This window comes from Silene latifolia, chromosome 8 (assembly GCF_048544455.1).
Source record: "Silene latifolia isolate original U9 population chromosome 8, ASM4854445v1, whole genome shotgun sequence".
Taxonomy (NCBI): Eukaryota; Viridiplantae; Streptophyta; class Magnoliopsida; order Caryophyllales; family Caryophyllaceae; genus Silene; species Silene latifolia.
Genome location: NC_133533.1, coordinates 14,517,895 through 14,589,983, shown reverse-complemented (window position 1 = coordinate 14,589,983; position 72,089 = coordinate 14,517,895). Strand labels below are relative to the sequence as shown.

The window sequence follows — 72,089 nt, the reverse complement described above, 5'->3', positions numbered from 1 at the left end:
ACGGCCGTCATATGCGATTCCTTGGGAGATGATTGATATCTCGCACAAACGCATACACTAAACATAATATCGGGTTTACTAGCAGTCAAATATAACAATGACTCAATCATCCCACGGTAAGTTGTTTCATCAATCGGTTTACCGTCTTCATCTAATGTCAATTTCTTACCTGCAACCATCGGAGTAGGCATAGCATGAGAATTTTCCATTCCAAACTTACGAATTAATTCCTTGATATATTTTTGTTGATGGATTTTAATGCCTTCATCAGTTTGTTGTATTTGAAGAACTAGGAAGAATTTAAATTCTCCCATCATACTCATTTCGAACTCGGAAGTCATCAACTCAGAGAAATACTTGCATAAGCTTCAGTTGGTCGATCCAAAGATAATGTCATCGACGTAGATTTGAACAACCAAAAGGTCAGAACCCTCAGATTTTAGAAATAAGGTTTTATCAACAGATCCTCTACAGAATCCACTGTCAAGTGTAAACTTGGATAATCTGTCATACCATGCCCTTGGTGCTTGCTTTAATTCATATAGGACTTTGTCTAATTTGAAGACGTGATCTTCAAATTTGTTATTCTTAAATCTGGGGGGTTGTTCTACGAAGACTTCTTCCTGTAGATACCCATTTATAAATTCTGTCTTGACGTCCATATGGAAGAGCTTCATTCCTTTATGTGCTGCGAATGTTATCAGAAGTCTAATAGCTTCAAGAAGAGCAACAGGTGCGAAAGTCTCGTCATAATCTATTCCATCTTGTTGATTATAACCTTGGACTACTAAATTTACTTTGTTTCTGATAATAACTCAGGCATCATCTAATTTGTTCCTAAAGACCCACCTTGTTCCAATGACAGATCGATCCTTTGGTCTAGGAACTAAGTGCCAAACCTTGTTTCGTTCGAACTGTTGTAGCTCTTCTTGCATAGCTATAATCCAATCTGATTCTGCAAGAGCTTCATTGATATTCGTTGGCTCGATCATGGATAGGAAAGAGTAGAAAGAGCACAAGTTATTCAAGGATCGTCTAGTTTGAACACCCTTCTTAATGTTTCCAAGAATATTGTCCATGGGGTGTGAGTTCTTGTATTTCCATTTGGTTGAGGTGCTTGGTTCTTCATCGTTATTCGAGCTTGCCCCAACTTCATTTGGCTCGGGATTGAAGGAAGTCTCCCCTGAATCCAATCCAGGTGTTGTATTGGAGCCGTTTATAACTTTGGACTCTACACCTTGATTTGGATTCAATGTTATAGTAACATCACCTATAACATTAGTTTGGGAGTCCTTATTTTGAGTCAATGTTATAGTATCATTAACTATAACTTTGGTTTTCTCCTTTTTATCTTTTGAGGAATGATCAAGTTCATCACTTGTTCCTTCAATCTCATTGTCCTCCAATTCCAATTCTGGGGGATCGTCTCTAGAAAGACGAAAGTCGGGTTTATCCAAGTCTTCTTCCTCATCCTGTAAGGGCTTATCAAACACATTATCTTTATCAAAAATAACGTGGACACTTTCTTCAACACAGAGAGTTTTCTTATTGAAGACTTTGTAAGCCTTGCTATGATCTGAGTATCCTATGAAAATCGCCTCATCACTCATAGGGTCGAATTTACTTAACCTATTTTTACCATTATTGTGAACAAAACATTTACTCCCAAAGCAACGAAGATGAGAGATATTAGGTTTTCGACCTCTAAGGAGTTCATATGGGTTTTTCTTAAGAATAGGTCGAATCATAACACGATTATGGATATAGCAAGAAGTACTAATGGCTTCAGCCCAAAAGTTACGAGGTAAACCACTACATAAAATCATTGTACGAGCCATATCTTCCAAAGTTCTATTCATACGTTCAACGACACCGTTTTTTTGAGGAGTTCTTGGTGCAGAAAAGTTATGCCCTACACCATTAACTCTACAATATTCTATGAAAGCTTGATTGTCAAACTCGGTGCCATGATCCGTGCGAATAGATACAAGATTAGTCTTATATTTGTTTTGAACACGTTTCATAAGACAATCAAATTCATCAAATGTTTCATCTTTTGAATGAAGAAAGATAGGCCATACATACCTTGAGTAGTCATCTACAAGAACAAAGACGTACCTGGATCCTCCTCTACTCCTTTCCAGCGCATTTTGTCCTCACTCATACACATCCCGGAAACCTTCCGAGGAGGTCACCCATCCTAAGACTACTCTCAGCCAAACACGCTTAATTGTGGAGTTCTTTTGCATGGATTGCAAGAAAAGAAAGTGCACTTTGTTGATATGAGTAGTACTTTCAATCCTTTTAAGCACTAGTAAGATTTTAAGCCTATCAATGGATCTCTTCAAGGGGTTACCCCACCCGAATAACTTCTTCGGTTCACTGGAGTATTACATCTAGTTGTCGTAACGACCAATGAGAGTATTAACCGGACTGTTGTTGGTTTTACAACCGGATTGAAGGTTTCGGTGTAATCTATTCCTGAACGTTGATGAAAACCTTTTGCAACTTGTAGATACCTTATTTATGCACCTCCCGCAAACCACCCGGTGATGATTGGGCCGCATGTTTGGTACGCGGAACGATTTGTGACAGTTCGTAAGTTTATCGTCAAGTGATTGCTCAAACACGGATGTCTACCTCTTAGTTGTCATCTACGCGCCGATACGGTCGTTTTGACAGTAATTAGAGTACATTTGGAGTCCGGGCCTAAAACCGTCTTCATTTTCTGATAACCGTTAAATCCCGAATCAGAATGTAATGGAATGTTCCGGATATTTCTATGCCATATTTTATAAATATTTCACAATTTTTAATCTTTGGTAAACAATTTCCCGTAATATTCATACAAATATTAAGGAAACCCAAATTAATCCGTTATTCCATAACTTAAACACGGAAATCTTTCTTCCGCAGGAGGAAACCACTTGGGAACAGACGCAGCAGGTGTTGCGCCTCTTCCAAGAGATGCAGTGACTGCTGCGCCTCTTCCCAAATCCTTTTCTGCGTGTTTTTCGTATCTTTTTCATATCTTTTCGAGATTCACTTCCAAAGTCTCTCCGAAAACCCTATTCCTTCACGTGATTAGTATAAATATGAGCCTTCGCTCCTCATATTTCTCACGCGATTGTCCGCCCTTCTCTTCTCCCTTTGCATTCTAAGTCCACGTTCTTACTTTTTGGCGTCTCGTGCTTGAACATTCGACCACGTAAGCTCGGATCCTTTTGAGTACCAGCCTCGTTTGCATGACCGACCAATTTGACCAACTCCACATCAATCAACTTAATTAATCTTAATCGTTTTCCTCTTACGAGGGCACTTTCGTTACATTCGAGTCGAGCATCACTAATCGATAACTTAGTTCATCTCGTTTCGTCAAACATGTAAGTCTGAGGGTGTATAATCTCTCTTTTATTATTGTTCTTTACTTTTTGTATCATTAATGTAAGGTTTATGTCGAAAATACTTGTTAAAACCGATTTATAAAACCGTACTTTAAAACTCTTTTTACGGATTACCAGAAGATGACCGTCGAGAAAGGACGCAGCAACTACTGCGCCTCTTCGAAGGGACGCAACACCTGCTGCACCTCTTCGTGAGGCTGCCGCAGTTCCTGCTTCCTTTCTTCTTCCTTCGTCCTCTGTAAATTCGTTACTTCATTATTTGTGTTTGTTTGTTCGTCAGTTCTTTGATATAATAGCTCAATAATTTCACATGTATATTTTCTAAACATCATTAATACGTTTAATTAGTCATTTAAATCCGACTTAAATCCCTTATAATCTCATATTTGCGGGTTTTTGTCATTAAACTCAATCCGGGTTGTAGAGACGCAGCAGCTGCTGCGCCTCTTCTAAAGGGCGCAGTCCTGCTACGCCTGTTCCAGATTGATTTCTGTCTCTGAACTCCCTTTCTGCCTTGACCTGTTTAATTAGTTTACGTATAATTAACTATTAACCCTATTATCGCCTAATCATCTGTTCGTTAATTCATTCTTTTATTCTTTTTCTCAATTATCCGTTTTAGAGGTATTTTCGACATAAATCGCTAAATCCATTGTAATTATTGTAATTTTTATTATCGTAATTTTTCTATTGTATTTATCGTTGTATTTTGTATTATTTGTATGTTTTCACATGTAATTGAATCTTAAATTCCTACTTCGACCCGATTGTTTGTTAAACTAATTGTTAACCGACTTAGTTAAATCTTCACATGCTAGGATTAAAACTTGGATGTTGCATTGCATGCATATAATCAACGATATATCAAGTATAGACGATTTCCCTAATCATTAGTAGAGGCCGCTATCGAGGCGGGCGGGATTAGGTGTTCGATCAAAAGAGCTTCCTAATACGTACCCTCACCCCTTACTCCAGATCTCTGTGAACATCCGTGTTCATTGGCATCCACGAGAGTCATTCTAGACATAGAATGCTAAGGGTAACGATTGCTTAGTGTTCATGTCACTACTTTGTGTCTTGACATGACACGAGGTATTCGAACGGTTCCATTTTCCTATAAAAATTGGTGGCGACTCCACAAATGCAAACGCTTGTTTCCCAAGCGCCCCCGTGGCCCATTGTCCACAGTTTGGCGACTACGCTGAGGAATAATACACTTACGTGTAGCCAAAAGGGTGAAACTTAAACAAGGTTAGGGAATAGTTTGTAGAAGACAATTGTCGGTTTTCATAACTCGGTCTTCCTAGATCGTTTCATTCGGCCTTCCTAGACCCAACCTAACCCATTCGACCAATGGTCCCGTCTAAACGGTCCTAATTCTTATTTGGGCCTAAGGATGGATAGCGATTGACGTCATCCATACCATGATGCTTACTCTTGTTTGTATCAAGGACCTTCACTACTTGAGGAAATGGACTAGGAATCGGCCTTACTCTTGTTCGGTACGAGCCTCTCCACAGACTTCGGGTTTGATTGTTCGGTATGGCAACCCACCCTTTAAACCAAAACCCTTTTAAATGCACTCAGCATCCCGTTATAATGCTTGTATAAATGTTTTTACCTTACATGATCACCATTTCTAAACGAAACCATGACGTTTTTTTGTAAAAAATCAAAATCCTTTTTTAAATGAAAATTTCGAAGAGGCCCATGATTAGCGCAAAACCGAGTCGAAACTCTGTCCGTTTGTCGAGTCAAAATTCGGGCCCAAGCCCATTTCAAAACCTCACCTCGAGTCCACTCCTACAACTACACTATAGTTGACTAGGATACACATTTTCAAACCTTTGTCTTTTCTCCAAAGCTCACTGACACAAGTGGCACACACCCACTTCACAAGTCAAAACATTTCTTCTTTTAGTAAGTGTGTTGGGATGGTCGATCATGTTTTGATTCGTCGCTGATCTCTTATCCAGTTTCCAAGATGCCTGAAACAAGTGACGCGAACTTCAATCAACTTCAAGATGGTAATGATCGAATCCTAGCCGCACTAGCTCAAATCCAAGTTATCCAAGACTAAGTGTATGATCGCCTTGATACCATCGAAGGCCGGATCTACGCCGTAGAAACGAGGATCCCTCCTCGAGAAAGTGAAGTCGTTAACGACTTCGTGAATGACTTTAGGGACGACAGCCCTCCCATAGGTGTGACTGCAGCTGAGAAAAGACTCCAATACTTAGAGGAGCAATTGATGTATCTTAAAGGGGATGACATTTATAGGGAGAATAATTGCAAGTATGAGGCCTTCAATTCCAAATTGCCAACCAGCTTCAACATGACGGATATCCCTAAATTCAAGGGGCACGAAAACCCTTTGAACCACATCCGTGCCTTCAAGGATTACATGTCTATCAAAGGCATCAAACCCGAGATGTTCTTAAGGATCTTTCCTTCATCTCTTGACACCATCCCAAAGCAATGGTTCTACTCTTTAGAACACAAGAAGATCGCCACTTGGGAAGATGCCGCAATCGAGTTTTCTAAGCAATATGCGGATAACGCCGAGATCCAAGTTAACATGCGCACTTTAGAGGTTCTTACCCAAAATGACAAAGAAGGATTCACCGACTTCCTAAGTAGGTAGAGGAAGACTAGTACCCAACTAGTTGAATGCTCGGATGAGGCTACCCTTGTGGAGAAGTTCGTCGATAATCTCAAACCCATCTATGCCAATCATTTGACGTTCCAAAACATCAAAACTTTCAAGGACTTAACCGTACTAGGAACAAGGATTGAAGATGACATCCGTAAAGGGCTCTTGTCCAAAACAGTAGGTCGAGGATATCAAGGCTTAACAAGTCGTTCTTACGGCTCCACTAGCAAGACTGATGAAGTTAACCTTCTTGAGCCATCCAAGAAGAGTACCCCACCAAGGAAATTCACAAATCTTGGGGACACTTACTCCAACGCTCTAAAGAGGTTAATGAAGCAAGGCAAACTCCAACCCATAGGACCTACTCCCGAACCCGAAAAGAAATCTAAATTCTGGGACGAGAACTCATACTGTGAATACCATAGGGGTAAGGGACATGACACGGAAAAATGCTACAAATTGAAAAATGTGCTTCAAGACATGATTGAGGATGGTCGACTACCAATACCGTCGGGAGGTAAACCCAACAACACTCAGAACCCTCTTGGGATTCTAGTGATCACAAGTGAAGAATCTACCTTAGATTGTTCACATCTCATTTCTCCAGTTGAAAATAAAATCTACGCGATTGAGAATGAAGGGTTCTACTCTACCATCTCCCCTACCATTTCCGACTTCATCACATGGGCAAGGAGTGTGGATAGGCAAGTTTGGGAATTGGAAAATGTGGTGACAACTTTACATGATCCCAATGCGACACCTAAAGAACATGCGCCATTAATCTTTTCTCAAAATGCTACTATGCAAGAAATATTCGCCGTGGTTGATAAACTAGTCGACCAAATCACACAACTAGAAGACAAAATCATGAGAATGAGGGAACTAGATACAATCAATGGGGTTTGGGCCGATGATGATGAAGACGAGTATCTCATTGAACACTCCCTAGTCAAGGAAATAGTCCAAAATGGTGAAGACCAAGATGTGGACCACCTAACTCGTTCGGGGCGTCCATATCAAAATACCACTCAAAATGGTCCAACCAACGTTGTCACACCAAATGATAACAAAGATGACTCCACTGATCATTTGCTCAAGCAATTACAAAAGACAAAGGCTGATCTTTCAGTCTGGCAACTAGTAGCAAGCTCTTTGCCACATCGCCAAGCTTTACTGTAAGCTTTGGTCAAGCTAAGTGTAGCACATAACTCCACACCCGACGATGTAGTGACTTGGTCTTCCAAGAATCACCGAAACTAAGTAATCCTATTACTTTCTCAGACGAAGATTTGCCACCCTTTGGCGCTAGTCACAACTTGGCACTTTACATCACCGTCATTTGTCTAAAGAAGAATGTGCCAATGACCTTGGTTGATGATGGCTCCGCGGTCAACGTCATACCCCTTAAAACGGCATACAAATTGGGCATGAAAGAGTCGGATTGGACCCCTACCAATCAAGATGTTCGTGCATATGATGGTACACGATGAAAGGTAGTAGGACTCGTTAACCTAACCATAGCCACAGGGCCAATTGAACGAAAGGTTAACTTCCAAATAGTGGACATTGAAGCTTCCTTCAACATACTTCTAGGAAGACCTTGGATTCATGCTTCCAAAGCGGTGACATCCACCCTTCATCAAAAAATCAAGATCCCACTAAATGGCAAAGTGGTGACGATCACTTCGTCACCCATCAAGGCAATAATCGAAAAGAAGTCAAACAATCAAGTCCTTGCGGATCCAGTATATGAGCTTGGGGGCTTCCAAAGCATAAGCGTCATAGAAAGTGAATTGGCACCCTTATACTACGATCCCTACTCCAACTTGGTGGTCAACCACATACTCAAATCCCAGGGATACTTCCCTGGAATGCCTTTGAATCCTATCCGAAGAAACACCTTCGCACCCTACAAGGAAGGCAACTAAAAAAGAATACCACTTGGACTAGGGTACAAACCCACTAAAGAGGAAGTTCTCGAGATGCTTGCTCAAGTTCAAAACCGTAAGTACGTAGGAGTCCAAATGCGACCCTATGTCCCTACCCTAAACGGATACTTCGTTAAGGAAGGAAGTCTAGAACTCTTTCACGGATTTCCCGAACCTTGGCACTATCTCGAAAGGAAGCTAGCCGGAATCAAGATCTTTCACGATTGCTACTTCATTCCTCCAGAAACGGTTCCTACCGTCAAAGCTTGTCAAGCACCTTGCTTAGACGAACAAGCCGTTAGTCTATTGTTTGGGGAAGATCGATTTGTTAGAGCCGCGCAGGATGAGATCATTACCATGATACTTCAAGACTATCACTTCAACCCTACCGCGTTAATCACAGAAACAAACGCGAATTAGCAGAAAGGATGGAGAAAATTAATCAAGTGGACCATCAATCAAGGAAGACTCTTCAAGCTCACCACTGGAGAAGGAGAGATGTTCAAAGGAGAATCAGAAGACGATGAATTCGAGTCAGAGTCAGAGTCGGAGTCAGAGTCGGACTCTAGAGAAGTCACTAAGGAGTCTCCTCCTGTCGTCATCCCCATTCCCTTTGTTTCTCCTAGCTTAGCCTCAAATAGTAACAGTAGTCCGGGAAATGTCCCAACAACTGTCTCTTTACCGCCACTGACCACAGATCAGATGGCTTCTTTTTTTCAATATAAATCAAGTTCTGCTTACTCTTTGTGTTATCTTGAGTGTAATTCTGTTTACAATGATACTGAGGATGACCAAGACCCATACTCAATTGAGATACCTCCCTACGTAGCCAAAGAAATACTACAAGAAGGGGAAGGGGGACCAATAATAGAGAACACCGAACCCATCAATGTAGGAACCGAACTAGAACCCCAAGAACTTAGGATAGAGACTACCTTGAGCTCTACCGAAAGGGCCGATTTCATAGACCTCCTAAACGAGTTCAAAGACGTCTTCGCTTGGTCCTACAAAGACATGCCAGGGATCGACAGGGATATCGCCGAACATAGAATCCCAATTAAGCCAGGTTTCAAGCCTGTGAAACAGAAGCTTCGTCGAATGAGAACAGAATGGGCTCTCAAGATTAAGGAAGAAGTCGATAAGCAATTCAAAGCAGGGTTCATCAATGTTTCCGAGTATTCTGACTGGGTAGCTAACATAGTACCTGTACCCAAAAAGGACGGGAGAATCCGTGTTTGTGTTGATTTTAGGGACTTAAACAAAGTAAGTCCTAAAGATGACTTTCCTCTACCACATATCGACATATTGGTGGACAATACCGCAGACCACGTGTTACTATCCTTCATGGATAGGTATGCGGGTTACAACCAAATCAAGATGGCCATAGAAGACATGCATAAGACCGCCTTTGTCACTCAATGGGGAGCCTATTGCTATACAGTTATGCCGTTTGGGTTAATCAACGTCGGAGCTACATATCAACGCACCGCAACTACACTTTTACACGACATGATGCACAAAGAAGTTGAGGTATACGTAGACGACATGATTGTCAAATCCAAGGATAGAGAAGGGCATATTGCGAACCTTCGCAAATTTTTCGCAAGGCTACGAAAGTACAACATGAGACTCAATCCTCAGAAGTGCGCATTCGGAGTAACATCTGGCAAACTTCTGGGATATGTTGTTAGCCAACGAGGTATAAAAAAACACCCTTCCAAAATCAAAGCCTTGATCGAAATGCCACAACCTCAAACAGAAAAAGAAGTTAGAGGATTCCTGGGTAAAGTAGAATACATAAGTCGATTCATATCGAAACTTACCATGATTTGTGAATCTATCCTCAAGAAGCTCAAGAAAACGGATCACACCATGTGGGATGATGACTGTCAGAAGGCATTTGACCGAATCAAGGAGATATTGGCTAAACCACCAGTGCTCATGCCACCTCAACGAGATCAACCTCTTGGTCTGTATCTCACAGTGACTGAAACGGCCATGGGTGCCATGCTAGCTCAAACCATAGGAAAAGAAGAAAGAGCTATCTACTACCTTAGTAAGAAGTTCTTGGAGTACGAGTGCAAATACTCACAACTCGAAAAGACATGCCTCGCTCGTGTGTGGGAGACGAAGAAGCTACGCCATTACATGCTTAGCTACTCCGTCAACATATACTCCAGAATGGATCCAGTCAAATACCTCTTCGAGAAACCCGTCCTCAACGGACGTCTAGCGAGATGGACTTTGATGCTCTTCGAGTTCGACCTCAAATACGTGCCGCTGAAAGTTATAAAAGGGCGCGCCGTTGCCGAGTTCTTTGCAGAAAATCCCATCAATGATGCACAAACAATAGACACTTGGTCATTTCCAGACGAGGATATACTCCAAACCGATGTAGACTCATGGGACCTTTACTTTGATGGAGCATCAAACTTAAGAGGATTTGGAATAGGAGTGTTTCTCATTTCTCCTGAAGGTGAGCATACACCAATCTCTGTCAAACTCAACTTCGAGGTGACAAACAATGCTGCAGAATACGAAGATTATCTCATTAGACTACAAGCGGCAGTGAGCTTAGGAATTAAAAACCTCCGAGTACATGGGGATTCATCCCTGATCATCAATCAAGTTACGGGATCTTGGAAAATTTGAAGCGAAAGCTTAGCACCTTATCAAGCCAGAATAGACCAAGTTGCCCAATTCTTTGATCACGTGACCTATCTACACCTACCTCGGGAGGAAAATCAATTTGCGGATGCTCTTGCAAAACTCGCATATTTGATTAATATGCCAGATGACATGGTGGAAATGCCTTTATGTATCGAACGACGGTCAGAGCCGGCTTATGTCCATCAAATCACCGACGAAGAGGAAATCACACAGGAACCCTGGTTCCAAGCAATCCTAAATTTCAAGCTCAACGGTACCTATCCACCCGATATGGACAAAAGGGGACAACGTGCTATACGCCTACTGGATTCCCAATACGCTCTCATGTAAAGAGAGCTATACAAAAGAACACCTCTTGGTGTAATCCTACGTTGCCTTGATCATTCACAGGCGCGGAAAGTGATGGAAGAAGTTCATGATGGAGAATGCGGTCCTCACATGAGTGGGCCCATGATGGCAAAGAAAATCACATGTTTGGGGTACTATTGGACCACAATTGAATCCGATTGCATCAAATATGTAAGATATTGCCACAACTGCCAAATCTTCGGGAATGTACAGCATGTCCCTCCTTCATTGCTCTATACGATGACATCTCCTTGGCCATTTTCTGCCTGGGGAATTGATATAATCGGGAAGATAACCCCAGCCGGCACAGGAGGTCATTGTTTCATCCTAGTGGCAATCGAACAAGAACGTTGTCACAATTCTCAAGAAAATGATTGACAACTATCGAGATTGGCCAAGCAAGATACCCTTTGCTTTGTGGGGATATCGCACATCAGTTAGGACGCCCACTGGGGCCACCCCTTTCTATTTGACTTACGGCATGGAAGATGTACAACTAGTCGAGTTAGAAATACCATCACTGCGTATCTTACTCGAAAGTCAAATCCCGAAAGCCGACTGGAAGAGGGATAGATATGAAGAACTCATCCTCCTGGATGAACGCAGGTTACGCGCCTTGCACAATGTCCAAACATATCAAGCACGTATCAAACGAGCTTTCAACAAAAGGGTTAAGCCAAGGAACATCAAGGAAGGAGACTTAGTACTCAAATCGGTTAGAGCTCTTTTACCTGTCGATCCACGGGGAAAATTCAAACCTAATTGGGCCGGGCCATTTCTAGTCAAGTCCATACTTCCAGGGGGTGCGGTTAGGATCACAGACCTAGATGGGAATGAATTTTCCAACCCAACAAACCTCGACCAACTAAAGCGGTATTATGCCTAGAATAGGAACAAAAATGCGCCTCGCGTAACCTCATGTGCCACTCTTGTGGCACTAAATAAACAGCCCCTGGCCAAGCTAAAATAAGCTAATGTCACTCTGCTCTTGCATTTTGACAAATTTGTCATCCTCATATCATCAAATAAACTAAATTTGCACCTTAAGAGTAAGTAAAAAGCTCATGCTTATTTTCTAAAGTTCATTACAAGCTCTTGCTTGGAACAATTATTCTTTTACATTTATTCGAACTACGCGCAAGGGTTTGATTTTATTTTCTTAATGAATACGTAGGCAATCCTTCACGGGATACAACCCATTAATTTCAAAATGTAAATAGGAAGACATTTGCATTGTATTTGGAATTCGACAAGAATAATAAATAAGAAAATCACAACGGTTTCATAACCAATTAACCTTTTTTATTTCATTCATTTTCTAATAATAATAATACGTCACATAATAAAATCATATTAAAAATAAAATAGGCTAGGATTCTAAAAACCCTACCTTCTTATTACAATAATAATGATAATAAATAATAATAAAGACTTGGGCTATTCCCCCATCTTCCCTTTGCCCTTGTCATTCTTGTCATATTTCTTGTCACAACCTCGAGCCGGACGCTCTTGCGCCACTTCGGACCTAATAACCAATGGTCTTTCTCGAGGCCTAGCCTTCCCATTCTTGTCAATCACTTTGTCCACGACAGGAGAGGTCTTCGGTTTCTTCGAAGGATGAACAACTCAAAACCCGGCTTCCTCCTCTCCCTCAGTCAGATGCTTCTCCTTCTCCTTTTCCACCTCGCGCACCTTGTAGTCAACAGGCTCGCGCTTCCTCAATCTCTCGCGCTCTTCCGGAGTAGTAGCTTTCCTCCATCGCAGATAGGAATCCGACACCCATAAGGCACTAACAGAAGAGTTCAAGAACCATACATTTCTTTGAGCCCATTTCATGGCCCACTCCATTCGGCTCTCAGTAGTAAGCGCCACGGCAGTCTGCGGGACGGTGTCAAGCTTCGGGATCATCTGCTTCATTCCAACTTGCCTCATCAACCTCTCCGGGAAGATGCATACCATGAATTCCAAGCCAGGAATGCGCACAGATCGAGTAGGATCCAAGGATGATACTCCAGTGACAGATTTGAGGTGCCACCATGGTACAATCCACCTAATCAAGGGGCCATCATCACTCTTCAATTTGTTCTCCCAATAATTGCAGACTCGGGTAAAGTCCACCATGTACAGCCTAGTCCTCATTGCGATCGAACGAGTATGATAAGAAGGAACATGAACTGGGGGCTCGATCAATCGAAGGCGCTCCATAAGCCAAACCTACCAAAAGCGGGTATTAGACATCGACAAAAAACAAAAAAAAACGAACAAAAAAAAAACGAACAAAAAAGCAAAAAAAAAAAACGAAAAGAAAAAAAAAAGTAGAGAAAAATGTTCTTTTACCTGCAGAATAACGGGACTTACCAAGTACGGTAGGCCACGGTTGGCTTTCCTATTATCCAAGCCCAAAAGGATCTCTCCTAAGCATAAACAAGCTGGGCTCCTACGCAGCTCCATTTGCTCAACTAGGCCCAGGAGACGGGGATCACCTCTCAAGTCTTCATCGACATGCCCTTGAAGGACATATACATGCAACAAGCAAAATCCGAAGGCTCTTCGCCTAGCAACATAAGAAACGGTGGGACCGGCCCTGTTAATGAATCGGTCAATGAAGTCCAACATTCGCACTCCTTTTGAGGTCACTAAACGGTCCACCTCAAGTCTTGTCAACCCAATCAAGTCTCTAAATTTGCTCTTATACCCTTGTGAAGTAGAAGGAATGGCAGACAAGTGTTCTGGGTCCCACCCACCGATCGCAGCAACTTCTTCAGGAAATGGGAAAATGTCGCCTCCGGGGAACGCAAAAACATGATGATTCAGATCCCAATAATCAAGACAAGCATCTAAGAATGGTTTGACAACCTTGATAAGCTTCAAACTCAACAATGATCCAAGATTATAGGCACCCATATCGTGTTTCTCCATGTTGGAAAACTCATTGGTCCACTCTTTTAGGCGAATCTCCAAAGTATTCATGATGAGTGGTATTGAGAGTTTTATGTAATAAGACGAAGAAGAGACGGAAGAATTGTGTGAATAAAACCTCTATCAACGTCTCTATTTATACTAAACTCTGTTTCCTAAAATCTGCCAGAATAGACACGCCTGGGAACAGGCACAACACCTGTTGTGCCTCTTCACAGGGACGCAGCTCGTGCTGCGCCTCTTCCTCATCAAGGTTTCTGTGATTTTCCGCGTTGGATCTTTCCTAAATTGCTTGGCAAATAATTTCCTATTTCTACGGGTTATTGTTTTGGTAAATACGTGAAATTTGCCATATTTCGTGTTTCCTAATTCCGCGGGCACGCATTTCGAGGCAATATCAGCATTTTCGTAATTTTAACACACTTGTATATTTTCATTTTAGGAAATAATTTTCATTTTAATTTCAAAACATATATAATTTCATTTATATTTATTTATTTCTCTCTTTTAATCATTTTCATTTTCTAACTTCTAGGTTTATATTTTTTTCATTTTTTTGGGGGTAACCCTACCTACCATCCGGTCATTTTCAGCAATTTTTTTTGCACTTTGACACTTTTGCATTTTTGCATCCTTGTTGAGTCTCTCGTTTTGCGCTAATTCAGGCCATATGTATATACAAATGTATGTTTTGCGTGATTTCTATGTAAATTTCGGCAGCATGATGGCATAAACCGTCATCTACCAAACCTGTTCAAAGCTAACCTGCAGATACAATCAACGCAACCCAGCAGCAAAGGCACTCTGGCCATCATATATATAACTAAAAAAGGGAAATGTACAACAAGCTGGGGGCTCGAGCCCCAAGCAAAGTCCAAAATGTTCAAAACGAAGGTCCAAAATGTACAAATGTGCAAAATACAAACAACAACTAAACAAAACTACTGTCGGTCGCCCTCTAGCTCCGCAACTTTTGCCGCGAGAGCAGCAACCTCGGCGTATCGATGATACTAAGGATGACCAAGGATGACCAAGACCCAGACTCCAGATCTCTGTGAACATCCGTGTTCATTGGCATCCACGAGAGTCATTCTAGACATAGAATGCTAAGGGTAACGATTGCTTAGTGTTCATGTCACTACTTTGTGTCTTGACATGACACGAGGTATTCGAACGGTTCCAATTTCCCATAAAAATTGGTGGCGACTCCACAAATGCAAACGCTTGTTTCCCAAGCGCCCCCGTGGCCCATTGTCCACAAAACTAGTCGAGCTTTGTGTTGTTTGAGAGAGCCATCAGGATTGTATTTGATCCGATAGACCCATTTATAATCAATGATGTTTTGAGACTTAGTCCTAGGAACTAGTGTCCAAGTGTGATTGTGCATGTGTTCGAGAGCTTGGAACTCGTCTTGCATAGCGGTTCGTCATTGAGGCGAAATCAAGTCTTGTTTTACAGTGTTTGGTAATTAGGAATTAGGAGCGGAAGCATGAGAAAGATTAGCATATCTTGGGTTGGGCTTGCGGATATTGTTGTCCAGACGAGTTACAATAGTACGATTGGGTGGTTCGGGTGGTTGCTGATGAGGTTGTGGAGAGGGGGAGGTATCATTTTTCGGGGAGGGTGGTGACAAATGATGTGGCTCAGAGGAAGGGTCGGTCGTGAGGGTACTGTGTAGAGAGTTAGAGGAATCTGGATGCTGCGATAGATAGGAGTGATGGTGGGAGGCTGCTCGTCGAGTATAGACTTGAGTGATAGGATGACGCGCTGTGGGAAAGCGTGCAGGAGTAGGTGGTGCGATGGATGTTGTGGCAGTGGGAAGTACTGGGAGAACAAGTTGACACCAATCATCGGGTTGGTGTGAAAAGACGGAGAAGGTGACGATGTTAAAAGACGAGGATATGGAAACTCATCTTCGATAAATTTAACATGGCGCGAGGTGTATAGACGACTTATTTTGGGTTCAAGACAATGAAATGCACTTTGTGTGGATGAATAGCCAACAAATATGTAAGGGGTAGAACGATATTAAAGCTTGTGTTTTGCATACGGTCGTAACCATTGATGCGTGTATTTTATATATGGTTTTCACCTTATTTATACACGCATTTCTGTGTTTTTTACGTGGCATCTAGCTACAAATGCCCCGAATAGTCTACTTTGGTTTGTCTTGTGTAAATTGCAGCTACAGACCAGAAATGAGCTAAATTGAGCCTAAACTTGTCCTATTCGCATACATTCTGAAGAATAAGGAATTGGAGCTCGGAATCTTTCACTTAGAGATACGTGAAGTGGCCTCGGAAGGTGCCAAGGAGTTCACACGTGCTAATATAGCTCGATCGACCAGTTTTGCAACACTATATGGTCGATCGAATGCTTTATCTATCAAGAATCACTCGATCGAGCTATGCTGTTACTCGATCGAGATAGCTGTTACAAGGAGTACTCGATCGAACTCTATATTCGTTCGATCGAGAGGATTTTCAAGACTGGTCCTCGATCGAGTTATTTCATTTTACTTGATCGAGAGACTCTGTGTGTTATGCGGGTTTGGGCGATTTTCGAGTAGGCTTTTGTAATTAGTAATATATGTATGACGGCAGAACGATAGAGGGACATCTCTTCTTCCTCCTCCTTCCTTCTAATCTTCTCTCTAATCTCTAGAATACTGCTCTTGAACCCTAACTACGTATTTTCCATTGATTGTAATCGGTATTCTTACTCTACTTTTGCTCTTTAATCAATTATTTACTTTATTTCCTTATCCTCCTTATTATCTCTTTGATTGTTTCTCTTTCTTATACTTTTGCTATGTTGAATTCCTACGGGTTATGTACGGTTGTTACTCGTTTAATGACTATGCGTAGCTAATTCTCCGTTGCTAAGACATAGGTGAGCCATGATTTTAAGGAGATTGTGGAATAAGTAATTAGGTTTAAAGCAAAATTGATCTATGTTGTTAATCGCTACATATAACTGTTCTTGTCTGATTGAGTCGACGCAATTAGTTAATAAATCACGGTACACCTTGACCTAGATCGGAAGATTGAAAAAGGTAAGACTTGTAGCGAACATTAGAGCACTTTAGTGAGGGCAGAAGTTAAGCTATTAGTGTTTTAGGTCAAATTGAGACCGGGAGGAGATATTCATTGCTCTGTAGATTGAATTTGCATTGACCTGAGACCTTAGATTACATTTCCTGACAATCGTGGTGACCCGACTGTCTTAGCTATTCTCTCTCTCTGTTATTGTTGTCAACTTTTCCCTTATTTCTTTTACCCTCTTCCTCTCTTTTAAACCTCATTATATTTGATCAAACACTTAAAACCCCCCAAGAAACTGTGACTCAGACGAACTTAGTTTAGCAGGCATTTTCCTATCTTCCTGTGGAGATCGACCCTACTTACCGCTGACTTCTGTTGGTAGTATTAGGTATTTATTTTTGGTACATAACGACCGTATCAACCATGGATAGCAAAGACACCCAAAATTATGTAACTTGGTGTAGTTGGGTGAGATATTATGCATTTTAGAATAAGGTGTATGGCCTTGGAGTGCTTTAGTAGGAATTCGATTTATTAGATATGTTACCGTACTAAATGCAAAATGGCAAAAAACTGGTGGGTAGATGCGCGTGAGAGAGGAGGGCTAAGCCTATTTCGACAATGTGACGATGTCGTCTTTTAGCATATCCATTATGTTTTGAGGTATGAGGCGGAGACGTGAAATGACTTATACCATCGTCAAGTAGGGTGGGATTTAATTTTAGAAATTCGCCTCCATTGTCGGAGAAAAATCGACGTATTGGTCTTTGAAATTATTTTTCCACGAGTGCTTTAAACCGAACAAATACTTTGGTTGTTTCGGATTTTTGTTTAAGCGGAAATTGTTGGAGCTTGTGTCCTCCACAAATTAGTGTGATAACATTTGTAAATCTCTTACAGGTTCACAAGGGTATACTTCGTATTTTAATCAGTTGATTAACGATTACCTAATAACGATTGGCTTGCTAGAAAGTTTGACGTTATTATCATACAGATGGCGGTGATCAACTGGTCCCTAAAGGTCACACCTATAGGATGTGTTTGAGAGATGTGGTTATAGAAATATAATCACATTGATGCCTTATATGACTAAACAGTTAGTCAATGTGTTGATGAGACAATTATTTAATGAAGATTAAATAATATTAGTTGAGACGAATTAACTGTCAATTCGTAAATTGAATGTAATAAGTTATATTTAATTAAATGTATGTAATGTTAGCTTGGACGAATTAATCTGTTAATTCGTAATTAAATGTAATCGGTTATATTTAATATCAACAAGATGAATGTGTCATAGTGGTAATAGTGAGGGTACTCAAACAAAGAGGTCATGGGTTCTATCCTCACTAGATTACAATTTATATTTAACATATTTTATACATTTTTGGAATAACCGAAAAAAAGAGAAATTAACTCTCCTAATTTCGGTAAATGGGCCGAGAATATTAGGAAGAAAAATTCTACCCTAATCTCCTCCTCATACACGGTTAAAGGGGAGGGGGAGTGAATTTTTCTTAACCTAATTTTTTACTCATACTTGCCTCTCATCTCAAAAAAACACAAAACCTAAAAATTAATCAGTGATTTTTGGATCGATTCTAGCAAAAATCAAAGGGCATATCTCATATCGTCTTGGGTGCAACTGATAGGCGAATATCAACTTTGATATTGTTCTTAGGCCGTATTTGCTAGGACCGAAGGTTATTTCTTAATCCTTTATGCTTTTGTTTTGCAATTTAGTTTTATGACTCGTAATCATCACTTTATTATTCGTTATAATCCATAAATTTAAAGGGATGCATACAGATAAATCCCACAAGTGGTATCAGAGCTTAGGCCACGAATTTTAATTTTGATGATTTTCATAAAATTGTTTGTAAACAATAATTAGGGCTTGCGGAAAAAAAAAATATAATCGGCTGGATTTTTTTTTAGCCGTGGAAGTTTTTTTCTTCTGTTTCTGTTACTGTTCACGGATGAACAGTATTATTAAAAAAAAAAATTCGGTTTTTTTTTCCTTTCGGTTTTTCCTGAAAAACCGATTAAAGTTTTTTTGCGGCTGTTTTTGTTTATGCCGATTTGAAAAGCATCCGAGAAAAGAATTTTTTTTTTCCTGTTACTGTTCACGTCACGTTACTGTTCACAGAGGACAGTTTTAAAAAAAAAAAAATTGTCTTGTTTCTGTTTTTTACAGATAAAAACCGTGAACAATATGAGAAACGGGCTGTTTTTTTTTTGGTTTTTGCCGGAAAAAAAAGGGCTTGTTTTTTTTTTTCTTGGTTTAGCCGAGACATATAAAAAAAAGGATTTTGTTTTTGTTTGTTTTGGCCAATATTAATTATACATTACCTTTACAATGTATGATTAATTGTTGTGAAACGGTTCACAATTTTGAGATACCAAATTATTTTAAAGCAGTTTAAAATATTGATGGATTAAATTCATATTACAAGTTTCATATGAATTAAGATTGAAATTAATGTGATTAATTGAGGAATTGTCACTTAATTTGGTTTTAAATAGGTGGTTTGGAAAATTAATCTACATAATTAAAAATTATGTCTTGCATGTTTAATTTATTTTAGTTGATGCATTTTATTTTAGTTGAATGAATCGATTGAATGGTTTAATTTACGTTTTTTTTTTGCAATCGGTTGTAATTTGTAATACTTAGTGTGGCCTTAGTTAATTATGTTTTCGTAATGAAGGAAACATAATTTTTATGTAATTATGAGATCTCGAATCTCCTTTATTTTTCTTTAGTTTTGGATTTTGAAATTAGAATGTAATAAATAGGTTTATTATGTAAATTTTATTTATTGTATTTTTCAAAAGAAGACTAAAGATGGAGATTGGAGCTCACTCCCGCTACATGGATCAAGATGGAACATCATGACAAGCTTCTCGGGTCTAAGGATGGATTCCAAACTTGTATTTAATGTTCATTTTGATAGGATAGGCCACACTAGGACTTTTATTGTTTTACGTTTTCATTCATATTGCTTTTCATTCACATGATAGTTTATGCATCATATTCCGCCTAAAACCAAACCACCTACTATTAAAATGCATGAAAATTGACTCATATAGATTGTATGTTAGTTTTCATGGACATACAGATGTCACATACTTTATAAAGCCATCACCTTAGCTTATTCATTCTCGCATGCTAGATATTAGTTCACTTAAAATGAATCTAAATTAAGTTGATGGGATCTTCCTCTAAAACGGAAATTGAGATTAGTCTTTATAAGGGCAAACATCTATGAGTCCCTTCTTCGTCGGTAGGCCTAATATGACCCCTTCTACGTTGGGTAAGTAGTTGTGTTGACTTAGTTTACCTCAACATCATAGTCCGAAGAGTTTCTCGTGATTATGATGGACTAAAGATAGAATTTACAGAAATTTATCGACCAAGAATTCTAATGGTAGAATTAGCTAAAAGGTTAGCTTATCAATTTGCAGAGAATTGAGTCTTGGGGTCATTTATATAATTCTTGAGGGAGGTCAATTGTATAAATGTTTTGAGTCTTCGCGTTATGACATTAGTTCATTAGACTTAAAATCAAAACGATGCACATGCTTATTATTTTATTCTTCTTTCGCAGTGTAGAACACGTTTATTATCGATAATACTGTTACAAAAAATGGCTAGAAATAACGCAATCCCAATGCCTAGTGCCACACTAGATCGTACGTCCTGGCTAAAAATGTTTATGGACCAAATGAATCAGTCCACTCGACTGAAGAATGATGGGTCCAATTTTGCGGACTGGGAGGCGGCACTACGGAATGCTGCCATTGCTGACGGTAAGCTCAGGTATTTAACTGAGCCAATACCGGTCAACCCAGGCCCAAATGCAGGAGTCAATGAATCACTCGCTTATAGTGATTTCGTTGTGGAAGCGGGTGCGATAAAGAACGTACTCATCTTTGCAATGGAAACCAATTTGCAGAGACGCTTCATTGCCCAAGGTGCAAACAAGATTTTCACCACGCTCACTAATGAGTTCTCAAAGGCACCGAGAATCATCACATATGAACATACCTGTCGCTTCTTTGATGCGAAACTCCAGAAGGGCCAACCGGTTAGCCCACACATTCTTCACATGATTGAGAATGTCGAGAAACTGGAGGCACTGAAATGTAAAATCAGTGAGAGCATTGTCATTGACCGAATGCTTCATTCTCTTCACGATGGTTTTGCCCTTTTCAGGGCGAACTACTACATGAACAACTTGAAAAAGAGTCCTCATGAGCTACACTCCCTTCTCGTACAGACCGAGAAGGATATGAAATTGAGTGGGAGTAAGAAGCAGGATGTTCTCACAATTTACAACAAAGGTAAAGGTAAGGGCAAGGCTCATGGCGACCTAGCTGTAGGTAAGCCAAAGTTTAAGAAGCCAGGAAATGGTAAGAGTGCGCCTGGTGAGACTAGTGGCTCACAGGACAAGACAAAGAGCAAGGGCGGTGACATAGAGTTCCACCATTGTCACAAGACTGGACATTGGAGGAGGAACTATCCCGTCTACCGTGAGGACATCAAGGCAGGCCGCGTCGTTCTTGTTGGTATGTCATCTTATATTCATATGATTGAGATTAACCATGCAAGTTTCGGAACTTGGGTACTAGATACTGGTTGTGGTTCTCATCTGTGTAATCATTTGCAGGGCCTAAAGAACATCATACCTCTCGAAAAAGGTGATGTGGACTTGCGAGTCGGGAATGGAGCACGAGTTCTTTCGCCGCCTCGAAGGGAACATATGTAATCCAACTCCCTAGTGGTTTTGAGTTATCTTTAAATAACTGTTACTATGTACCCAGTTTATCTAAAAATATTATTTCTGTTTCCGTACTTGCTAAAGACGGTTTTACATTTTCAATAAAGGATAATAGTTGTATTTTCTCTTTTAATGAAATGATTTATGGCAAAGCAGTTTCCATGAATGGAATTTATATCTTAGATCAAACCACGGAAGTATTACACATGAATAATAAGAAATTAAAGGTTGGTGACAAAGATCAAACCTATCTATGGCATTGTCGAATGGGACACATAAATGAGAAACGCGTAAAGAAACTCGTCGATAATGGGACTATTCCCTCATTCGTATTTTCTGCATATGGCACGTGTGAATCATGTCTCATTGGCAAGATGACTCGAATTTCCTTCAAAGGTGTTGGAATGCGCGCTAGTGACCTATTAGGACTCATACATACGGACGTATGTGGACCTATGTCAATTACCGCTAGAGATGGCTATAGATATTTTATCACTTTCACGGACGATTTGAGTAGATACGGATATGTCTACTTAATGAAGCATAAAAGTGAGTCCTTTTAGAAATTCAAGGAATACCAGAATAGGGTACAGAACCAACTAAGTAGAAAGATTAAAGCACTCCGTTCAGATCGGGGTGGCGAATATCTTTCAAATGAGTTTGATCAACACCTGAAAGACTGTGGAATCGTTTTGCAGTTAACTCCACCTGGAACACCTCAATTGAATGGTGTGTCCGAACGGATAAATCGAACCTTACTTGATATGGTTCGATCCATGATAAGTCACAAGGTAGTGCCTGATTCATTATGGGGTTTTGCTCTTTTTTCAGCTGTTCTTATACTTAACCGAAGTCCGACTAAAGCTGTCGGCAAGACTCCATATGAAATGTGGAAGGGAACGGTCCCCAACTTGTCCTTTATTCGGGTTTGGGGCTGCGAGGCTTATGTCAAGTGGAGACACGAGGATAAGCTCGGCCCGCGATCGGTCAAGACATACTTTATAGGTTATCCAAAAGGAACATTTGGTCATTACTTCTATTCGCCTACCGAACATCGAGTTTTTGTTGCGGCTAGTGCGACGTTCTTAGAGAAAGAATTTCTCGAGAACAAGACGAGTAATAGAACCTTCGAGCTGTCGGAGATTCCAGAACCAACAACCGAGGAACGGATGGAGGAAGTTGTTCCTCCAACTGCAGATACGGTTAATATTCCCGAGGAACCTAGAAGGTCGGGTAGAGTCTCTAATCCTCCGGACAGATATATTGGTATGGTCGAGGAGAATGACGTTTTACTCCTTGAGAGTAATGAACCCGCTACCTATAAAGGTGCTATGGCCTGTTCCGACTCAAAGCTATGGCTCGAAGCCATGCAATCCGAGATGGACTCCATGTATGAGAATAACGTATGGGATCTAGTTGATTTACCTAATAAGGTAAAACCTCTACAGTGTAAATGGCTTTACAAAATAAAGCATTCTGTAGACGCGCAACCAGATACCTATAAGGCACGACTTGTGGCAAAAGGTTTCACTCAAGTGCACGGATTGCATTATGATTAAATTTTTGCACCTGTAGTCATGTTACGTTCCATTCGGATAATCTTAGCGATTGCCGCTTTTCATGATTATGAAATTTGGCAAATGGATGTGAAAACCGCCTTCTTAAACGGTTATTTGGAGGAAGAGTTGTACATGGTGCAACCCAAAGGTTTCATAGATCCTGAACATCCTAAGAAAGTATGCAAGCTTAAGCGTTTCATTTATGGACTTAAGCAAGCTTCTCGGAGTTGGAATCATCGTTTTGACCAGGTGATAAAAGAGTATGGTTTCACTCGATCGGTCGAGGAACCATGCTTATACATCAAGTCGAGTGGGAGCAAGATTGTATTCTTAATATTGTATATCGATGACATACTCTTGATTGGGAATGACATTCCTCTCCTATCTTCGGTAAAAGGATGGTTGAAGAACCATTTCGAGATGAAAGATCTGGGTGAGGCACAGCGCATTTTGGGAATCCGTATCTACCGAGATAGATCACGACGGACGTTATCACTTAGTCAGGAGTCTTATTTGGATAAGATTCTTGAGAGGTTCAGCATGACCAACTCCAAGAAGGGGAACCTTCCAATGATGTCTGGGATGCAGCTGAGCAAGTCTCATTCACCCACGACGCCTGAAGGGGTTGAACGCATGAGTCGTATTCCTTATGCATCTGCAATAGGATCGATCATGTATGTCATGATATGCACACGTCCAGACGTGGCATATGCATTGAGTATGACGAGTCGGTACCAAGGCAATCCAGGTGAAACACACTGGATAGCTGTTAAAAACATCCTCAAGTACCTACGGAGGACTAAGGATTGGGTATTGACTTATGGAGGCAATACTAAGCTATGCGCAATCGGTTACGCAGATGCTAGCTTCCAAACGGATCGAGATGACTCAAAATCTCAGTCCGGGTTTGTCTTCACTCTTAATGGTGCTGCGGTCAGCTGGAAGAGTTCCAAACAGAGTGTTGTAGCAGATTCTACTACTGAATCCGAGTACTATGCCGCTTCGGAAGCTGCAAAGGAAGCGATATGGATGCGTCAATTCTTACAAGGACTTAAGATAGTTCCTAGTTCGAATGACCCGATCACCATCTATTGTGACAATAGAGGTACCATCTTCCAGGCTAAGGAACCAAAATCTAGCAACAAATCTAGACATGTACATCGGAAAGCTCACCTGATCCGTGATTACGTGGAGCAAGAGGAGATAGTGATAGACTAGATTGCGACGGATAATAACATCGCGGATCCTCTCACTAAACCGTTGAATTATGATAAGCATGTAGGGCACGTCATTTCCATGGGAATTAAACGTGTTCCTGAGTTGTAGTAGTTGATTATGAATTTGATACATTATCGTTTCATATACTATTTATAACTTCATCGTTTTAATATATAATATTTTGTTTTTCATGTGGATTGTACTGACAACATTGAACGCCACAAAGTGAACTGAACTACATTATATTAGTTTTGGTCCGTAATCGCCTCTAAGAGCTGTTAACTCTGGCTATTATATTGTGCAGTCGATTGATGGTGGGTTCAACGAGCCATAAGTCAAACGGTTGACTGATCGTTCAAAAATACGAGATTATAACGATACCTCGTAGGACAAATTTTTGTGACAACGTAATGGAGTCCTAAATGTTTAAAAACATTCGGTGCCGGGTCGTGGATTGAACATCCATTGTGTTCCTAGAGTCGATTCTTTTGACTATCGACTGTCTCTTGAGATTAAGGCAGCTTTTGGGTGACTTTGGTTTCTTTCTCACGGTCTGCCGTAAATGGAGGCTAAGTAGATTTTTTCTGGGTCATTTCATACTTGTGCTTACATCTGCAGGATTCGAGTTGAGGAAAATATCCAACCCTTATCAGGTATAGTTATTTCTCGGGGCCACTCGAGGAGTTGAATCGAAATGCATGGCCATGCTCGAATGTTGATTCGTTTATCAGTTAAGTTACTCTCTAGTCGGGGAAACCACTCTTGATGCAGATCACTTGTAAAATACGACCTTTGTGATACGGAATTTGCAAATTGTTTTACATTGAGTGGGAGAAATTTTAGGATATGAGAATCGGTTATCGCACATACACTTGTGAGGACAAGTTGGAGTTTGTTGGAGCTTGTGTCCTCCACAAATTAGTGTGATAACATTTGTAAATCTCTTGCAGGTTCACAAGGGTATACTTCGTATTTTAATCAGTTGATTAACGATTACCTAATAACGGTTGGCTTGCTAGAAAGTTTGACGTTATTATCATACAGATGGCGGTGATCAACTGGTCCCTAAAGGTCACACCTATATGATGTGTTTGAGAGATGTGGTTATAGAAATATAATCACATTGATGCCTTATATGACTAAACAGTTAGTCAATGTGTTGATGAGACAATTACTTAATGAAGATTAAATAATATTAGTTGAGACGAATTAACTGTCAATTCGTAAATTGAATATAATAAGTTATATTTAATTAAATGTATGTAATGTTAGCTTGAACGAATTAATATGTTAATTCGTAATTAAATGTAATCGGTTATATTTAATATCAACAAGATGAATGTGTCATAGTGGTAATAGTGAGGGTACTCAAACAAAGAGGTCATGGGTTCTATCCTCACTAGATGACAATTTATATTTAACATATTTTATACATTTTTGGAATAACCGAAAAAAAAGAGAAATTAACTCTCCTAATTTCGGTAAATGGGCCGAGAATATTAGGAAGAAAAATTCTACCCTAATCTCCTCCTCATACACGGTTAAAGGGGAAGGGGAGTGAATTTTTCTTAACCTAATTTTTTACTCATACTTGCCTCTCATCTCAAAAAAACACAAAACCTAAAAATTAATCAGTGATTTTTGGATCGATTCTAGCAAAAATCAAAGGGCATATCTCATATCGTCTTGGGTGCAACTGATAAGCGAATATCAACTTTGATATTGTTCTTAGGCCGTATTTGCTAGGACCGAAGGTTATTTCTTAATCCTTTATGCTTTTGTTTTGCAATTTAGTTTTATGACTCGTAATCATCATTTTATTATTCGTTATAATCCTTAAATTTAAAGGGATGCATACAGATAAATCCCACAGAAATAGCCATATATATTTACTAAAATGATCTACAAAGACGATGTAGTATTTATATTTGTCTTGAGATAAAACGGGACTAGTCCATAGGTCCGAAAAAATTAAGTCGAGTGGTGCATTGGTTGTGAATGATGACATTGCGAATGCTAATTTCTTACTTTTGCTAATTTGACACGATTCACAAAACGACAAATTAGAAATGTTGAATGTTAAAACTTTTATTAATAAATCTCATAACATCACAAGAAGGATGGCCTAGTTTATGATGCCATGAAGACGAAGTTGAGCCTTTTTGGGTAGAGTAGACAGTTGGTTGCAGCGGACTCAACTCGTAAATTCCATTCTTAGCTTGGCCCTAAAGTAGCGTTGCTCCCGTCGATATTGCTTAACAACAAAGGAAGAATGTGAGAAAATAACATAAGCATTATTGTCACGACATAATTGCGATATAGATAAAATAGTACGATATATTTTTGGTACATATAAAACGTTGATAAATTTAAGAGAAGAGAAAGGTAAATTGAAAGAACCTATGTTTGCAATATCGAGTGCAAAGCCGTCTCCAATAATAAGATCATCGGGACCAAAGTAGGGTGAATGGAAAGTAAGGGTGTCAAGGTCATGAGTGACATGGTTGGAGGCGCCACTGTCGAGAAGGTAGTTGGGGTTCGGGGTGGTGGTGCCTTGGGTGGCCGTGTGGGCCTATGGTGGGTTGTGATGCTGCCGGCTGGGTGGTTCGGGAAAGATGATGGTGGGAAATAATTTGCAAAACAGAGATAATCCGCTATCATATGGCCGACTTGTCTACACCATTGACAGCGGTCCTTGAAGGGACGAGGATTGAAGTTATTGGAAAGTCGGTGGCGGGTCACTTATTGGTTGTAGGCAAGGGCGTAATTCCTCAAGTTGCCATAGTTGATGCGATATTGATTTTGGTGATGATATGCGGGGTTGGCCGAAGGTTGAAACACATCGGCGGTTGGTTGTTGCTTTAGCAATAGTTCGTATTGAAGCAATTTTTCGTGAAGCGCTTCAAAGGTGATGGGGTTGTCACGGGCACGTACTGTGTCCATGACGGGTTTATAGAGATTGTAGTCAAGGCCTCTGAGGACCTTGGATACAACGTCTTCCGGGTCGAGGATCTTTCCTATTAAAGCAAGTTGGTCAATACAAGCTTTTATGGCATTCATGTAATCAGTGACGGACTGATCTGTGGTTTTAACAATCGAGTCAAGGCAATCCTTGACCTGTAAGATGTGTGCTCGGTATGGGTTTGCATAGGTTCGAGCCAGCACGTCCCAAGCCTCTTTCGAGGTTGTGGCTCGGACAATCAAGGCTTGGACAGCCGGATAAGGTGCCCATTAAAGCACCCAATATCAGGCCGTCTTGTTTAAGCCACGTGAAGTACGCCAGATTTGATTTCTCGGCTTTGTCTTCTCCAACAATTGTCGGTGAGGGTGACGGAGTTCTACCATCGAGGAACCCTAACAGACTATAGCCGAAGAGGATGTGGGTTAATTGGAAATGCCATGAGGTGTAATTGAAGGGTGTGAGTTTGACACAGTGGTTGAGATTCAAGGAGGTGATGGGTGTGTTGGTCTTGTGTGGGTTTGGAATGACGGTGTCGTGGTTAGACATGATGAGGGGTTGTCTAGTTGTGGGTGTGTTGGTGCATTTGAACTGAGTACTACGAGAAAGGAGGGAGTTTTTGGAGGATCGTTGGTGACCGCGTGATACCATATAAGAATTAGGTTGGTATGAAATGTAAGTTGTATATTACAATGATGAAGGATGTACACTATATAGTATGATATAGTAGATTAAATAAGGCTAAGAATAATACACAATATAATATCATTCTATAATTACAATTGGAAATAAAATTTGATTGAGACTAATTGATTGCTTGCTTCTTGAGTGAGTTATTGGGAGATATTGAGAGATTATAGCTAATATATATTGTATTTCGTATTGTAGTTTATATCGGCTTCATTTTATTTGATGACGATATTTTATTTTCACTTGATGCTTTTTTGCTTCTAATTAAAGTTAAAAGATGCATAACGTAAAATAAATCTTTAAAAATAAGTTTACAATAAAATGATTTACCAAATATCTTTAAACATGTCCACAAACATGTAATATATCAAAAACTAATACTCTCCCACTTACTCATTTATTCACCTTCCACCTTGTGCAAGAAAGAAGGAATTGATTTTATACCGCACAAAACACTTTATCGCAATTAAATTTAGACCACATAAAAAGGTAAGACAGAAGAAAATCTGACTAGCTTCGAAAAGGAAAAAGGGAAGAAATGATTAACTAGAAGGGAGTAGTCACTAATTAAGTATACTCACTAATATCGTTACTACCAGCACCACTACCACTACCACCAACGCTACCACCACCGACACGACCTCCACGAGCAACACAACCAATCAACCATTATAATGCATTTCTGTGTGACTAATAAACCATTGAATTTTAGGAGCTCCCATGAGAAAATGCAGAAGCAGTAGGGCTATCAACAGACGTCTCACGATCGTCACTTCTGAAGTTTCCCTCTCCTGATAACATCTTCATTGCCATCTGAGCAACCTCTGAAAACCACTCATCCTCGGGTAACGAGCTGCAACCAAGTTCGAAAAACAAAGGTTAATTATCGACTGATACGAGTACTAGTTAATAGCATTCAAGGACTCTAGTCTAGAGTAAAATAAACCTGTAAGGATCAATTCCACTTGCAGATACTGCATCTATAGCTCTGGCAATTATGTCTTTCGCTACTTGTTGAAGACTTCGCGACAAGAACCGTCCTTGCGATGCAAATAATATTACGAACTCCATATCTAGATAAAACTGTAAAAACAAGGATTTTAATTTATAAACTTACATAGTACTGTTAGAATATGTGAATATTCTTGTTATTATTTAGTCAAAGTGTATTATTGTATTTCCTATATTGTTATTATTTAGTCAAAGAAATACAATAATACACTTTGACTAAATAATAACAAGAATATTCACATATTCTAACAAGTACATTTACTGATCAGTCATATTCGGATAAATTAATACAATAATACTCTTCCATTCTCATCATTTTTATACATTTGTTGAGTATATGTGAGTTATATTTTAATTAAATGTTGGTGAACGACAAAAATGTAGCGCACCTGTTGAAGGCCGTAAGGACCTAATGGCTTTTGCCCCTGCTCAATCTCATCCCAAAAGGCCTGATCATCGGAAAGGTATAAAATAACCGTCTCAGTCAGTCGCATCAACAGTATTGTGGCAAATCTTTCTCTTCCGACAAACATATCAGCTGCAAGTGTCGCGATATGAGTCAGTTTCATGAACAACTCCTGCAGAATATCGTAAACAAAAACAAACGATTAATTAATAATTTCATTTTGCATTTGTCAGCTAACTTAACTGGTAAAGAAAAGTTCGGTACCTGAAAGATACCAGAAGGGAACCACTCAGGCTCCTCGGAATAGCCGTCCATAGCGGTATATAACTGAGCAGTCAGTCTTACTTCACCCTCTTCAGTAAAGATCAACTCAAGAGCATGTTGCCTACAAAAGGTATCTCGTAACCTGTCTACCGACTTTTGGAGTCGCTTCTTCCAATCTCTCTGCTCAACTACACGGTTTTGTCGTTCAAGATCCCGTCTTGCAGACTCGTCATGACTATTACTCCGGGTAGTTTGATTACAGGACAGGAATTTGGCGGCAGCACGAGGGAGATAGTCATCGGAGAGAAGAAGTGCATTAGCTAGTAAAGCAAGGTGTTGGGCTTCTGTGACTGCCTCTTTGACAATTGAGATACCTGCACCTTCTTGGTTTGCCTCGTTTATCGATACTGGGAATGCATTGGTGAGCATGGTTACGTAGGAGTTGAATACTTCGATAACTCCTTCCAATAAGGGATGCATCAGTTGAAGGGTCTCTAGTGGATCTACATCCTCAAATAAGTCCTGAAAGTGTAGCTTTTCATGTAATGTATATGAAATCAACTAGTATAGAAAGGTTTCGTCGAACATTCTGAACATTTCAGTTCAGAAAAATTCAGATCCTATAAGTTCAGTTCATAAACTTTAAATTTAGTTTAAAACTTTTGAGTTAAATTTGATTATGTTATATTAATCGAGGTAAAAAACTTGTTATACAAAGTTAACCTGACTACGTAATCACCCAAATAAGACAACCCGTAAATTACTTGACATAACGACGTGACCTAAATGCACGTACGATTTATAAGCCAAGGACCAAAAATAGGGGACATCATCCAGATAAAATTGGAACGATACAGAGAAGATTAGAATGGTGTAATAACGACCTGACCTAAATGTCCCGTTTGTTAAACATAATTCAAAATATGGAAAGAAGCACGTACGATTCATAAGCCAGGGACCAAAAATAGGGGAAATCAGATAAAATTGGAACGATACAGAGAAGATTAATATTAAATTAAGAATAAGAGCGCCACCTGAACCATGGAGTTAAACCTGTGAGCACTCTTACTAAGCTTAGGAAGGGAAGAAGTAACACCACCAAGGACAACCACACCAGGAGGCAAAACAAGAGACCAATCATCGGAAGCCGCCAACGCAGCAATATTTTGCTCAATTCTTCTCAAATTACCAGTTAATGCTTGTTCAATGAGAGGCTTAAAATGTTTCAATAAAACAGGTGCCAAAGCTAACCCTCTTGACTCCAACAACACACAATGACCTAAACACCCCTGCACACACTCGGCCGCTGCTCGTAATTTTCCTGATGCAGCTGATGTGTACAGTGTGTGTTTCATCACTATTACACCAAATTCCTCTGTCCTCATCACCGCCCACGTCACTAACTCTGATGTATACGACGTGTCCTCCCCAAATACTGCCAATGAATCGCTTGACGCTTGAGCAATTGTCGAAAATACAAGCTTTGAAAGGCTAGTAGAGTAAACTCCTCCTGGTTTTAAATTCTGCATTTTTAGCTGTAATTTTTTATGATGGGCCTTTAGAAGTAATGTGTGGGCCCTCGGCCCGTCTCCTAATCTCTTCATGGCTAACACTACTGTTCTTAGCTCAGCTCCTTTAGTAGAAGATTGACTAGCTGTTTCCACAAGTTGGTCTGCTAGCTTTAGTCGGCTTTTGGTTATCGCATTTTGAAGTGATGTTAGCATTGACGGAGTCAGGGCTCCCCTGTCGTTAGCATCTTGTACTACACTTTCTCCTTCATCGAGTGCTGAGAGCGCTTCTTCTACTCGTCTTTCAGCTAGAAGAACTTCGTGGTTCTCGAGAAACTCACTTAACCAAGACTCAATCTTGACCACCTTTAATATAAGAGATGGTTACTTTTCCTATTTCCTTTTTTTTTTTTTAATATGAGACTGTCTTATAGGTAGGGATGGCAGTGGGTCGGGGACACGACCCAGACCCTGAGGGTCGGATCCTAATGGGTCGGGTATTGGTCTCATTTTTTCAGACCCAATGGGTATGGGTCGGGTATGGGTCTTAAGAAAATATTTTTGGGGTAAAGTTAGGGTCTAAGTTATGAGACTCATACTCGACCCTTAGACCCTTTATTAAAGAAAAAAAAATCAAAATTACAACTTTTCTGAATTCATACTAGCAGATTGTAGAAACCCAACTAAAGTATTTTTCTCTTCCCTCATCCCATAAAGTGATAAAACCCAACCACTGACAATACCACCACTCCACTACTGACACAAGAAAACCAAAGACCACAACACCGATACGCGACTCAAGCAACCACCTCTCTAATAGCTTCGGCGACCGACAACCACCATTAACGGCAGATTAATAAACTCATAATGTTAAAGTAGTATGAATTTTTTTTTAATATTATAGACCCATAATCGTTAATCTTGTTACTAAAGTGGTTAAACTCGGACCGAGGGTAGACCTGAGACCCTACCCTTACCCATAGGGTCCGGGTATGGGTCCTCAAATTTTAGACCCCATGGTCCAGGTCGGCACGGGTCCAAAGGAAAAATCTCGGGTCGGGTCCGGGTCTAGACGGACCCTACCCAGACCCTACCCATTGCCATCCCTACTTATAGGAGACTTGCTTAAGAATGTTATTCTCGACATTACCTTGCTACTTTTCTTGGTGGATGCTTCCTCGTCGGATGGGCCCTGAAGCCCAGGCGATAGGGAATTGACATGTACTCCGTCAGCAAGCCCATGTACAACAGCTGCTTGCGCCGAAAGAAGATTTCTTAGTGATAAAAGTTGGCATTCTAAAGCTGATATTTCCTTGGCTGTTCTGAAAGTTATGCAATTATAAATGTATTAAACACATAATTAAGACGATGTGATTAGTTGCGATTATCTAGCTTACCGTATGAAGGCGGCATAATTAGCGTAAACACTCTTACGCATTTCCTCTGCGGAGGCCTTCTGTAGCTCCTTAAGGTATATTGTTAACTGCCTGAGTTCCTATTTAAGCGAATATAAATCAAATTCAGTAAGTCTTGCGTAAAACGGCTTTTCATTAACTTTCCGAATTAATCAAGTCCTAACTCCTTACATTTTAATTATACGTTAATTAACTACCAAATCAAACTAATTATTTTATTCACATATTTTACATATGCTGGCGAGTTGGATCGAATTACATGCAAATAATAAAATGCAAGGTTTTTTTGTTATAGTAATGGCAAAACTAGTCCAATAAAATAAACAGTAATCCTGTACGATGGTTGTACCGTGTGATTTCACAAAAAGTGACAATATTATAATAAAGGGGTTCATTTTATGTTAAAAAGTGACCCATAAAATGATCACTTTTTGGGTCATCGCATGGTGCAACGGTTGTAGAGTAGAATTTGCGTAACCTTTTCAGTCATATTGACACATTTGGAGTTGATGAAACCGTCGGCTTCAAATTGAGAGCTTTTGAAAGGCTTAAGACGGTCGCTAAGCGAGAGATTTGCATCTGTTTCGAACTCCGACGAGTCTCCTAAACTTGGATGATTTCTTCCTGCTCCGACCACCATATGATCCATCCTTTTCCTCTTTCTTTTTCCTTTGCCCAATTAATTTTTGTATTCATGAAATGTAAACTTGTTACAATAAAATGTCCTTTTAATCAGGCATGTGTGTTTTTTTTTTTTAACTTATAATAAATGTTTACATTTAAGAATTTTGGAGATTCATGATCCGCAATGTCCTGAAGGAACAAAAACAACAATGATGCTTAAGTGTTTGTTTTGCATAATGGCATTCTTGCCATATGTACTATGGACTAATGAACTTTTTACCATTTCACTTTAATTCCCATTTTGCAAAAAAAAAAATGATAATTCTATTTAAAGTAAAATTTCTAATTTTTTTTTTTTAGTTTGAGATTTGTGATTGTGATAAAATAAGGATTTTAGACTCATGCAATGAAATTTTTTAACTATTTCACTTTAATTCCATTTGCAAATAAGGACACTTTTTTTTTTAAGAAAAACCCATAAATGGGTTTAATTTATAACTTCCAAATCAATCTAAGCAAAATGTGCAATGTACGGGGAAAATCCTCCGTCCAAATCCTACTCCCTTCAAGCCAAGTGTCACCCGTCACTTTTTTCTTAGCCATCTTGAGGTTATTTGAGCAAGCATCATGGCCTAGCAACGCCCGGGCAGCTCAACATTTGCATACAAACACAAATCCGAGCTCAAAGCAAGCTCAAGAAAGCTCGAGGCAACTATACGCAGCTCAATGCTAGTTCACTCAGCTCACGACTAACTCACTCAAGTTCACTCAGCTCACGGGGAGTGGAAGTCAGCTCACAAGTACTCGAGGGATCACTAGGGCAGCTCACTACCTAGTCCACCCCTAGTCCACCCTAGCTAGAGGAGGCGGCACATGGATTGTGATGTGTTGCATCCACATTCATCCTTATCCTTTCCTCTCACAACCACGCATACAACCCCCCCTTCCCCTCTTCACAACCACACATACACACCAAGGGACACCAAGACCCTTTTTCCTTGGTTCCTCCCGCCAAATACACCAAGGGGTGTCTCTCGCACCCCTTCACTCCCAACCGCCACTCCCCTTGCCTATATAAGAAGGCATTTGCCTTCATTTTTCCACAATCTCTTCTCTCTACAAAATTCTTTTCCTATTACAATATTTATGTATAGAAACTCTTGTAATTATATTTATATTTTTCCATTCTCAATAATAATAATACATTTTCTTTATCGATATTCTACGATTATTCCGCACTTTATTAGTTTCGTATTATATCGTTCTTTCAATATTATTTCCGCAGTGATACTTGTTCGTGAAGGGTTGCCTGACTCGACCAAAGTAGCGTTGGCTTGGCCGAGTGGCACACGTCTTTTCGTGCTCAAATAAATCAAGACGTGACACAAGGCTCAATGTGAGCTAATTCATACGCTACCCTATTTAAAGTAAAATTTTCTATTTTATTTATTGGTTTGAGATTTGTGACTGAGATAAAATAAGGATTAATCTCAATATAAAAGTAGTTGGATTATTGTACACGTTAACGCAAATAATAAAAAGGGTTATAGTAACAATGTAAATTGTTTCAAATAAAAACACGCCGTTTTCTCCCTTTTTGGCCGTTTTAGTAGATCTCCTAATTTATTACAAATTTACAACGGTTATAAAAGTACTCAACGCATTCTAATAAAATAACAAAAGCGCGCTAGAAAATGTTTAAGAGAACAATCAATGGTAACCGTACTTGAAGTTTAATTAATATATCCATATAAGAAATTAAATTAGAGAAGATTTGAGGTCGTTTGGGGAAATCCTTGGCTCCTCAATTTGACACAAAATTATAATGGGTTTTTCTATCCTATGCCCACTAGGCATAGAATAAGAAACTCAAAGAGGAAAGTATTAATGATGTTTTGATGGGAAATTACAATATTCTATCACTATACAAGAAAAACACCATTAATTCTTTCCTCTTTGAGTTTCTTATCCTATGCCTAGTGGGCATAGGATAAAAAAACCGAATTATAATTCATCCGCTATAAAAACCACATTAGAATTAGGGCTGAGAATCGGTCCAAGACCGGACCGAACCGGACCAAACCGGACCAAACCGGACCGGACCGAAGACCGACAATAAAAATTTAGTGGACCGAAGACCGGACCTAAAACTTTCGGTCATGGACCGGACCAAACCCGAAATATTTGGTCCGGTCCGGTCCGGTCTTGGACCGAAATGGACCTAAAATTAGTTTTTGCACTATTTTGTATAGGATAATTACATTTTAATTCCGCTAAAGAAAATGTATTTAAATAATTAGTCGACTCTTTTTATGAAAATCATTGAGAATACTAATTTATAATGTCTTTTAAAGATAAAATATTAATTTGATTCCTAATATTTTAATGTTGCGTCATTAAAAACATGAAATTTGATCCATTCGGTCAGGACCTAAATTAACCGGTCTTGGACCGGACCGGACCGAAGACCAAACCTTGAAAAAATGAGGACCGAGGACCGGACCAAAATAATTCGGTCCGGGTTTGGTCCAGACCAAATGGTCCGGTCCGGTCCATTTTTCCGGTCCGGACCTAAATTTGCTCACCCTAATTAGAAGGTCGTCATTGTGTGTTTTTATGCTACTTGAAGGTATAAAATATGGATGTTTTAATGAAATCAACCAATTTAAATTAACGATCTTAGGGTCTCAAATTAACATTTTGAACATGCCTTCTCAGTTTCATTGGCCGTCCCTGATTATACCTTCCCCGAATAATTTAATGGATATAACACGAAATATGATACACATTAAAGTAAACTTTTCGAAAGAAGAAAAACACTAAAACTCGACTTCAAAATTGATGTAAACTTCAAAAAAGATCAGATAATGTAAGTAATAAGATATCCTTATTATCAAGGGTCCCTTTTCTTGTTCGCATAGTACATTAGTAATACGATGTAACATGTTAAGCTTTTGTACTTGGGAGTAAGTAACAACAGAATTAATATAAAGGGCAGAATTAAAATAAGTAAAAAAAAAAAAATTGATAATTCACAGAGAATTATTTGCATGACAAAGAATATAAGATAAAATTAAGAAATGTTTTAAAATTTGCGAAATATAGATATAGATATATAAATAGTAATACGGGTTCATCCATAATTGTCACCATCGCCGCGATTGGAAAATCTTCATTAGTTGAAGCTGCATCAACCGGTCAAATTCAAGAGCTTTGGACCCAGAAAAATTTATATTATAAAGTTGGTTATGGAAAAAATTGTTATAAATTTTTTGATGAATTGAAGAGGCATAAAATTTTAATTTGTTAAAATTGATTATACAGTTATAATCATCATTCTCAAGTGCTTGTTTGAGCTTCTGGTTCTTCTGATTTGCTTTGTTGAGCTTCTGGTTCTCCTATATTTGAAAAGTGTACCAAATATTAAACACATGAGATTATATAATAAGAACATAAATTTCATGAATAGACTAGAATTGAAAGGGTGTAACCTGAACCTAAAATGAACCAACCCAATTTATCCCGATCTATAACTAACCCAAGCGCATCTATCACTTTAGCCAGTAACGGAGCCAGTATTTCCAATTAGGGGTAAACAAGTAATGTCATAAGTCAAACTTGAAAAAATGTCCAAAATTACTAAACTTTCCTATTTTTTATTGTTTAACACCAGTAAGTGGATTATACATCCGATGTACTACCACAAATTTTATACTTTCTGAGCATTATAATAAAGCTTTTGAGCTTTGTTTTAAAAATTATGAGTTTTACTATAAAGTTTTTGAGTTCATTCACTAAAATATTAAGCTCAAAAAAATTACAATAAAACTCAAAAACATTACATACAAACTTACCTAAATTTGAGTTTTGACGGAAAAAAATTAAAATCAAACTTATAAATTTTAATAAACTCAGAAAAAATATACATATGCTCAAAAACAAATAAAGTTTGAGGTAATAAACTCAGAAAAAATACAAAAATGCTCAAAAATAAGTAAAATCCGAGGTAATACATCCGATGTATGTTCCTTTTTCTCGGGTGAACACCCATGCTAGCTCCCCAAGTTCGCCGGTGACTTTAGGACTTACTATTTGATCTTTGTTAAGACGAACATATATATTTAAGGTTAAAACAGGTCAAGTTGTATTCCATTTAGATAAATTAGACCATCTTTTACTAGTTTCTTTCAATTCTTACTAAATCTTTCTATTTATTCTATTTTAAATTTAAGACAACTTTGTTAATATTAGATACGAATTTGTATAAAGTTACTCCGTATTAAACACCCCCACCATAAACATGGCCCACGCCCAAAAATCTCAGTCATACTCCCTCCATTCATCTCCAAAGTCCAAACTACAACTTTTCTTTTTCACGTTTGTCAACGCGTGTTTTACGCGCTAAATATCGTCAGCTATGTATTTGCGAAAATTATGAAAGTTAGATATTTTTAATGTACTCGTAAAGACGAATCAAACAAGATCTCACATGAATATATTTTCACTTTGTATTGAGAGAAAATTGAAATTGAATGTCTAATTGTGAATATTATACTACAAAATAGAAAGTAGTAGCGTGGAGTTGAATGGATGGAGTATTTGTGGGGCCAGTAATGACTGAGAATATAAATAGTGTCTGAGTTTCTGGAGCTAGATATAGAAATTACCCACTAGTGAATCTAGCTTTTTACCCAAAGTACTACAGAGATATTTTTTTTTTTTAGACAAGAAGTACAGAGATGGTTACCCACAATGTGCGAAACACCAGTCCGAGTAAAAGCTGCCTCTAATACAGTATCACAAAAGGTTGCCCAAGTGGGCTAACCCAGTGGGCCTTCTATTCTTGTCTAACACCGATAATCGTAAACTTAAAACAAGTCAAATAAAATACTCCGTAAATGAAATAAAAGCAAAAAGCCTATATACATAGCAAAAAAGATTAGACAAATTCTCACTTTAGACGGACACTAACGGATAGTGTTTCTCTCACAAAATGAGAGTAGATAGTTCAAGTGGATTGGAAATGGATAACCCCACTTGCCCTCCCACTTGCATTTTGTGAGAAGGTCACTATCCGTCTACAGCTTTAGACGGATAGGGTCCATCGACAATTAGATGGATTGAAAAGCTTATCCTATCTATTGAAATAAGATATTATTAACATATTTTAATTTTAAGACAAATATATCCGTTTTAAGAGATAAACAAATCCCGATTTGCAGTCCAATTATAAGTAGTACAGTGTACAGAAACCACACATGTAATCACAGAAAAAACACAAACTAGTCTGTAAAGTGTCAAGTTTGACTGAAATTTTTGAACACACCAAATGTTACTGTCATCTATCAATGCAAACTATGCAACCAATTTGTGTTACTTGAATTAGAACTTTCCTGCAAATATTTATTTGCTTCTTTTTTTTCTGACATCAATTCATAGCAGCCAATTATTATTATGGCTAATTTCTCATCATTTAAAAAGAAAACTAAATTAGTTTAATTTAGAGTAATATTTTCAAAGAACAATGATAAGACGCCACAGAATAGTACCATTGCCCGGTTTAAATGAAGGACATATTATTAAGATACGACATTAAACAATACCCCGTTGAACGGGGTTTAGAATTAATATCGAAAAAAGGACTAACCTGAAGAAGAGGGAATTGATTGCAAGTTGTTAGTAGAAGAAGAGGGAGGAGTTGCAACAGATTGGAAGGGAGTTGCAGCAGCATTAGGAGTGTTAGAATACTGAGTCAAGTTACCCTCCATCTGAGCAGGATAGTAGTAATACGGAGCCCCAGCGATACGTTGGGCAGCAGCCGGGTTATTGGAGGTTGCCCTTGAAAACCCACCTTGATAATAATAGGGATTTCCCATAGATGAAGATGAGGTAGACCCACCTCCATATAACTGTGCATAGTACTGTGATTGTTGCATTTGTGGGTTGTATACACCCTGCACACATTTGTCACACTTGTCAGTCCGTCTCATTCTACATACGTATTCTACACATAAAAAAGATTTATTTGAACTATGATTACGATTTTGTAAGTTGATCTGAATCTAACATGACCTGACCTGACCGATCAATTTAACCATTCAAAAGTCATGTTATACCCAAATCTTGTCTAGGCTCTAGTCAAAGTCTGTATTTAGTCACTTCTAATGAGAAAAATTGGTTGTAAAATTTCTTAATTAACTCATTGAAACTAAGATGAAGACTTGTCATTTTACAAGGTAAACATGCACAAAACAAAAGGTAAATAAAGGAAGACAAAAGGGTAAATTTGCTTACTTGGTAACCATAGGCTGCTGTATAGGGGTACCTGCAGGATATATAAAGCATTTAGTTGACAATTTTGTAGATGCAAGTACTTTTATAATCTTTCTTCATTTTGAGCTCTTTTTTGGATAAACTATCTATAATTGGAATGGTTTACTCTCTTGAGAAAGTGCTAAAAAACACCATGTAATTAATCCATGGACCCTATTACATTAACTCCCATAAGAAATCAAAATATGCTAGCCTATCTAACATAAATTGTAATTAACCATTAAAATTTGTATGAAATCGTATAGGTTTTAGCCTAGTGGTTATGCTGGAAGTATAACGGACAATAGGTGGACAATAGGTCGCAGGTTCGAATCCTCTCACCCCTGATATTGTACTATTCTTGCAGCTCATTTAACACTAGCAAAAACTCGAAGAGTTAAAAATAATTATTAAATTTGTCAGAATATAAGAAACTAAAAAATCAAGTTATATTATGAAAATATGAAGTGGCTATGATTTCATGTGTTCATCTGCCAATGATGTGCAAGTATAACTTATTTTAATATAGGTCAAAATCTTCATTTTCAGTGAGCTTCACATGATCCATCCAGCTCACATATAATAATGTCATGTTGTACTCAATCATTCTTATGTGTGTACTATCTTTTCTGTAATTTATGAAATGTTGTCGGGTTTCAAATCCAGGTCATGACTCATGACTATCAGCCCTTCATAGACATCTTTACATCATCGAGTTCACTTGATCAAGTGATTGAAACACGATATGATCATCGACTAATAAGAGTTATAAATCGTCTTCATAAAATACGATAATCACTTGATCATATGATTCTCAATGTTGTGGTACTAGAAAATTATAGGGTCAAAAAAGAGAAGAGACTTAAGAGTACAGTTGTAAGTAAGGACCACGACTATAATGAGGAGTCACTATAGAAGATGCTTTAGAATAGAGAAGTAATGCCTACCCTAGAATTGAATTGCAAGCTTGTATCAACAAAGGGTCGGCCATATGGGCTACAATTGATGCATCAATGTGTGTCCTTCTCTTCTCTTATGACTATCTACGTACTATCTATAGAAATCATACATCATTGCACGGTAACTTGTTGGAAGATCAACCATTTTTTGTTTGTTTACCCCATCAAAACAACCTAAATTGTGCAGAACTGCAGATGTTAGCTAAGTTAACTGGTAATTAAAGTCATGAAAGGTGATATTTATGACCTGTGTTCAAACCCGTATAATATTCGGCCTTGTTTACCCCATCAAAACAACCTAAATTGTGCAGAACTGCGGATGTTAGCTAGATTAACTGGTAAAGTCATGAAACGTGGTACATATGATCTGGGTTCAAAGCCCTGTCAGTATCATATTCGCCCTTGTAACTCCATATTAGGAGTGATGATGAGACGAGACAGCCTAAATATAGAATCCTAACAATAGCTCAATACTATAGCATCTATGAAAACTAGGTATTGACTCCGATCCCAAGAAAGGTAGTGTCATTTCAATTGGCTTTTCTCATAACATTCATATGTCTTACACGAAATTACAATACTATAGTAGTAGTTGTACATGGAAATGTCATAGTGACCACCAAAATTTACTCTAGCTAGTTATTAGATCACTTGGTTTCTTAACAATAATGGAGGACTAAGACAGTTGGTAGATCTAATTTATCATATAAATAAATACTCTAGATAAGGGAAAAAGGATACGTAAAATACGATCATCTATCTAATTATTCAGTGTTTCATCTTTATTCTCTTGTAACATACGGGCTATTACTTTTTAGATTAATATGCAAAAATAATGAAAAATTGATGATTTGTAATGTGGAGAAAAAACTGCTAATAAAATATGCAATATAGCGTTTATTAAAATGATGAACTCTATATAAAAACATAGATAAGTGTGGTACTAAAATTCGATATTACTCCATGGCGTCCGAACTATTGTCCTACCTAAAAATCCCCATTGACGAAGAATTGGACTATTTCTCAACACCATAGAGGTATGAAAGTATGAAACTAATTTTGGTAGTTGACTTATTGAACATGCCCTACACAAATGAAATTTGACTCTCACGTTTGTCCTTTTTGAGTTGACCTAGCCAAAAATGCATGAAAATAAAATAAAATAAAATACATTGAACTTAATTATAAATGTATAATAAATCATTAAATTTATTAATTTATTAACGGAATTTTTTGGTCCTCGAATGAGCCACAAGAACAATATCCATACTCGAGTCATCATTATTAATCAAAAGATCGACTAAGACATCTTCAGCATTTACTTTGTAATGGCAAAGAAATAATGAGTAATAACTACTTAATAAGGTACGTGAAGCGGCCACGCTGGCAAAGGAATAAAAAAACATGACTAAGGGAAAAATGAAGATGAGGGTGGCATGTACGTTAAAAGTATCACAAGGGTGTCCTTAAACCAGCTGTACTGACCACCATTATCGTCCCTTATTACCCTCCAACTCCCTTCGAATTATTATTACATTCCCTTTATTGTATCCCTTATGTCATTTAACTGCCCTACTTTACACATGATCATAATTTATGTATGTCCTATATATGTATTTGATGACGATGATGCGACTATTATATAATGTATGTATCTATGTATTAGATGACGATGATGATGTCAACTACCTTAGACCCTTTCAGAGTTCCAGCATCAAAATTGCCATTGTAATTTCCTTTTTACCAAGAAAAAAAAATGTTCCTCTAGAAATTTTGCATTTAATATCATATGGTGTAGATTGAGAACAAGTACCACATACATGTTCGTCTAGTGCCTAAAAGACTTCTGCCTATGTAAAAATATACGCGGGTGTTTATATACTACCAGTCTCTCGTCATAATATAACTTACGACGATGAATTGCTACTTCATAATATAAGACATGAAAACAATATGGTATTTATTTATGTGAATTAAATGAAATAAAAATGTAGGTACTCACCCATAAGGTTGGAAAAAATAAGGTGATGGTTGCATCGTTTGTTGGGGAGTTGGAATTCCACTATTATATGATGATGACGATGATTGACCTTGTGCAATTCCTCCTTGGTTTCTACCTGTACACATTTATATACATGAATGTGTCACATACTTACCCACTTAACAATAATGTGCATGAAGAAGATAAGTATAAGCCGACCAGGCTATGATCCGGACGAGTTTTTTGAAAAAAATTATACATAAAAACTTTTTTTTTTTCGAAAAAATAACTATGATTAGAAATATAGGTAGGTTTGATTTTTCGGTCCTAATTAAAATTTGAACCTAACTTCGTCCCTAAATTAATGTGACATATTGCCGTTGTAATAAGTTAATAACCAAGTTTTATCAATACACACACAATGTGCAAAATAACAAACTTATATCTTCAATTTAAATTTAAAAGTTGATCAAAACAGTAAGTCTCTTATAAGACGGTCTGACACTAATCCATAATCATATACTCGTAAATTTTACGGACCTCTTGGTGGGGATGGCCTTGGGCGTCCGAAGGAAGCAATGTTACAATTCGCCCGTCTACCGTCAATCATCGGATTTGCATCGGCACACGCTCGAGTAGCGGCTGCTGGATCACGAAACGTCACCTATATATATAATCCGCAATTAATTTAAAACAATCTAATAAAAACACACATGACCTAACTTAGCTGATTCGCTGGAAAAACTAACTTAGTTGATAAAGTTATTGTTACGACTGCTTTAAACATCAATCAATCTAATTAATATAAAAAGAAAAACTTACAAAGCCATAGCCTTTAGACTTGCCAGTGTTCTTATCAATGATAATAACAGCTTCAAGAATTTCACCAAATTGTTCGAAATAAGCACGCATCCGTTCAGTCGGAGTCTCCCAAGCCAACCCGCCTACGAATACTTTCGTATAAGTCGTATCGCCGAAAGGCGATCGATATTGATACTGACCTTGGTACGCCATATATGTATATACTCCGTATATACGTATATATGATCGATAAACAGGTCGTTTTATTTCCGCTACTATATATATAAACCGGAAACTAGAGTTTCTCGTAATTAGATCACCCTAATTAGTTAATCAGCAGATACAAGTTCTTCTCCTTCTTGGACTTAAAATCAAATCATTAAAGTTTGAAAGAGAAAAATATATTTGTAGATATATAGGAAGAAAATAAAAGGGTGTTTAAATTTATGGTAAATAATATATAAGTAAGAAATAATAATAGGAAATAATAATAATAATAATTAAAAAAATAATAATAATCCGACAAGTGCAAGGTATAATTTGCTGTCGTTTAAGAGAGAAAGAAGAGAGGAAGGGTTAGAGAGGATTTTGTATATCTAGAAAGAAAAAAAATGACAGCTGCTTGACTATGGAATTGACCCAGCAATGAGTGTCTTTTTGCAAATTTATGATGATTATTTATTAGGGTAATTATTTAATGCAAATAGCACCAATAGTATATATTATATAGTATAGTAATAATACTAGTATTGTATTCGGTCAGGTTGTCTCTCTTAGGACGGTTGTATCTGCCTTAAGAAGATAAAAACAGATTAAATATATTCCAACTTGTATACATTGTACAAACTTTTTAATAGTTTTTAGGTATATTGGGTCAGTTATTATAATTGACCAGCTTGAAGTTTAAGATGGATATTGTCGTTTTAAAAGAAGAGTTTGTGGTATATGATATGTCCAACTCCTTTTTTAGAATAAATTGGGTATAAAGTCGTCTTATTATTAAGATCAACTAGGTTTGCCAGCCAAGCATGAAGGGGTGTTGAATGCTTTGCCCACTTCTATCTCTAATAGTAACATATAAGTTGAGCACTATGTATTGTGCATTCACTTGTTTGCATGTTGTGTTTTAATGTGAATGATCGGGTCAATGAGGTGTTAGTTCTTATGAGGGTGTGAATATGGGATGTTATATTATCAACTAAAGATAAATAAATTGGTGGGGGTAATTTGGGATCAAATTGAATATCCTTTTGAGTATGATCGGATTTTCTCTATTCTGATTTCTAATCGATTAGAGATAAATCTGTGCGTTAAATAATATATAAAATTAGAAAATAATACTCCCTCCGTACCACGCCAAAGGTAACGTAGGGAAAAGTGGAGTATATTTAAGAAAATGTGGAAAAAGTAAGGGTAAAGAGGGAAAAAATAGGTGGGGTATGTAATTGTGGGTTTAATTGTGGGTTAGTAGGTGGGGTATGTAATGGCATTTTGTGTAAATTTCAAATGGGTATAAGGATAATTTGGTAATGTTGTGGGCCAAATAAGGAAGGTTACCTTTGGTGTGGTACGTCCGTTTATAGTAAGTGTTACCTTTGGTCTGGTACGGAGGGAGTATAAATAAGAGTTTATTCATTGCTGAAAATATTTTTAAATTACACTTTTCGTAGGTATATAACTCTTTTAATCGCATCTCTAGAGGATTTTGAGTAAGTCTACTTAAGTATATATATAACTATATAAGATGATTTAAAAAAAATTAGTATGCAATTGTTTTACAATTGAATAGAATAGAATAGGTAAGAAGTTATGAACAGAATAGTTTAAAATGTTTATCTAACACAACTTGTGATCAAATACCTGCTCTAATACATACAGAGGTAAGAAATTACTGTAAAGTACGATTAAATTCATCTTTGAAAAGATTGTTTGTTATTATAACTTTTGTGTAGATTGTTTATTATTATAACTTTTGTGTTGTGCCTACATTCATAAATAAAGAGGCAATAGGTCGTGTCATGGCGCTATTCATGTCGTTCCCCGCCCTATTTGATCACAATGATGCGTTGTGTCGTGCCTCGTGCAATCATTTAGAGGCCGTCAGACTAGTGGTCTATTGTAGACTTGTAACGTCGTCCATGGGTCCAACTATTTGGTGAAAAATTATAAAAAAAAAAGGAAGAAAGAAAGAAGATGCTAATTATAATAATAATCCATTAAACCTTAATGCAAAAGATCTATCGGCCACCACGGGCCGTGCCTACATACCCATAGTTTTACAAAAATGACAACTAAGTTCGGCCTGCGCACGCCTCGTCGTGGCATGGGTTGGCACGCTTAGAATTATCTTTTATCTTGTGCTAATGTTTGGGTCGTGCTGGGTCATGCCTATCGGAGGTCCAACTGCCATCCTTAAGTAGACAGACAGACACCTATATTTTTCGAGCATTTGATTTTATTACAATGGATCAATGTATAACTATATATAAGCATATTAGTCTAACATTTTTTAAAAAAAAAAAAAAAAGTTTAGAATAGCCATCATAACAAAAAGTTGAAGTTGAATGATAGAAGACCAAAATCAGGGAATATAATTTGTTGGATAACACAAAAATGTAAGAGTTGTTGGATTATTCCAGGCTAGATTTTTCATTGATTATGACTTGTATGATTGTATCAAAATTATCAAAATTCTTATGATAACGCATTCACATGATGCCATGTTCCTTTACTAGTTAGTCGTTACCCAATCATATACCCGTTTCAACGGCAACAACAACAACAACAACAACAACAAAAAACTCTCAACACCAAATTCTGATAAGAAAATAGTTGGAAATCCACATTTTTTAAATCCCACCGAGCCACTAACCACCAGGAGCGGCGAATTTAGGGGAGTTAGCAGGGGCGCTCAGCCGGCCTATCTAATCAAGGAAAAATTCAAAAAAATTAGTTGAAATTTCCAATTTTTTTTGTTTACGTTATGCCATTGTTTGTCCCCCCAAAAATAACCATAACCATAAAAGAAAAGAAAATTTGAAGAGGGTTCAATAGGTTAGTTTAATTGTTGATCTTTTGAAAGATGACTATTTCGTCTTAATGTTAGACTAGTCAAATAATATCCCACTTGGTAATAGATAGGACCAACTTTTCCATAGTCCTCAGGCATTTTATTTTTGTCTCATCTATTTTATTTGATCTGTTTTAAATTTAAGACAGATATACATATCTTAACTAAGAATTTGTGATTCAATAACTCTTAACGTTTTACTTAATTCTCCGTATATATTAACTTTAGCTTATTTATTCTTTATTTTTAAACAATAAAGTTGATGGTCAATTTTGACCTTTTATGTTTCAAAAAATATATGTACAAGTTTAATTAATGTTAAGTTTTTCTTTTTTAGGAGGTTTAATGTTAAGTTTGTAGCGTTTGATTTTGTTAAAACAATTTTTTTTTATAAAGTTGTAGTTTTTTACTATTTAGGCGTAATTCTTTTTAACTCAAAATGAAGAGTAAAAAATAACCTTGCAAAGATTAATTAAGGAATTTGTTTTGTCCATATATCGAACTTCGGCTCATTTGTACAAAAATATAAAAACTATAGGCTGCCAGTATGTTTCATTCTCATTTTGTCAATCATAGTTTATAATATCACAACAAATACCAAATAATCATCAGCTAGCCAGCCATGCATTAAAACAATCAATATGTCTTAATTCTTAAAGGAGTCCATTATATAATTCCTCCGTCTCAATCATTTATTTACTTTTTATATATATTCTTTGTGATGTGTATTTTATTTTAATCAAAAGACGGAAGGAATATTACATTTAAACACTTAGCTTAGTTTATTTATCATAGTACATTATTATAATAAACCTATGAAGTACAAGTATTAACTAACTAAAAGAACAAAATTAAACAAAGAAGAATGAGAATAAACCAAAAATAAACTTCCTAATTAGATGCCCCCACGCTGATAATAATCATGATGATGACGTTGAAGACTTCTGATTATCGACCAATTAAGTTATTATTATGTGATCGACCTAATTTGTGATGCTACGTAACTTTACAATTTACATAGCCACTTTGATTTGGATAACGAACATATAGTCATATCAATAAGTCTTGCTTGCTTAAAATGGACACTATTAGTCTTAAGTTTAAAACAGGTCAAATACTACTACATGTTGATAATAAAGACAAATTTTTGCAATTTCCTAGGTAACAAATGGGTGATTTAGTATGTATTTAATCTCTCTTAAACTTAAAATGAACAGTATCCGTCTTAAATGAGAATTTATGTAGTCATATATACTCAAATATATAGGTGTTGAGTCCACTCAACAATAGGCACAAATAGGGGTGAACAAAAAGTGGTCCGGACGTAAGAACCTGGACCGACCCGGACGGATCAGGGCCGGTCCGGTCGGCCTGCATCGGATACATACCGGTCCGGTCTCCGGGTCCCAAAAAATATGGTGACCGGTCTCCGGTCCGGTCCACATAAAAAAATAAAACTAAATTGCCTTATAAATTAGTACCGGTCCGGTCCAAACCCGAAAAAACCGGACCTAAAGGGTTTCGGTCCGGTCCGAGTCCCCTTTTAACCGGTCCGGTCCGCGGTCTTGGGATATATGGTTATCTGGTCCGCGGGTTCATCTGGTCCGGTCCGGTCCGGTTTTGGACCGGTGAGCACCCCTAGGCACAAACATCTTTTTTTCCTTTTTTTTTTTTTTGCTTCATGCAAGTATAAAGCAGGGGCAGAACTAGGAATTCAATGTATCTTAAAAAATGCTATTTTTTTTCTCGAGATTTGTAATAGAAGCCTACAATATAAGCTTGGTAAGTCGATACTTATAAAATGGTTTTATGGATATTACATTTTGCGTATCATTTTTGTACTCTTTGAGCCAAATATAAACGATTATTACTAATAAATACAACTGTACAAGTACAAGTTATTAATTATTATCGATATCATAATATTTATGTCGAATGGAACTAATTTATAATCATTCTAACAATTTTGCTGGTGAACTATTTAAATTGAGCTCCTAAACAATTTTAATTTAGTAAAATTTATTTAAAATGATGTACTCATACTCCCTTCTAAAAGAATGTAAGCATTTTTTTAAAATTATGAAGTAAATTTTGAAAATTGTATATTCCGTAAAAAAAATTTATAAAAGAGAAATTTTATAACAACATTTTTCATACCACATCTCACTCGTTAGCCGTAAAATAATTGATAAGTGATGAGAAACGAAAAAAAATAAAACGAAAAATAGATGTATAACAAGTGAAAAAAACAACAAACTTTGTAAAGAAATCAAGAAACAAATAGGGTAATTGGCAAGAAATAATTATGGGATAAAAAAGACACTATGGAGGCTTGAACCTAAGGTGTTTCTTTGAAAACCAAATATATTACCACTAGACTCCAAAGCTACTGCTAATTGTCTACTACTTGAAATAGGATATATTTTTTTTCTCCTCAGAAACTACTCGGGCTTTAACCCGAGTAGCCTAGCCCTGATTTCGCCCCTGGTATAAAGTAAACACAGTAAAATGGCATGAATCAAACAATTGATCTCCCTTATGACCGTTTTCTTGATATCTGTTTTTTGTCTCATCTATATATTTTTAATATATTTCTTGTAATGTTATTTAAAACGAATATGTCTATCTTAAACTATCACACGATTAATCAAATGACTCCTCTCAAATTAGTCTGACTTGGATGCAAAAAAACTTAAATGAAGTTGGTCCGATTTGACATTGATGCGAAACTCTTCAATTAGTGATAACATTTATCAGGAAAGGCCACTAGACCGACTCGAAATAACACAAATCGATTAAAACGGCTAATCGAAATTGAAATTGACCATGCAATCATGCATAATGCTATAAAATATCATCCTAATAATTTGCAATCTTTATTAAAAAAAACTTTGACTTGGATATTTTATACTCCTTTTATAGGCAAATAGCTATGGGGTTGCTAGTTCCATGATATAAAGGCATGAAAAAGGCAAAAATAGGACATGTAAAATAGAGAGAAGAAAGAAAACCAGCTAAGAGTCTTAAAAGACATTGACACTGACCCCACGTGGAGAAGTGCTGCCAGTTCAAAGTGTACCACACCATTTGTAAAGATTTTCCATTTTACAAATGTCATTAGTTTTAGAGACCTTCCCTTATCTAAGCTGTCTCACAGCTAACTATATGGACTTCCTCAAATTATAAGCATACCCTACAATACGTCAATACCCCCCTTCAAGCCTTCAAGTAGTTGTCAATTGGTCCTTGCAGCCCAAAAACATGTTGGTCTCTCTTAAAACAGGTATATTCGTGTTCAGATTAAAACGAATCAAATATTAATTACTTTGCTTGAATAGATAAGCAAGTATTTTGCCAGTCGCCAGTCCCTTACCTTCTACTTTTGTCATATTGATCTTATGTAACCTGTTTTGAATTTAAGACGAATATACTTATATGTCCGTTTTAAATGAAAATTTCGGAAAATAAAATAAATTAATGCCAAATGGATTAGTGAACTCCCTCAACAAAATGAAACTAGTGGACCCCTATTTGATGATTTTGGGTATGAACTCTACCAATGATGTTAAGAGGTGTGATATCTAGAATTCTAGATGCCGCATTCTTGATATGGTCTTCTAGCTTCTTCTTTAACAACTTAGATAATTAAAAAGTTAAACCTTTACCTCGTCACAAAAAAACCGTTTAGAATTGGTGAAAGAATGTTGATATAGATAGCGGTGAAATTTAGTGGTTAAAATTTGGATGAAATTTCTAGGATACTCAAATTTAAGCTTTTTCAAGAGTAATGTTGTGGAGAATTTTTGACCTGGATTTATGTCTTATCAACTTTAAGTCTATCACTCTCGGATGATTTACCTGGTATACATGGTTTGCAGGCTATCACTTATATCCGAGGGTTTACCCAATGCGCACCAAAAATAGCGGCCTTCATCACAAAAAGAAAAATGATGAACCACTCGGTTTATACATGTAATTATATGGTTGAAATTACACGATTGCAACACTTTTTTTCGAGCATTTTCACCAAATTGATGAAAATATGATTAAAAAAAATAACGATTTAACTCAAAATTGGAATTCGTGAATCCCGATTTCACGTATGGGGATACATTTAGGGACGAAATTGGGTGTTTGGGGATAGTTGCGACATAGCTCAAATACTCACATGTAGACTAGCAAAACTATATAGTTAAGAAAAAAACGCCACTGCGAAATGGCAGGTATCGTATGGGTAAATTATATCATGCTCCCAGGAGTAGGGAGCATGATACTCCCAGGGAGTTATTGCGAAAAATAAAAAATAAAAATTATAAAATTATAAAAACAACCACCCACGAATTCACTATGTTACAATTCAGTTACACTATTCCTCAAATACTTATGTTATTCTACAAAAACTTTATCATGGATCTATTACTACTCAATTACATAAATTTCATGTTTTTTGGCCAAACTAGTTTTAGGCTCATGCAAAAATATGCACGGGTATATTTCATGTAATAATAGAATAACACAATATGATGTTTATAATAATAATAATAATAATAATAATAATGAAAGCTGCGTGCATTTTATAATAAAAAAAAAAAAAAAAAAAAAAATAATAATAATAATAATAATAATATAGTAATATTTTATAATTATGCCCGTGCGGATAGAATTTTACGGGATTTAATATTTAAAAACTTGAATAAATAAGGTACTAAAAAATTTATCATTTGAAAAATTTAAATAGATTTAAAACTCTTGCATTTACATATAGAAGAACTTTATTTTCAAAGTAAAATCGGAAATATTAGAAGAATTAATGAAATGAAGAAAATAATGTACATATATACCGTAAACACATAAAATGCAAAGAAGAGGATGAATGTCAATGGCACTGGGCTCCGAAGCCACAAATGCGATTTTGGTGAATATATTTTAACATGGACGAACATGAAAATAAACGATAGTATTAGACCTGTTAAAATATGACTCGAATTTTTTAGGGTCAAACACCCGTAAATCTTGACCCGCGACCCAAAATGACCCTGAATCTGAAATGACCTGTTATTCTAAGGTCGAAAATCGACCCAACCTGTTCAACCCGATGGGTCAAAAATAAATGAAGAATATTATTAAAATATTAATATTTTTATTTTATATTCGAAGTAATAAATAATAAATATAGTATATTATTTTTATATTTTTAATTAAAAAAATTATTTAAACGTCAATTTTATATCATTAAATAATAAAATAATTATTAAAATAATGAATATAATATTAAATATAATTTAATTTTAAAAAATGTTTTTCGGCTGGAAAATGGTAAAATAAAAGACGGCATAATCTTTTATCTAATCCGTATTCTGACCCTAATCCGAATCAAGACACGTATAACCCGACCTGTAAGTCCCAACTCGAGACCCGACCCATTCGACAGGTCTACACGACATTATTGTCCACTACGGTAAAACAAAAAAATGCAAAAGGTATAAAGCACAAGCAAACCAAATAAACCCAAATTAAAATATGGACCAACAATATTACTTATCTAGGAGATTCATAACCTATAAGCTCACACTTAGGCCGCCTCACTCTTTCATGACTCCATCTCACCTCATCTCCCCATCTTGTTCTTTTTTTCCCCAAAACTCTCTACATCCTTTTTTTGGTTTTTGCAATAAAAACTCTCTTTGCATCCTCAGATCATTTAATCTTTCATCCCTCATATTACTCAACTTAAACAACTTTTTTCATCTCTTCTCATTTAATGCATAAAAAAGCTTTTCGACAGACTAAATTAACAATTCTATTTAAAACTATAGGATCAGAATTGAAGTTTGAAGTTAATTATTAAAGAAAACAATTAGAGTAAATTCTTGTATGCATGCTCCAAAACTTATATTGAATTTTTTTTCTATTCACTTGCATGTATTTTAAAGTGTATATATTTTTTTCAATTTTTATAAACTTTATATCGGTAATTTCAAATTTATTTATTTTTATTGTCGTTCAATATTTTGAAGTGGTTGTAAATATTGTTTTTTGGGTATTTTGTAAATTTGTTTCCATTGTACTGTATCTACCTCTAATACAGTATAAAGATGCATTTTTATAAATTATAGATTTACCTAAATCTGGATACTTCATACAATATCTATATTTGAAATAAATTGTCAACTTTTGGGTTTGTAGTAAATTTCATAGATTTAATCTCATTATTATTTTTATTTTTTTTATTTATTTTTATAATAAATAATTGAAATTCTAATATTTTTAATTTATTTTTTTGTAGCTAATCAATTGGATCAGTTGCCGGAGGACCGCAAATCCTCGGCCAAGATAAAACGGATTGCCGCCAGGTACTTGGTGTTCGAAGGGGAACTGTACAGAAGGTCCGTAATAAGACCACTCTTGAAGTGTGTCGGTCCAGCCGACGCAGAGCTGATACTGACAAAGATTCACGAGGGCGTCTGCGGACACCACATGGGGGCAAGAACACTAGCCCACAAAGCTCTCCGAGCCGGCTACTTCTGGCCCACCATGCTTCAAGATTCCAGAACAAAGACCAAGAAGTGCACGAACTGTCAGATGCATGCCCCGGTGATACACGCTCCCTCCCGGGACCTACAACCGGTGCTTAGTCCCCTTCCTTTCGCACAGTGGGGGATGGACATGCTAGGGCCGTTCCCAACGGCCTCCGGAGGAAGGAAGTTCTTGATCGTCGCCGTTGATTACTTCACCAAATGGGTTGAAGTCAGCGACGGCGAAGACCCAGCGGCCGTCAGAAAGGTAATCTGGGAAAATGTTATAACTCATTTCGGATTACCCCAAGTTATGGTATTTGACCACGGCCGGGAGTTTTGGAGTGACCTGATAATGAACTGGTTAGAAGAGCTTGGCATCAAATTTGCATACTCCTCCGTCTGCCACCCACAGAGCAACGGGCAGGCAGAGGCAGCCAACAAAACAATCCTCAACGGTTTGAAGAAGACAGTTGAAGACCTTAAGGGAAGGTGGGCCGATGAACTACCCGGTGTCCTGTGGTCCCTTCGAACCACGGAGAAAGAAGCAACGGGGTACACCCCCTTCCACTTAGTCTACGGTTCCGAAGCAATCCTACCAATTGAAGCGACGGTGCCAACATTCAGAACGGCTACCTTTAACCCAGTTGGAAACGAGGAAGGCCTGAAAGCCTCCCTAGACCTGGTCGAAGAAAGCCGAAATACAGCACGCCTCAACTTGGCAGTATATCAAAACCGGATGAAAAGAGCCTACAACCGAAGAGTCCACAAAAGGGACTTAAAAGTAGGAGACCTAGTCCTAAGGAAGTCGGCTGCCACCAACAAAGGAAATATTCTTGGTAAACTGACGGCCAACTGGGAGGGTCCCTACAAAGTGGTCGAAGAGATGAGGCCGGGTACATACCGGCTGACAGACATGAGAGGTGTGCCTTTGATGAGCCATTGGAACACCGATAACTTAAGAAAATACTTTGTATAGCGGCGGAGGTGTCCAAACACATTGTGGACACCCCAACGCACGATCATAGCAAACAAATGAATCACCCAAGTTTTCCATCGAAGTGTTTGTCCCCTCCACAATTGCCACCAGGCGGGCACTCAAAGAGAAGAATTGCTATCGAGCCATAACCCCGATTACCTCGGCCTTAGCCGAGAGCGACGGGGACACAATGACCGATACGCTAGAAGAATTGCTATCGAGCCATAACCCCGATTACCTCGGCCTTAGCCGAGAGCGACGGGGACACAATGACCGATACGCTAGAAGAATTGCTATCGAGCCATAACTCCGATTACCTCGGCCTTAGCCGAGAGCGACGGGGACACAATGACCGATACGCTAGAAGAATTGCTATCGAGCCATAACCCCGATTACCTCGGCCTTAGCCGAGAGCGACGGGGACACGATGACCGATACGCTAGAAGAATTGCTATCGAGCCATAACCCCGATTACCTCGGCCTTAGCCGAGAGCGACAGGGACACAATGACCGATACGCTAGAAGAATTTCTATCGAGCCATAACCCCGATTACCTCGGCCTTAGCCGAGAGCGACGGGGACACAATGACCGATACGCTAGAAGAATTGCTATCGAGCCATAACCCCGATTACCTCGGCCTTAGCCGAGAGCGACGGGGACACAATGACCGATACGCTAGAAGAATTGCTATCGAGCCATAACCCCGATTACCTCGGCCTTAGCCGAGAGCGACGGGGACACAATGACCGATACGCTAGAAGAATTGCTATCGAGCCATAACCCCGATTACCTCGGCCTTAGCCGAGAGCGACGGGGACACAATGACCGAGACGCTAGAAGAAATACTATCGAGTCATAACCCCGATTATCTCGGCTTTAGCCGAGAGCAACGGGGACACAATGACCGAGAGTGAAAGAGGAGACGAACAATATGTCATGTTTAAAAAGACGTTAAACACAGTTGAGATATGCATTCTAACTGCCTCGGCCATGCCGACGGTAAAAACGAAGGCACTCAATTAATGACGCAAAAAGACAAGTAAAGAATGATGATCAAAGCCCCGGCCAAAGCCGAGGACCGATAATAAAACTTTATTGAAAATAATTGCAAGGAGAGTACAGACGACGGCCGTCCCCATAAGGATAGCCTAAACTCTACCTACCAAAGCTTTACAAAAAGCGAGGACACAAAAAAACAAAAGGTTACAGACTTGTGATTTGAAGCGCCAAAAGATGGCAGGGAGAGAAGGCTCAATAATTGGCCCTCGAACAGCTAAAGCTATCCGAGACACCGGGTGAGTCTGGTGACGACCGCCCGTCTCCCTATGCTCGTTCTTCGCCCTCCATCGCATGCAGAAAAGCATCTTCGGTGGCCGGCTCGAGAAGAGGGCTCGACGTTTTCAAGTGCCTTTAGCCCCTCAGCCTCCTTCACCTTTGCATCATAGGCCGCCTTGGCCTCGGCCTATCGAGCCGCCTTCGCCGCCTCCGTCTTCTCTCGCAGCCCGCCGCTCTCCGCAAAGCATCGCCATCTCGTCCGAAGCCGGTCAAATTTATCCCACGGGAAAGAGCCCTCGGGGACGAGCTTTTTGATTGCCTCCCTGGTCGCCTCCTCGGCCTGGTCCCGGAATTGGGCGCACATTTTAGGGAGAAGATCATCTTGAAGCATTTCATATCCTTCTCCTTTTGAGCAAGGGTAGCCTGCGCGCGTCCCGAGCGCCTCCTTTGGTTATGGAACAGATCCTTCCACTCTTCCTCTTGGCAACCACGGCGTCATAAGCGCCCTTGTACCTGTCCCGCTCCTCCATCATCTTGGCAGTGGCGGCATCGGCATCCTCAACTTTGGCCCTCTCGGCCCCTAGCGACTTCTCGATTTCCTCCACGCGCTTCTTGGCAAAGCAAAGAGATCCGATTTAGCCTTCCGCTTCCCCCTTTGCGGCGAGAGAGATCAAGTTTAAGCTTTGCAATCGTGGCGCAGACTTGGGCCATGGTCTTCTCTGCTCCATGATGTGGGAGCCGGCTTGTTGGGTCCACTTGGCCAGCCTCTTATATATTTTCACACCCCTCGCCACAAGCTCGGAGGGAGGAATCTTTCGAGCCGAGGAGTCAACGATGACATTTTGTCACCCGCCTTTCTCAATAGCCTTCTCAGTCGCTTCCCTAATTGCCGTTCACCGACGCGCCGCCGAAGGAGGATCTACAAAAATTTACACGAGCATCCATGTCACCATGCATTGACACATCGAAAGCTTCGGTCATCGGGATGTCCAACGAACCAGCTAAATCCGAACCACAAGTTAGATCCGTACCAGTCTGGACCCTCTTCGTTCGAGGGCGGCCGAGTCGATCTTCTCCCGCAACGATGGAAGCAGACGGAGGCTCTTTTCTCTTCTTGAGAGGAGAAAGGCCCTTAGCAACGGTCACCGCCTTATCGGTGATTTCGATGAACTCCACAGGGCTCCCTCTCGAACCACCGGGGTCGAAGAGGAGCCGGCCTGGACGCCGCCGCCAACCGGACGCCGCTGCCTTCTTTGTTCTCTTTGGCACGCCTCCGAGAACCCTTGCACAGGCCGCCGCCGGATCCGGTGACTTCACCGCTTATCCATGAGTTCGTTAGGAGACGGTCTACGATCACGCAAGTCACCGTAGGATCTTTGTTCAACGACCTTCCCTGTCCTTATCAAGCCCTAACCTCTCGCAAGGTCCTCTCGACAGCAGATCCTGGCCAAACCGGTCTGCAAGAAATCGACAAAGGTTACATAAAAGGAGTAAAACAAAGCTCGAAACAAGAGCATAACAAGCAAAAATGGGCCTCACACCGACCCCACTCACCCCGGGCCGAGGGGCGGTATGAGGCCGACGCGGCAAAGCGGCTCATCCGAGAATAACTTGAGTCGGGGGCGCCATCCCTTCTCAAAGATCAAACATTTGCATCGCCGTTTCTCATCCTCAGTAAGAGGGACCATCGAAGCGTCCATCTTAACTTTACCCCGGGAGATACATTCCTCATACTCTTCCCGGTTCTCACACCGCAAGTGAACAGGGCTCTGGAAAGACCGAGGCAATGGGTAGTCCTCCGGCACTTGAACATACACCCATCGCCGTTGCCAGTCCTTGCAAGAAGTAAGTTTGGACACGGAGACGAAGCCTGGCTCCGTCTGCATGCTGTTCCACCCCACTTTACCGGCGATTGACGGCCGTAGATGATGAAGGCGGCGGAATAAGTTGACTGTCGGGGTCTCCCCCCTAAAAAGACAAAGCCACACAAAGCCGACTATCGTCCTCATGGCCAACGGATGCAGTTGGGCCACAGCGACGTTCATGGCTTTGATGATGGCCATGACGTACTCATTCAAAGGAAACCACAGCCCATACTCCAGGTGCCTGATGTACACGCCGGTGTGACCCGGTGGAGGGCAACAGACCGCCTGACCCCCCTTAGGGATAACGATCTTGTACCCCTCACCGAAGGAGAAATGGCCTCCGAAAAATGTCTCGCCGGAACAATCGGCGAACTTATGGGACCAAGCACGGTCGGGACGGTCGTGCGGTCCTCGCCATGATCCGGGATAGACGACCTCTCACCATCGAAGGAGTCCTCTCATCCTCATCAGCATCGTCATCCTCATCCTCCCTTTCCTCCAAAATTGGTGGATCGACTACGGGAGAAGGAGACCTAGGGCCCCCAAACCTTATCGGGATGGCGTCTAGTATCCCCTCCCCATCAAGACGCAACGGGAAACCCCCGGCGCGAGAAGTGCTAGTCCGGCGTCGTGAGAAGACATGATAGCAATGATTACTTAACAAAATAAGAAGTGAAGAAATTTGTTTGTTTACCTTGAAGAAAAACACTCGCCGGAGTAACAACTCTGAAAATTAGAAGACAAAGAAGCCCTTGAAAGTTTAGAGAGAAGAAAATTTTGGAGAATGAAATTGGTGGCCAATTTCACGGAATAACTGCCCTATTTATAGGGAAAAGCCCATGAAGAAGGACCAATCGAGAGAATGACCCATGAAGCGTCAACCAATCGGCGTGCAGACACGTGTCGGACATGCAACCACGGGATGTCAATCGTTGTAACAGTTGAACGTCAATCAATGCAACAGTGACCAAGCGTCTTCAACACGCCCATTCACATCTCTCCGCCTATTCACCTTCCTCAACAAATTCCCAAGCATCTGTTCTCCGCCGGCCACATGATCAACCAAACTAGGTAGCGCCGGCCGGGGGCAAACAAAAACAACCGGCACTCTCAACCCTGGTCTCGGCCAGCGTCAGTTTCTTTTCCACATCGGATGCCCTTTACACATCCATGTGGAGGGGGGATATGGTACGGCCTAAGAAAGACCAGGCCGAGGTAAAAGAAGCCGACGCAGTAGAAGAAGCCGATGCAGAAAATTTTTTACAAATTACTTACGCAGAATATACGCTCAAACATACATCGGAGCCCATACCACGGCATAGACTACGCTGGGGCAAATTGATGGGGCATATTTCGCACCACGACCAAGTCAACATATTGAGCAAGGTCAAAGATATCCACAAACAAGTCAACGACTTAGACAACCCTAGCCGATGCGCCCCATCGGCTGTCGACTGGTCTCGGCATGGCAACCTGCCAGCCGGGGCACATATCCGCGTACTCATATCCAAGAACCCTCGGTCGGCCTGCCATAGGTCCATCGAACGAGGGTAGAACGGTCTTTTCACCTGCTAGCCACTTGGCCACTTGGCCACTACGTGACAAAAGGTGAAAGTCTATAAATACTCCTCAGCCTTCATTGAGGAAAGGATCCACATTTTTAACCTAAGAAACACTATTCATCTGGTATTATCTTCCTTATCTCTCTACAATATACATTTAGTCAAGTAACAACAACTTATCCCATAAGTTACTGACTTGAGCGTCGGAGTGAGTTCGCTCGGCCCCAAACCGAGCCCTCAGTTTGTTCATCGTTTCAGGAGACCGAAAGGAGGATTCAAGGAAAGACGTCATTCTACGAGCTACGAGTGGTAACAAATATCTGCTCTGGAATTACACCCGGAACAATTTCATCGTTTCAGGAGACCGAAAGGAGGATTCAAGGAAAGACGGTCTGTTGCCCTCCACCGGGTCACACCGGCGTGTACATCAGGCACCTGGAGTATGGGCTGCGGTTTCCTTTGAATAAATACGTCATGGCCATCATCAAAGCTATGAACGTCGCTGTGGCCCAACTGCATCCGTTGGCCATGAGGACGATAGTTGGCTTTGTGTGGCTCTGTCTTTTTAGGGGGGAGATCCCGACAGTCAACTTATTCCGCCGCCTTCATTATCTACGGCCGTCAATCGCCGGTAAAGTGGGTTGGTATAGCGTGCAGGCGGAGCCAGGCTTCGTCTCCGTGTCCAAACTTACTTCTTGCAAGGACTGGCAACGGCGATGGGTGTATGTTCAAGTGCCGGAGGATTACCCATTGCCTCGGTCTTTCCAGAGCCCTGTTCACTTGCGGTGTGAGAACCGGGAAGAGTATGAGGAATGTATCTCCCGGGGTAAAGTTAAGATGGACGCTTCGATGGTCCCTCTTACTGAGGATGAGAAACGGACGATGCAGCTGTTTGATGCTGAGAAGGGATGGCTGCCCCCGACTCAAGTTATTCTGCAGGATGAGCTGCTTTGCCGCGTCGGCCTCATACCAGCCCTCAGCCAGGGTGAGTGGGGTCGGTGTGAGGCCCATCTTTGCCTGTTATGCTCTTGTTTCAGAGCTTTGTTTTACTCCTTTTATGTAACCTTTGTTTGATTTCTTGCAGACCGGTTTGGCCAGGATTTGTCTGAGAGGACCTTGCAGAGGTTGGGGCTTGAAAAGGACAGAAAGGTCGTTGAACAGCATCCTACGGCTGACTTGCGTGATCGTAGACCGTCTCCCAACGAACTCATTGATAAGCAGCTGAAGTCATTGGATCCGGCGGCGGCCCAGGCAAGGGTTCTCGGAGGCGTGCCAAAGAGAACAAAGAAGGCAGCGTCCAGGTTGGCGGCGGCGTCTGTTCCAGCTCCCTCTTCGACCCCAGTGGTTCGAAAGGAGCCTGTGGAGGTCATCGAAATCACTGATGGGGCGGTGACCGTTGCTAAGGGCCTTTCTCCTCCGAAGAAGAGAAAAGAGCCTCCGTCTGCTTCCATCGTTGCCGGGGAGAAGACTGACTCAGCCGGCCCTCGAACGAAGAGGGTCCAGACTGGTACGGATCTAACTTGAAGTTCGGATTTAGCTGGTTCGTTGGACATCCCTGATGACCGGCTTTCTGATGTGTCAATGCATGGTGACATGGATGCTCTGTGTAAATTTTTTGTAGATCCTCCTTCGGCAGCCGCCGTTCTCACTGAACGGCAATTAGGGAAGCAGCCTGAGAAGGCTATTGAGAAGGCGGGTGACAGAAATGTCATCGTTGACTCCTCAGCTCAGAAGATTCCTCCCTCCGAGCTTGTGGCAGAGGGTGTGAAAATATATAAGAGGCTGGCCAAGTGGACCCAACAAGCCGGCTCCCACATCATGGAGCAGGAGAAGACCATGGCCCAAGCTGCGCCACTGATCGCAAAGCTTAAACTTGATCTCTCTGCCGCAAAGGGGGAAGCCAGGAAGGCTAAACTGGATCTCTTTGCGCCAAGAAGCGCGTGGAGGGGCGAGAAGCTGCTAGGGGCCGAGAGGGCCAAAGTTGAGGAAGCTGATGCCGCCACTGCCAAGATGATGGAGGAGCGGGACAGGTACAAGGGCGCTTATGACGCCGTGGTTGCCAAGAGGGAAGAGTGGAAGGATCTGTTTCATAACCAGGCGGAGGCGCTCAGGGACGCGCAGGCTACCCTTGCTCAAAGGGAGAAGGATATTGAAATGCTTCAAGATGATCTTCTCCCTAAAATGTGCGTCCAATTCCGGAACCAGGCCGAGGAGGCGACCAGGGAGGCAATCAAAAAGCTCGTTCCCGAGGGCTCCTTCCCGTGGGATAAATTTGACCAGCTTCTGGACGAGATGGCTGATGCTGCGGAGGCAGCGGCTGTGGAGAAGACGGAGGCGGCGAAGGCGGCTCAGGTAGCTGAGGCCAAGGCGGCCTATGATGCAAAGGTGAAGGAAGCTGAGAGGCTAAAGGCACTTGAAAACGTCGAGCCCTCTTCTGAGCCGGCCACCGAAGATGCTGCTGCTACTGATGGAGGGCAGCAACAGGCATAGGGAGACGGGCGGTCGTCACCAGACTCACCCGGCGTCTCGGATAGCTTTAGCTGTTCGGGGGCCAATTATTGAGCCTTCTCTCCCTGCCATCTTTTGGCGCTTCAAATCATAAGTCTGTAACCTTTTGTTTTTTGTTTCCTCGCTTTTTGTAAAGCTTTGGTAGGTAGAGTTTAGGCTATCCTTATGGGGACGGCCGTCGTCTTTACTCTCCTTGCAATTATTTTCAATAAAGTTTTATTATCGGTCCTCGGCTTTGGCCGGGGATTTGATCATCATTCTTCACTTGTCTTTTTGCGTCGTTAATTGAGTGCCTTCGTTTTTACCGTCGGCATGGCCGAGGCAGTTAGAATGCATATCTCAACTGTGTTTAACGTCTTTTTAAACATGACATATTGGTCGCCTCCTCTTTCATTCTCGGTCATTGTGTCCCCGTCGCTCTCGGCTAAAGCCGAGATAATCGGGGTTATGACTCGATAGTATTTCTTCTAGCGTATCGGTCATTGTGTCCCCGTCGCTCTCGGCTAAGGCCGAGGTAATCGGGGTTATAACTCGATAGCGTTTCTTCTAGCGTATCGGTCATTGTGTCCCCGTCGCTCTCGGCTAAGGCCGAGGTAATCGGGGTTATGGCTCGATAGCAATTCTTCTAGCGTATCGGTCATTGTGTCCCCGTCGCTCTCGGCTAAGGCCGAGGTAATCGGGGTTATGGCTCGATAGCAATTCTTCTAGCGTATCGGTCATTGTGTCCCCGTCGCTCTCGGCTAAGGCCGAGGTAATCGGGGTTATGGCTCGATAGCAATTCTTCTAGCGTATCGGTCATTGTGTCCCCGTCGCTCTCGGCTAAGGCCGAGGTAATCGGGGTTATGGCTCGATAGCGTTTCTTCTAGCGTATCGGACATTGTGTCCCCGTCGCTCTCGGCTAAGGCCGAGGTAATCGGGGTTATGGCTCGATAGCAATTCTTCTAGCGTATCGGTCATTGTGTCCCCGTCGCTCTCGGCTAAGGCCGAGGTAATCGGGGTTATGGCTCGATAGCAATTCTTCTCTTTGGATGGCTGCCTGGTGGCGATTATGGAGGGGACAAGCACTTTGATGGAAAAACTTGGGTGACTCATTTGTTTGTTATGATCGTGCGTTGGGGTGTCCACAATGGGTTTGGACACCTCCGCCGCTATACAAAGTATTTCCTTAAGTTGTCGGTGTTCCAATGGCTCATCAAAGGCACACCCCCCATGTCAGTCAGCCGGTATGTGCCCGGCCTCATCTCCTCAACCACTTTGTAGGGACCTTCCCAGTTGGCCGTCAGTTTACCATGAATATTTCCTTTGTTGGTGGCAGCCGACTTCCTTAGGACTAGGTCTCCCACTTTTAAGTCCCTTTTGTGGACTCTTCGGTTGTAGGCTCTTTTCATCCGGTTTTGATATCTTGCCAAGTTGAGGCGTCTTTGTATCTCGGCTTTCTTCGACCAGGTCAGGGAGGCTTTCGGGCCTTCCTCGTTTTCATCCGGGGTTAAAGGTAGCCGTTCGAATGTTGGTACCGTCGCTTCAATTGGTAGGAGGCGCCGGAACCGTAGACTAAGTGGAAGGGGTGTACCCGTTGCTTCTTTCTCCGTGGTCCTAAGGGACCACAGGACACCGGGTAGTTCGTCGACCCACCTTCCCTTAAGGTCTTCAACTGTCTTCTTCAAACCGTTGAGGATTGTTTTGTTGGCTGCCTCCGCCTGCCCGTTGCTCTGTGGGTGGCAGACGGAGGAGTACGCAAACTTGATGCCAAGCTCTTCTAACCAGTTCATTATCAGGTCGCTCCAAAACTCTCGGCCGTGGTCAAATACCATAACTTGGGGTAATCAAGGCGAGTTATAACATTTTCCCATTACCTTTCGACGGCATTTGTGGTCTTCGGCATCTGCTACGACTTCAACCCATTTGGTGAAGTAATCAACGGCGACGATCAAGAACTTCCTTCCTCCGGAGGCCGTTGGGAACGGCCCTAGCATGTCCATCCCCACCGTGCGAAAGGAAGGGGACTAAGCACCGGTTGCGGGTCCCTGGAGGGAGCGTGTATCACCGGGGCATGCATCGACGGTTCGTGCACTTCTTGGTCTTTGTTCGGAATCTTGAAGCATGGTGGGCCGAAGTAGCCGGCTCGGAGAGCTTTGTGGGCTAGTGTTCTTGCCCCCATGTGGTGTCCGCATACGCCCTCGTGAATCTCTGTCGATGCTCGGCTCTGCGTTACTGGACCGACACACTTCAAGAGTGGTCTTATTACGGACCTTCGTACGGTTCCCCTTCGAACACCAAGTACGGCGGCGATCCTTTTTATCTTGGCCGAGGGATTGCGGTCCTCCAAGCAACTCACTTGTAAGTTTGTATTTCATTATCGGAGTCATCCACGTTGTCTCGGTCTCTATGTTGCCCACCATGCCGACGGTCTCGGTGATGCTTTTTGCATTCACGATATCTACCAAAGACGGTTGGTGACATTCTTGATGGTTGAGTGGCAAGTTTGGAGAGAGCGTCGGCCCGGTTGTTCTCGGATCTGGGAACGCATTGGATTTGGAAAGATTTCAATTTCGCTATGTCGGCTTTTACCCTCTCTAGGTACCTTACCATTCCGTCGTCCCGAGCCTCAAACTCCCCTCTGATTTGGTTAGTAACCAACGGTGAGTCATCTTCAACACAATGTGTTCGCTCCGCAGACCCTAGCTAGCTCGACTCGGTTATCACCGCCTCGTATTCGGATTCGTTGTTCGAGGCCGAGAAGGTGAATTTCAAGGCATACTCAAACTCGTCCCCGTTTGGGCTGATGATAAGGATGCCGGCTCCTGAGCTGTTCGTCGTGGAGGAGCCGTCGGTGTAAACTTCCCATACACCTGGGTTTGGCTCTTCTTGATATGTGCATTCGGCCAGGAAATCTGCAAGTGCTTGCCCCTTTATCGAAGGCCTTGGTTTGTCTTGAATGCCGAAGCCGAGAGAGTTCCACCGCCCATTTGATGAGCTGCCGGATTGTTCGAATTTTTCCAAAGCTTTCGCCAATGGCTGATCGGTTAGGACCGTCACGGGGTGTGCGTCGAAGTAGGGTTTTAACTTCCTCGTGGCAACGACGACGGCGAAGGCTGCTTTTTCAACTAGTGGGTAATTTCTCTCGGCGGGCAACAGCGTATGGCTGACAAAGTAGATTGGGTGTTCTTTGTTTGTCTTCTTCCCGACGATCACACGACCGACCGTGGCCGAGGTAATCGCTATGTATAGATATAGCGTCTCCCCAAGATCGGCGGCCGGGACAGAGTTGGAAGAGTCGAAGATGAGCTTTCGGTTGCTTGAAAGTCGTGCTCTGTTCCTCCCCCAGTGAAGTCTTTATTCCCTTTCAACACTTTGAAGAATGGGGTGCTCTTGTCGGCTGACCGAGAGATGAAACGGGCGAGAGCCGCCATTCTCCCGGTCAGCATCATAACCTCTTTCCGATTCCTTGGTTCCGGCAGGTCTAGGATTGCTTGGATTTTGTCTGGATTTGCATCGATGCCTCTGGCACTGACAAGTACACCGAGGAATTTACCTGCCCGGACACCGAAGTTGCATTTCATTGGGTTGAGCTTCATCTTGTATTTCCTTAGTGAACAGAATGTTTCGTGTAAATCGGCCAGTGCTCATTTGTCGGACTTGCTTTTCACAATAGCATCGTCGACGTAAGCCTCAATGTTTCGCCCTTTTTGATTTTGGAACACTTTGTCCACCAGTCTTGTATACGTTGCGCCGGCGTTTTTCAAACCAAACGGCATCATGTTGTACATGTATGTGCCGTTAGCGGTGATGAATGCGCATTTAGGCATGTCCTCCTCAGCCATGAATACCTGGTGGTACCCCGAGAAGGCGTCTAGCAGGCTCAGCATGGTGTAGCCTGCCGTGGCGTCGATTAAGCTATCTATCCGAGGCAAAGGGTAACAATCTTTGGGGCATGCTTTATTAAGATTGGTAAAGTCTACGCACATTCTCCATGCCCCCGATGATTTCCTCACCATCACAACATTGGCTAACCACTCAGGATAAGTGCAAGGCGTAATAAAGCCCGCCGTAAGTAGTTTATCTACCTCGGCCTTGATGGCCTCATCTTTCTCGACTGAGGAGTTCCTCATCCTTTGCTTGACGGGGCGAGCGGTGGGGAGTACGTTTAGCTTGTGAATAATTACTTCCCGGCTCACACCTGGCATCTCGACCGCCGAATAGGCGAAGACGTCCTTATTTTTCCTTAGCAGGTCCAGGAGTTCGGCCATGAATTTTGGTTCCAGGTTGACACCGATTCTGATGCGGCCTGGATCGATCTCGACCTCCTCGGTCTCTGCTCCTTCAACCATGCTGATGGTTCGGTCGTTCTCGGACCTGGGAGTGTGCTGTATCTGGAAGGATTTTAATTTTGAAGCGCTGGCTCTCACCCTTTCTAGATACCTTATCGTCCTATAGTCCCGAGCCTCGTACTCTCCTTTGATCTGGTTGGTCACTAAGAGCGAATCTGTTTTCACCACGACATGCTCCGCCCCGGCGGTTCTAGCTAGCTTGACTCCGGTTATCACTGCCTCGTACTTGGATTCGTTGTTTGAGGCCAAGGAGGTAAGCTTCAAGGCGTGCTCAAACACGTCTCCGTTCGGGCTAAAAATAACGATGCTGGCCTTCGAGCTATCCGTCGTGGAAGGGCCGTTAGTGTTTATCTCCCATATGCCGGGATCCTTCTCGTTCTTTGAGACGAGCTTATGTGCTTCCCCCCGGTCCGAGACGTATATCAATGTCAGGGCCCGGATGGATATTACAGCGTCGATTTCACTCAAAGTGACCCGGCCTATGAGAACGTTGTAAGCAGACGTGCCGTCGATGACTACGAATTCAGACATAACATTCTTGGCTGCACCTCCCTCGCCGAACCTCACCGGCATTCGATCGACCCCGGGGTACCGGACCGGCCCCGGAAAAAGTCGTACAACGGGTTGGTGCGGGGGCTCAAGTCTTCAACCCTCGCACCGAGGCCGAGAAAGCATTCTCTGTACATAATGTTCGCGTAGGCGCCGTGTCAATCGGGCACCTCTTCACCAAGTGGTTGGCTATGTCCAGGTGGATGTAAGTGGGTCATTTGTGAAGAGCGATGACTCCCTCGTAGTCCTCCTTCCCAATGGTCATATCGGGGATGTTGGGAGCGAGGGTGGCTGTGTTGGGCACAAAGTTGATGGCCTGATGTGGTTCATTCAGGTGCCGTTTGTGCCCATGAGCGGACCCACCGTTCTCGTTGCTCCTGATGACAACATGGATTACTCCTATCCGTTCAAAGACGGACTTGCTATTTGACCCGCCGGCATCTGGCTTTTGGCCTCCGGCAACATATTTGCCGAGGCTCCCCTTAGGATCGTTCTTCAATGGCATTCTTGGATGTCGGCAGATCGTTGGTTAAGTGGCGGTGTGGCCGTGGTACTCACAAGATCGGCTCGTGTCACCGTCACTCCTCGGCCTAGGGGGCCTTTCCCACTTCTGACCCTCGTTCTTGCTCAAAGCGAAGACCTCGGCGGCCGATACGACTAGGGGGGTGTGATCGTCGTACCGTTTTCGGTAGTACGTTCCCGAGCTCCCCCCGACATCCGCCGAGTTCTGCTTTCTGGCAGACTTGTCCGACCGTGACCCATTATTGTCACGGCGTCTTTCATCGGACCGTGACCCATTGTTGTCACGGCGTCTTTCATCCGGGTTGTCCTTCCGGCGGCTCTTCTTTTCTGAGTGCTCGGCCTCGCTGGGGCCTACCCAGGTCTTGTGATAGTCCTCTACCTTGATGGCCTGGTCGGCCATCCTCCTAGCGGCGTCCAAGCTCAGGCCTCCGCACTTGATGAGCTCATTTTTTAAGTCTCCCCTTGGGAGGCCTTTCATCAGCGCGAAGGCCGCCAGTTCGGGATTAATTTCTCGAATCTGCTGGACCTTTCCGTCGAACCTCTTCACATAGCTTCGTAGAGACTCGCCCCCCTCCTGTTTGATAGTTAGGAGGTCCGACGTCTCCACGGCCCTTCTCTTGTTGCAAGAGTACTGGGCTAGAAAGGCGTCCCTTAGGTCGGCGTAATAGTATACCGAGCCGTCGGGAAGCCCCTTGTACCAACTTTGAGCCATCCCATGCAAAGTTGTTGGAAAAACTCGGCACCAGACCTCATCGGGCTGCTCCCATACCGACATGTAAGACTCGAAAGCCTCGGCGTGGTCGGCTGGGTGACTATCTCCTTTGTATGATATGGGTGGCAACTTGAGCTTAGTTGGCACCTGGACTTCTAGGACGTAGGCGCTGAGGGGCTGTCTGACCACGTGTCGAACGACACGCGGCGATCGGCTCCTCGCATTCCTAATCCGGCTCCTCTCCTCGTAGCGGGAAGGACTCCTTCTTCGACTCGGACTTCTTCTCCAACTCTGCTGAGTCGGACTCCTCTGGCTCCTTTGGGGTAAGCCTCGTTCGTGCTGCGGGGACGCTGTCCTCCCGTGAGTGCGGGAAGGACTTAGGTCTACCACGCCCACTTTGGGCTCCCCCGGCGTCTTGACTGGGTCAGCTTCTCCTAGTGCTCCGTTCAAATTTCTCGGAGTCACATTTCGGGCCCTGGTCTCCTGGACGGTTTCCGCCGCTCTTGTCGGCGTGACAGTATGAGCAGGCGTATTACCAATTAGGTCCAGGAGCATTTTCAGTTTTGCTACGTCAACCACATGTCCCATGATGGTGACCTGGTTGGCGGGCAGCGGCGGAAAACTGGTATTATCGGCATCCCGAATTCCGGTTGGATTACTCCGCCGGTGGAGGGCTGCACGACTCCAGAACTGTTGAAGGTATCATCTTGGTAGAGTGCGGTTTCGTCGGTCACGACTACGTCTTGTTGTTTCGACATCTTCTTAGCTTTTTGGGTGGGTTTTTTTTTTTTTTTTTTTTTTGTTTGGGAGTGAATGTGACTAGCTTCTAGTATCGTTTTTCCCACAGACGGCGCCAATTGTTCCTGGTGTAATTCCAGAGCAGATATTTGTTACCACTCGTAGCTCGTAGAATGACGTCTTTGCTTGAATCCTCCTTTCGGTCTCCTGAAACGATGAACAAACTGAGGGCTCGGCTTGGGGCCGAGCGAACTCACTCCGACGCTCAAGTCAGTAACTTAGAGGGGTAAGTTGTTGTTACCTGACTAAATGTATATTGTAGAGAGATAAGGAAGATAATACCAGATGAATAGTGATTCTTAGGTTAAAATGTGGATCCTTTCCTCAATGAAGGTTGAGGAGTATTTATAGACTTTCACCTTTTGTCACGTAGTGGCCAAGTGGCTAGCAGGTGGAAAGACCGTTCTACCCTCGGCCGATGGACCTATGGCAGGCCGACCGAGGGTTCTTGGGTATGAGTACGCGGATATGTGCCCCCCGGTGAGGTTGCCATGCCGAGACCAGCCGACAGCCGATGGGTCGATCGGCTAGAAATTTGTCTAAGTCGTTGACTTGCTGTGGATATCTTTGACCTTGCTCAATATGTTGACTTGGTCAGCGGTGCAGAATATGCCCCATCAATTTTTATAATAAATAATTGAAATTCTAATATTTTTAATTTATTTTTTTGTAGCTAATCAATTGGATCTGATGATAACTGTCTTTTTTTTTTAAAAAAAAAAAAACATAAAATTACGAAATTGAATTTGTTCACAATAGTAATTGAAGCCCAAAAATTTCATATTCTGTTTTTTTGTACTAAATCTCATCGATTTAATGATTTTTTAAAATTTTAAATATTTTTAGTTATGTTCATTTAGTAATTTTACAGATCTATTTAATTTTTTTATCTTGTTGTTTAGCACATAAAAATATGCCATATTTTCTTTTTTTATGCATGTACTATGTTTTAGTTTATGATTTGATGTAAATTAAAACATTTTAATATATACATAGTGAAATTCTAAAAAGGGAAATGAGAGAAATTAAATAAATAAAAGTGAATGTGGGGGATTGATTTGAGGAGAGAGACTAATTAATTGTCATATAAATCATGGCGGGGACCACATGCAAAATATATCCCTAAATTCAGCAACCAATGAGAAGTCACGAAAAAACCTAGCTTTTATACTAGGTAGATTATTTTGCATTATTCACTATTTCGCTTTGCTACTATCTATGGAGCAAAACATTCATGATTATTATTCCGTTTATTTGAACGAGTCCGCAAATCAAGATATCGACATTCACAAAATATAAATAAGTGATATATTCACATGTTATATATTGTGAATATGAGGTTTATGTTTTGCGTATATGTAATGTATATGCGATGAATACGTAATTATATTTTATGAATATGTAGTTATACTTTGTGAATATATGTTAAGTTATGTTAGATTAATGATATGTATTTCTGAATATGTTTATCATATTGTGTGAATATGTTTATTAATTGGGTGAGTATGTGAGTTTTAATTTGCGAATAAGAAGTTTGATTTATATGAATATGTCAACTATGTAATGTGAATATTCTATTGTTATGAACATGTCAATTATATGATGTGAATATGCGAGTAAAATTAAAATAAACACCAAAATATATCAAATGTGATATCAAATTATAGAGGAATCAAAATCACGAATAATGGTATAATTTTTCTAATTTTTTTTAATTTTTCTAATTTTTGAAATTTAATTTTTAAGAATTTTAAAAAACTAAATTAAAGTAGGAGTATGATGTACCATACACCTGGATGTATGGTATAAGGATTGGAGGAGGAAGTATATACTCCCTCTCATCCACTCAAAAGGTAACATGAACCCACTTTTTGTGAAAGGAAAATTGGGTCCTTGTTACCTTTGGAGTGGATGAGAGGGAGTATGTAATTTGTCTATGACAGTGTATATAGGAATATTTGACCGTTTTTAATATGTGAGAAGATGATTTTAACCAAAAGTGTAAACTGATGAATGAGACTCAATTAATGGTTCTTATATCTTAACGCGGTCTCTCATTCAAATGTCCTTTAAGCTTGTAGAGTGGATAATGCACGAGCTCACCTGTACCATACTACCATGTACTTAATTGCTCAGGTTCCACTTGTGAGATTTAGAAGCTCTCATTTCTCACAATCGGATTCGAACTTAGCACTTTAAGATTATGTAACTCTGATGTCATGTGAGAAGACAATCTCTACTACTAGTTTAAACTTATAATCGAGCCTCAATTGATGAGTCTCCGTACCTAAACACCTTTTATGGTGAGGAAGTGTGGAGCTCTAGTGGAAATGGTTCTAGTGTTCTACCATTGAAAACAAAACGAAAAAAAATGCATGGTTTTATCTCCAACGTTCATGAGCTTCAAAGCGTCTTGCTTGTGACGGACACTATTTGTCACAAGTTGAAGATGGATAGTGTCCTTCTCACAATAAGGCAAGTGGGAGAGCAAGTGTGGTGGAGGAATGAAGCACTCCATAAATAGTGTCATTTGCATTTTGTAAGAGGGACACTATCCGTCTTCAGCTTGTGACGGATAGTGTCCGTCTTCAATGAGAATTAGTCCATGAGAATTAGTCCATGAGCTTAAGTATGCATTGATGTATGGAGTAGCTTTTACAACTTGGCAAGTTGGCAACTGATCTGAGTCCATGTCACTATTCACTACGTACCCTCCTCACAAAAGTTATTTGAAAACCAAAATAATAAAATTATGACCATTTTCTTTTGGACTGAAATTATCTAAACTGAACTGAATTAAATATAGTTAATTTGTATATAGAAGAGCTGAAATGAACTGAATAAAGTTGAACTGAACTGAATAGACTAAACTGAACTAAAATAAGCTGAAATTAAGTTCAAAAAATAGGACCGTAACATATATTTGTACTAAAACCGTCAGAGCGGGATTTGGCTTATAACAATAACATCATATGTAACGAAGTGAATTTGATGTGGTAGTTATTCACCTAATCTCTTAAGTCTTAACCACGAAGTTAAGATTTCGATTTTTATTCATGAGAATAAAGCAACCTCAATGACCAAGACACAAGGACTATTCCCTACGTTTTATTCGATTAGTTATGTTAAATCTTATGCAGTAATAAACATTATTTTAATCATTTTACGTTTAATTTCATATACTCCCTCTATTTTTTTATATATGACTTTCTCACATTTCGAGACACTCCCTTATCTCTTCAATATCTCTTAAAATATAAGACTAAATATTATGATATGTATACTCATATGAAAGAGTTTTTCGTAAGGAATTTAATGGTACCATTTTTATATTTTTTGAACAAATATATTTTTGTAAATATTAAAGTCAAATGCTTACCTCGTAAATGCAAAACGTCATATATAAAAAAGTGGAGGGAGTATAAACATAATTTTAACAGTTAGTCTTGCTGAAGACGGGTCGGAGCAAGTGACAGGTAATGCCACTCACAAAACGGATAGGGGGGACAAGGTAGGGGCACCCCCATGTGCTTCTCTGTCTCCTCTATTTGGATCATTTGTGAGAGAAAATGATATCCGTCATTCCAAAGTGGCGGATATGTGCCGTCTTCAATGAGATTTTGTGTTTAAACAAAAGTAAGTAAATGGCCGACATAGTCAACGAAAAACTATTCCTGATGAGCTATGCCGTTACTCTTTCTACTTAAAATATAGTTGGGCCTCCAAAATTCATTCAGGGAACATAAGGACGGTCGAACATATTTAGCTCATGTTATGGGCTTATGGCCTTGGGAGACTAAATTTTCATAGCAATAAAAGATGGTGCAGTCCAATTGGGTGATACTAAATATCGTCGACAGATTACTTCTAATCGTTCGTCGAATGGACACGTTTGTGTCTTTCATAAATTTTCACTCAACATTTCTCTAATGTCTCTCTTCTATGAAA

The 72,089-nt window shown here is 40.4% G+C and overlaps 2 protein-coding genes across 2 annotated transcripts; both read right to left on the bottom strand.

The window, feature by feature from the left end:
* Positions 1-28,512: 28,512 nt before the first annotated feature.
* On the bottom strand, positions 28,513-33,612 carry LOC141594154 (exocyst complex component EXO84A-like). Its single transcript, XM_074414337.1, has 8 exons — positions 33,259-33,612; positions 32,763-32,860; positions 32,516-32,687; positions 30,892-31,731; positions 29,858-30,379; positions 29,577-29,765; positions 29,123-29,259; positions 28,513-29,029 (listed from the first exon to the last, which is right to left on the bottom strand). The coding sequence occupies exons 1-8, from the start codon at positions 33,427-33,429 to the stop codon at positions 28,885-28,887; spliced, it is 2,274 nt and encodes a 757-aa protein (XP_074270438.1). The 5' UTR covers positions 33,430-33,612; the 3' UTR covers positions 28,513-28,884.
* A 2,660-nt stretch (positions 33,613-36,272) lies between these two features.
* On the bottom strand, positions 36,273-44,016 carry LOC141596441 (uncharacterized). Its single transcript, XM_074416603.1, has 6 exons — positions 43,479-44,016; positions 43,197-43,320; positions 42,678-42,792; positions 39,699-39,729; positions 39,052-39,358; positions 36,273-36,802 (listed from the first exon to the last, which is right to left on the bottom strand). Exons 1-6 carry the CDS (start codon positions 43,668-43,670, stop codon positions 36,744-36,746), a joined length of 828 nt encoding a protein of 275 aa, XP_074272704.1. The 5' UTR covers positions 43,671-44,016; the 3' UTR covers positions 36,273-36,743.
* Positions 44,017-72,089: the final 28,073 nt, after the last annotated feature.

What these genes read in the sequence shown, in the direction of transcription:
- LOC141596441 (XM_074416603.1), bottom strand. Translation starts at nt 43,670, where the DNA reads ATGGCGTACCAAGGTCAGTATCAATATCGATCGCCTTTCGGCGATACG. An exon ending in AGTCTAAAGGCTATGGCTTT is followed by an intron (nt 43,321 to 43,478) that starts GTAAGTTTTTCT and finishes TTATATATATAG; the next exon opens with GTGACGTTTCGTGATCCAGC. An exon ending in AAGGCCATCCCCACCAAGAG is followed by an intron (nt 42,793 to 43,196) that starts GTCCGTAAAATT and finishes AAATGTGTACAG; the next exon opens with GTAGAAACCAAGGAGGAATT.
- LOC141594154 (XM_074414337.1), bottom strand. Translation starts at nt 33,429, where the DNA reads ATGGATCATATGGTGGTCGGAGCAGGAAGAAATCATCCAAGTTTAGGA. An exon ending in AATTATGCCGCCTTCATACG is followed by an intron (nt 32,688 to 32,762) that starts GTAAGCTAGATA and finishes CATAACTTTCAG; the next exon opens with AACAGCCAAGGAAATATCAG. An exon ending in AGTGGAATTGATCCTTACAG is followed by an intron (nt 29,030 to 29,122) that starts GTTTATTTTACT and finishes ACTTGGTTGCAG; the next exon opens with CTCGTTACCCGAGGATGAGT.